Raw genomic sequence first — 71,201 nt, 5'->3', positions numbered from 1 at the left:
CCGCCCCGGGCCATCCAAGAGGGGGGCACCCCAAGGGTGGCCAAAACTCTGCCGCTGTCTGTGGTCTGGCATTGGGTCCTCGCGAGCCCTTCGGCCACTTCCCCCTTTCTCTGGCTGAAGCTGCCGGTGTAGCCCCCAGCGGTGTCTGTCTGGCACGTGGGTGTGTTAGTAAACAGTTTGAAGAAGTGGCGTGGGAGCCAGCGTCCTTTTGATGATGATTGGAGCCCTAGGGGACAAGGGAGACTGGGTGAAGCTTAGCGTTTAGAGAGGACAATACTAGGATTGGACTGTAGGGGATATCTGTCCTCCGGAGGCTGGAAGAGGTCCCTTAAAGGTCACTTGAGGCTTGAAGTTTTTTGTTGCTGCCACTTTCCCTGGGGAAACTCACACTCCCCTAGAGAGAGAGGAAGCTGAGGAGCCTTTTGTGCAAAGCCAAAGTCTTCACTCTAAAAAATCTAGTTTCCTGTCTGCTTTACTTTAAAATGCCCATAATGCCCTCCCCTTGCACCATTCCCACCCTCTACCATTTGTGTCCCCACACAATCACCCACCAGACAGGCAAGAGAGCAATGAACGCTCCCTATTAACAGATGGAAAAACTGAGGCTTGGAAATAGGAAATCACTAGAACTAAGCCCCATCTTCTTTTGCCAAACCCTCCATTGCAACCAGGCACTTCCTTGATGTTTCCAGGGTCTTCACGGTAGCTTATCCCGGAAGGGCTACACCTTGCTTTGTTGATTTGGTCTGAGTTGGAAGGATGTTCCTCTAGCTCCCTCCTAATTTCGCCTGTGGCTCTGTGTACCTGCTTCCTTGCATTCAACAAATGTTCGCTGGCCCCTGCTTGGTACCGAGCTCTGAGCTAGGTGCCAGGATCACAGATACTGGGCTCCAGCCTCCTCCCCCACCCTTGGATGCAAATTTAAACCTCATGAAGGGCAGACTTTCAGCATCCTGTGCCACCAAATTATGCTGTTCTTCTCTTAGCCCTTACACCTCTACCCATGAGAGAGACTGGAGAGGGTGCTTCTCTAGGGTGCCAGCTTCAGGTAAATCAGGACCGAGAAAACTCTCGGTGGCTTTTAAAGAATAACTTCTACAGAACCGTTTTAGAGGGAACTGGGGAGTGGGTATGGAAGTTGTCGTACACTTGAAGGGAAAAATAAGGATAACAAGAAATTAAAAGTCAATTTTTTTCGGTCCACTGTGTTAAGGTCATTTTTAACCTGCTTGCTTTCAACACCAAGAGCTCGTGTTTGTTTAATGGCTGGAATGGGAGTTTTGAGTTCAAGAAACAAATAAAGATCTATCTCTACAAAAGCTGATGAGTGATAGAGTGGAAAAAGCATTGTCTGGGGAATTTCGAGATCTTAGTTTGAGATCCAGAATATTACAAAGGTGATATGCGGACTTGGCTGATCTGGATCTCAGTTTCTCCTTCTGCACACGAGAGGGTTGGACTTGATTGTCCAGCTGAGACCATTTCCTTGTCTGGGTAGAGTTAGACCATCTCTGAAAAGAATGGTGTCTTACATTATTTCTTCCTTTGGCAAGAACCTTACCAGCTATGAGGTTAACACAAATATTAAAGGTTTGGGATGTGGGGAAGCCTCCTGAATCATTTTTTGACTTGCCCTTTAACCTGAACCTGTTTGCAAGCTCTTGGTTCACTCACAGGCCACATGGCCCAGAACAAAATGCAACAGATTGCAAACAATAAGGGGGGGGTGGGGAGAGTGACTGACGGCAAGGCTCAGCCAATAGGGTCTAGGGGCTGTGTAAAACAGCATTCCAAACACAGCTTAGCCAGCCAATCACAGGCCTTGTGGCCAGGAGGGCTGAATGGTCAGGTTTTATTAATGGAGAAATAATGCGATTGTCCACACAATGGAAGCCTTCCTGACAAAGGGGCTCAAGCATCCTGATATTCAAAAAGAGGCCGAGAACCGAGCTCTTATGTTGTCAGACTGAAATGCATTAAGGTGGCCTTCTATGCTGGGGCGGCAAAATGCGTGAAGCAGGAAGGCTTTCCCCTATTTGCACCTCTCCGTGGTTGGGTAGCCAGGGAGACCTTTGAGGCAGGGAATGACGAGGGCATTTCCAGGCGTCTCCAGGTCCCTGGTGTTTTGGCCCCTTGTATTGGGACATTCTGCTGCTGCTCAGTTCCCTGTCCCCCGCAGAGGTCGCTTGGAAATGGTCGCTTGTACCTTTGTGAAGTTCCAGCAGCTTTTGCGGACATGCGATTACAAATCCAACCCTCTTTCTGGTCCAGGGAAGGGGGTGGGGCGGACGACCTATAAATGATGGATGACTAGAAACCCATTGAAACCAGGAGCAAAATGCTCCTGAGGGAAACCCGTTCCCTCCCCTCTGTGGGTGAGGAGGGATGGGTTGTAGCCCCCCCCCCCGCCCTTCTCTGAATCTTCAGCTGAAAAGGATGGCAGAATAGAGAGGTGGGGGAATAATAGGATTTATAACTTGTGAAAAGTAACAATTCCCCAAGTGCAGACTGTGCTGGGCAGGAACAAAGGGCAGCTCTGCCCACAGACCCCTCATTTACAATTCTGATGGGGCATGAAAGAGCCCGACTGGGGGAGATCTTTAGAGCTAAACTTTGTCCCAGGCCGATGGCTCTTTCTCTCCATCCCCTCGGTGGGGGAGGGGAGCGCCTGGGCAGACTGGGGGCTGTTGGCTTGGGTCTGCCTTTTGTTCTTATCTAAGCCTTGCTGTGCAAAAGGAAATTGGAGAATATTTTCCTCCTTGCTTATTTCCCCTTCTTTCCTTCACGCTGCCCTTACCCCCTTACAAACGAACCAGTTATCTTTCTCCTCACTTCAATCCTTTTATATCTAAATGGGGGAAAATGTCAGTTCCTTTCCCAAGCCCCAGCCTAGGGTGTGTGTGTGTGTGTGTGTGTGTGTTTCTCATGGGGTGTGTTTCTTCTCTGGATCTCTCTTCTTGGACAGAGGGTGAAGAAATTGACGTTGTGACAGTGGAGAAGAGACAGTCCCTGGGTGTACGGAAGCCAGTCACCATCACGGTGCGGGCAGACCCTTTGGACCCCTGCATGAAACACTTCCACATCTCCATCCATCAGCAACAGCACAACTACGCCGCCCGTTTTCCTCCGGAAAGCTGTTCCCAAGGAGGGGCTCCAGAGAGAGGTCCCCAAGAAGAGGCTCTGGAGAGAGATGTCCCAGAGGAAAAGGAAGAAGAGGCAGATGAAGAGATCGTGAGTCCCCCACCTGTAGAAAGCGAGGCTCCCCAGTCCTGCCACCCCAAACCCGTCAGTTCCGACACTGAGGATGTGACCAAGAGGAAGAACCACAACTTCCTGGAGCGCAAACGGCGGAATGACCTCCGTTCTCGGTTCTTGGCCCTGAGGGACCAGGTACCCACCTTGGCCAGCTGCTCCAAGGCCCCCAAAGTGGTGATCCTGAGCAAGGCCTTGGAATACTTGCAAGCCCTGGTGGGGGCCGAGAAGAGGATGGCCACGGAGAAGAGGCAGCTCCGATGCCGGCAGCAGCAGCTGCAGAAGAGAATTGCATACCTCAGCGGCTACTAAGTGACCAAAAAGGCCGACTGCTCTGTCTCACAGAGACCTGAGTTTATTTTTTCACCTTCCTTCTCCCCCTTAGTAATTTGCACATTTTGGTGATGGTGGGACAGTCCGAACAGTACCTTCCAGAATGCAGTGCAGCTGGCGCACACACTCCTAAGGGCTCGCATTCTCGGAAACCTTGAAGCCCAGCGCTCCCTCTTCCCCGACTCACAGGAGCACTGGGTCTTCTCTGGCACCTCGGGCTTCTCAGGCAGGCAGCTGACCGAGGAGACTTGGGGGCTGCCTAGCTCACTAGCTCGGAAGAAAAGCCTGACAGATGCTATGCAACAGGTGGTGGACGTTGTTGGGGGTGGGGGGGCTCCAGCCGGCATGAAATCTCACACTCCGGATGAGCTTTAGGCTGGGAAAGGATGCTCCCGCTGGTGTCTCTGGGGTGATGCTAGGACAGCTGGGCCCGGAGGCTCTCCCTGAGGCTCTTCTTTCCAGGAGACACACGAGCTGTCTTGGGTGAAGACAGGTTCACAGACTTGATCAGCATGGACCATTACCTCACTGTCAGACACTTTACAGTAGCTGAGGAGTTGGAAAATTTATATATACTATATACATATATATATGTGCATATATTCATATATATATATGTAATGATATTAGCCAACACCCCTCCTCCCAGTCTAAATGCTGCGACCTTGAGAACATTTAAAAAGAGTTTGGCCTCTAGATTCTTTGTCTCAAAGCCCTCTGGGCCCTTTCCTCTGAGGGAGAAACCATTCTGTCCCCACAAGGGACTTTTTTGTTTCCTTCTGCCTTTGTTATGCAATGGGCTCCATAGCACCCCTTTGCCACAGGTCAGAAATATTTCCCCAAGATGCTGGGAAATGGGTCCTAGCCTGCAGCCTGGGGAAGGCTTGGAGTCCTGGCTGGGAACTGTTACCCACCCAGGTGTTTTCCATCTTGGAATCTTCTCTCAAGGCAGATGTCAGGCACCTGCGGAGGGGGAACTCTACTACTTCCTCTTTCCCACTTCCCTCTTCTCTCCATGCCCGCCCCAGTAAGTCTGAAGTTCTACTAGAACTGTGCAAACTGTCCTTCTAGTGCAACTCCAAGGAGCTTGCTTGCTGGCTCCAGAGCTACCCTCAGGCCCTATGCCAGCCTGCCATGAGTCAGATCTCTTTCCCGGCGTCTGGGCCTTGCTGAAGTTCTTGCTAGGAGAGCTGCTGGGACTCATCCAGTCCTCCAGAAGGTGGACTAGTCTCCTGGTGTGTTTTAAAGGAGCTTCCAGGAGCGCTGCTTAGCCGACCATGGATTTGGCCCCAGGTGAACTTAGTACGTCCAAGTGGATTCCAGGTGCAGCATCCAGTCTGGAAAGGCATCCAACCCAACAGGTGTCCTGTGGGCAAACTCAGGAGCCCCTAAGCCTGGCCTGGAAGAAAGATCAGCTCCTCCAGAACCCTGCCCAGGGCAGCAGGTGCCTACTGGCTGTGGTTTTGAAAGCGGGGGAGGGGAGGACAGTAGAGCACTCTCTGCTGCTCTGCAAAGCCAGCTGCTACTTCCAAACTTATTATGCACAGTGGTCTGTTTCTGAGGTTGCTTCCTGGCCTCAGAGAACCCCAGTGGAAGTTTGGGGAACCTCTCTACTTCTGGAGTATGGTTTTTGGGAGCCAGCTGACTTCTGGAATTGTGTTTGGAGAACAGGTGGGATAAAGGTTACTGATGTATCACCTGAATAGCTTGTGTTTTATAAGCTGCTGTTGGGTATTAGGCTGGGAGCAGTGGTTTGTTTTATTTGTTTTTTTTTTTTAATACTGTATTTTTGTATGCCTTTTGCAAAGTGGTGTTAATTGTTTTTGTACAAGAAAAAAAAAGACAAAACTCTTGGGCTATTCTCCTGTTGCAAGAGTCTGATTTATTTCGAAAGACAAGTTTACCTGAAATTTTGTATTTAGTTGTGATTATCAATTGCCTGATTTTAAAATGTTGCCTTGTGGGACTTCCGCTAATAAAAGATTTCTCAAACATATCAGAGTGGGGGCACCTTATGCCAGCCAAGTCCCCCTGAGCCAAGGGAAAGGATTTCAGGGTAACCACCAGTGATCCAGAAGGTTACATTTCTCTAAACCATGTTGCTAACCAGGTCATTCCACTTTGGGTTCCTGAAATGCCATTTCAGACAAGTCTAAACAATGTCGGTTCAGTACTTGGTGTACTTGGTGAACGGGAAATCCTCTTGTGAATTGCAAGGAGTACTGAATTTGTACTTTGGAAGGTTTGAAATCCCAGTTCCACTACCTGATTTATTCTGTGCCTTTTAGCATTACCTCTGTGACCCTTTGTTTCCTTATTTGTAAAATGGGGATAAATACTATGGTGCGGGGTGGGGGGCGGCAGGTATTAATGAAGTAGTAGATTTTAAGTCTTTTTCTCTTTCTTTCTTTATTTTAAAATTTTTAATTAACATATAATGTATTATTAGCCCCAGGGGTACAGATGTGAATCGCCAGGTTACTCTTTCTATCTTTCTTTTAGATTTATTTATTTATGGGGGTGCAAGGCAGAGGGAGAGGGAGAGAGAGACCAAGCAGACTCTGCACTGAGTGCTGAACCTGACTCGGAACTCGATCTCACGACACAGAGATCATGGCCCTGAGATCATGCGTGACCGGAACTGAAACCAAGATTTGGATGTTTAACCCATGCACCACTCAGGCACCCCTAAACTCCTTTCTAGAGTATAAAGACTTATATTCTTCAGGGTGGTACCATTCTTACCTTGATGACCTGATGACTTTGCAGGATGTCTTAAAGATCCTCAAATATTTTGTGTTGTAAATTATTTTTACCTTCTCCCTCAATTAATGAAAGAAAATGAAGACTCCCCTTCCCCCTCATCATTCTCATAAACTTACTGTTGATGCAAGAAGGGAGAATTGAATCAACGCCATTCCCGACAGAACATCACATATGCCAAAGGACTCTGCTCCCTCTTACATATGACATCACAACCAGCTACTTGTGGGGGCCAGGGAGGAGGGAGTCTGAGGTTCTAAGACTGAAAACAAAACTGCCCAAAGTGACAGGGCTAGTAAGTAATCGAGCTGGGACTGAAATCCATTTTTTTGTTTGTTTGTTTTTTAAACTTTATTTATTTATTTATTTGATAGAAAGTGGAAGTGAGAGAAGCAGGCTTCCTTCTGAGGAGGGAGCCTGATGCGGGGGCTTGATCCTGGTACCCTGGGATCATGACCTGAGCCAAAGGCAGATGCTCAATGACTGAGCCACCCAGAAGCCCCTGAAACCTGCTTTGCCTATCTCTACAGCCTGAGGTCTTAATCATGGCATTAATAACAACAGCTTGTTTTGTTAGCATGGGGTGTGTGGGGGAGGTAAATATGGAATTCCATCACTTAACTGCTTGTTGGAATTGTCTTTCCTTGGGGCCATTGTGCCTGCCACTTATTGAGAGGAAGTGGAACAAATGTTCCATGACCAGTCACTGTGCCGCAGTTGTGGCCTGGGTGGCTTAGTCTTGCCCCAGAGAGGCCCCTCCTGGGACTGGGAAAGGCCAACAGTTGCTGTTTGGAAAGGCCATGAGCATCATGGTGGGGGGAGGCCACCTTGCCTCAGCTAATCCTTCCTTACAGCTCAGACCTGTTCGGTATTGCCTGCCTGCTCGCCCTCTCTTGTAGGGAGCCTGAGTAGAGCCAAAAAGCTCCTATAAATTCCTCACATTTGCAAAGTGACAAGGTCACATAACAAAATCAGAATCCCAAACCCAGGGGCGCCTGGGTGGCTTAGTGGGTTAAGAAGCTGCCTTCGGCTCGGGTCATGATCTCAGGGTCCTGGGATCGAGCCCCACATCGGGCTCTCTGCTCAGCAAGGAGCCTGCTTCCTCCTCTCTCTCTGCCTGCCTCTCTGCGTGCTTGTCATCTCTCTCTGTCAAATAAATAAATAAAATAAAATAAAATAAAAAAAGGAATCCCAAACCCAGTCTCCCATCAGATAAACTTTCCACTCCATCCCTGGTGCGTCCAGGTCACCAAACCTAGTTTGTAAGTAGCTATTTGACAAAAAAAAAAAAAAAAAAAAAAAGGCTTGCATTGCTGGGATTCTCTTCTTAAAACTCCAGTTCCCTTTTTCAGTTCTAGTTACTCTGCTCCCAGTACACTTATCCTACAACTTTGATGCCATTTATCAAGAGACTACTTTGTTGGACTTCTCTCCTTTTCCTAGCCTTGAAAGAATTCAGGAGCCCTCTGTAAAATCATAGGGACCCCTAGATATGGGTACTGGTGTTAGTTGTTTTACATATCTTACTTCTCACAATAACCTAGGGAACAGGGTGGCATCAACCCCATTTCACAGATGAGCAAACTGAAGCTCAGACGCATTGAAATCATTTGTCCAAGCCCACACAGCTAGTGCCAGCCGCCTTGTCTCCAGCTCTGCTCCTCTGAGTCCAGCTCTGCTGAAAAAGGAGTGGGAATAAAGCCATCTCCTGGGGGGAAGGGAGGGTGTTTCTGGAATGTGAAGTATTTTAAGCTCCTTCCTAGCTCATTTCTACAGACTCCTACCTCTATCTTTGTCTGAAAATAGCCAGGAGTTTATTCCTGGATTTCAGAGAACAATTTCTACAAATTTGGTTTGACTCTGACTTGTACACCTAAGGGACTGGGCACCCAACCCAAGGACATGCACGTGGACAATAAAGGGGCAGCTGAGAAGCCACACTTAGTGTAGAAAAGAAAGGTCACCCTCCCTGTTAGACAATAAAAGGCTAACACGTGTGCTAATTCCCGCCCCTGTGGAAAGCTATTTTGGGGGGACTGAGACAGGTTGAACTATCTTAGATGTGCTGAATTTGTGTAAAGGGCTCCGGGGGTTGGGATATTCAAGAATATTCACTTGAGAAGGGGGAGGGGACGATGGGGATGGCTTTGTTGCTCTGGAGGGTGATAGGAGGGAACAGAAAGAGGTTCTTTCTGAGGATAAGATAGCCAGTTGGAAGATGATTGATGAGTGGGTGTCTGACTAGGGAGGCCTGGAGGGGAGGTGTCTAACTGTGTCAGCCGAAGTTCCGCTGGGGGGTGAGCATTTCTACTTTAAGCCCGGTGGGCTGCTCTTGTTAATGTCTTTATTTGGAACTGCTGCCAAAGGGATCAACTGTATTAACGTTACCATTCTTTGGGCCAGGAAATGTAAATATGTTCTTAAAGTCTCTAATCAGGTGAGTTATTAAATAATTAGACTCAGTGCCAGGGGCCCAGTAGGTGCCCAGGAAGTGTTGGATTGCCTTTAAACCTGTAGGAAGCGGTACAGTTCAGTGGTCTCCCACACCCAACAGGTCTTAGTTCCAAATCTGGCTCTGCAATTTCCAGCTGCACCTTTGCCACCACCTTGGGCAAATTATGACCTTCTCTGTGAAACAGGTCTTAATAATAGCATCCACTTCATGGGGCTGCTTTGAGTGGTAGTAAGTGTTCAGGAAATGATTAGTGTTTTTCCAAGCATTTAGCAAGCCACACCTAGAATACAGATTAGTCATATCTGAAAAGCGATGGAAGAGACTGGTAGAATAAGGAATCTTCCCAGAAGGAGTACTTAAAGTAATGTGGAGTGCACAGAGTGATGCCTCAAGAGTAGCCAGAGTCTGGGGAGCCTGAGCTAGGCACAGGGGGAAAGTGAGGCACAAGACCTGAGCTTCCAGCTGGTCCACAGCATCCCACGACCCACGACAGGCAGAAGCTGTGAGTCTGGGATGCTGTGGCACCTGTGGGCCCTCCCTTTGTCCTTACTGGGCACTGCGGTACCTTCGAACTGAGCTGGGGTTAACTGACCCCATTTCTCCAGGTAAACCCTCAAACGTCTGTTTTGTTCGGGCAGTGACTCTCAAACTTGAGTGTGCATTAAGGAACCCCCCTCCCGCCCCCCGCTCCCACCTGATACAGTAGGTCAGAGCCAGGAATATCCATGCCACTGACAAGCAAGCAGGAAGGTGGAATCCTGAAGAACACTGGAATGAAGAGTTGGAGACAGGTCCTGTGGAGATTAAAAAAAATACATCTATCTATATATATATATATATCTCCATAGAAGGTGGTGTAGATGGTATAGTATGATGGTTGAGAATAGGGATTTGGAGTTACTACCTGTGTGATGTTGGGCAAATTCCTTAGCCTCTCTGAGCCCTAGAAGATTCCTTCTTCCCTGAAGTGGATATGATATTAATACCTGCCTCACAGGACTGTTGTAAAGATTCAACAGGTAATTCTACATAAAACACTTAGAATAGTGCCCGCCGCACAGTGAGAACAGTGGTCTATGAAGCTAGGCTCCTTGTGGAAGTTCATGAGCGTGTGAACACGATCATGAGATAAGGCAGTACACGTCTCAGACGAGGGCTACAGGCCTCAGAAGGGGAAGAAAGCACTTTATTTGGAGTCATCAAGAAAGTTCTTGGTGGAGATACTGTGACTATAACTGGAACTGGAAATCTCTGCAGCATGTAGCCGAATGAAGAGGAGGAAGGTGTTCTGGGCCGAGGGACTAGTTTGGAGGGAGGAGGGGAAGGGGGAGGTTGTATGGAGTCTTGGGGAATGGGGAAGAATCTGGTCTGATGTGCTGGCTGGGGTGGTCATATTTTTACAAAACAAAAGCTGCACGGGATTTCTGAGAGGACCCTTTTGATTGTCAACTTCCTCAGTGGTTCTTTGAAATAGGGAAGTCAGGGAAAGAAACTGACTGTAGCTTGGGACACCGTGAGGTTTGCGGTGATGGGGTCATACAAAATAGAGCACCCAACAGGAAGCTGAGGATGTGGTACGAAAGCTTTAGGAAGGGGTTTGCAAGGAAGGTACAGATTTGAGACTCCTCGGGATCTAAAGATGATGAAGGCCCAACCTGCTGAGCCAGGAGAAAGAAAAGGGGCCAAAGGAGACACAGAAGAGAGAGCTTGAAAGAGTTATGAGATCAGGACTGGACGGGAGCTCTTTATGGCTTTTTCCCTTTTGTACTTCCCCTCACTCTGATCTTACAGCCTTTGGGGCTTCACTGTGGGTGTGCAGGCCCTCTTAGACAGCTGAGAAGACCGGAAGTGAGCCCCCTCTGAGGACATTCTGATGGGCTCTGGAGAAAACCCTGTAACTCAACTTTAGGTATAATAGAAACCCTACAACATGGTGAGCTCCACTCTGGTGAGGGGAACCTCGCTTGTTTTGAGCTCCCAATTTTGAATCTACAATTCGCCAGTGGAAACAGCAACCAACGCAAAGTATTGTGATGATTCCCAGGCACTCAGCTGGGTTGTATCTTGTCCCCCACCCAACTTGTGTCTATCCAGAACCCATGAATGTGACCTTGTTTGGAAATAGGCTGTCTGCAGATGTAATCAAGTTCAGATGATGTCATAGTGGATTAAGGTGGGCTCTAATTCAATGACTGGCATCCTAGGGAGGGAGAAATGTGGAAGAGATACACACAGAGAAGATGGCCATATGAAGACAGAGGCAGGATTGGAGTCATGCTGCCACAAACTAAGGAATGTCAGCAACCACTGGAAGCTAGAAGAGGCAAAGAAGGATTCTTCCCTAGAGGGAGGCTTGGGACCGTGGCCCTGGCCACCCCTTGATTTTGGGCTTCTGGGGTCGAGAACAGTGAGAAAATAAATTTCTGTTGTTTTAAGCCACACAGTTTGTGGCAGTGTGTTATAACAGCCCTAAGAGACCAATACAGGCACCAAGTTCATCATAAAATAATCCTGCAAGATATATATTTTATTTGGGGGACCTAATTAGTATGGGGATCAGGCTGAAAAGGCACCTAGGGTTGTATAAAAAGCTACTGTTTGTCTTCAACTCAACAAAAACAGATGCTTCAGACCTCCCATGGCACATTCCTCCTTCTGTCCTATCACAGCATCCTCTCGATTTCCATGTTGAACACTTAAGCTTTCTGGATGCTTCACTTTGAATCGCCCTTTGACTCCAATGGCTTCACTTTTAGCCTCCTCTAACAAATTTTAAGTAAATTATTTAAAATATACAGAGGACAAGAAGTAATATAATGAACACTAGCGAGTCAGATATCCCCTCTACCTCTACGCATTTCCCCCTTTCTCTTTTCTGGCCATGTTTCCATGCTATCCCACCCCATGTACTGCTCTCAATTTTCTTTTTATTTTTTAAAAGATGTTATTTATTTATTTGACAGAGAGAGAGACACAGCAAGAGAAGGAGCACAAGCAGGGAGAGTAGGAGAGAGGGAGAAGGAGGTTTCCCGCTGAGCAGGGAGCCCAAGGTGGGGATCAGGATCCCAGGATCCTGGGATCAGGACCTGAGCAGAAGGCAGGTGCTTAATGACTGAGCCACCCAGGCACCACTGCTCTCAATTTTCTTTCTTTCTTTCTTTTTTTCTTTTTTAGATTTTATTTATTTATTTGAGGGTCAGAGATTACAAGTAGTCAGAGAGGCAGTCAGAGAGAGAGAGAGGAGGAAGTAGGCTCCCTGCTGAGCAGAGAGCCCCATGCAGGATTAGATCCCAGGACCCTGAGATCATGACCTGAGCTGAAGGCAGAGGCTTTAACCCACTGAGCCACCCAGGCGCCCTTGCTCTCAGTTTTCTAAAGATGCTAAGACTGGTGCAGAGGTTGTCCAGCCTGATTATATGTCTGTCCTACAGACAGACACTGTACAACATGCACGCATTAGAGATAATAATTAGGTGGCTGGCTGTGGACTATCAGAAGGGGAGGTAAAGAATTATTACCCTCCAAGTGATATGAATGTCCCTAGTTCCTTATTCTTAAATTTTAGATATGCTCTGGACTGAAGCCATCCTAGCATTTTTACCTTTTCAACTATCTCTTTACCCCAAATAATCTTTAAGCAGTAGAGTATGGGAGGTGGGCTTCTCATCCTCCACCTCTAGATATACAATATACCTTAAGTGAGAGACTCTCTTTCCTCTTTAGTTATCTTTCAAAATATATTGAGCTACTTCCCATCAGGCCTCAGAGAATGGGGAGAGGGATCAGGGCTAATACTTGGGCATAACTACAAATAGCTTTCTTTTCTCTCTCTCAATCTCTCTCTCTTTTTTTGTAATGACTTATTTTATTTTTTTATTTTTTTTTAAAGATTGTATTTATTTATTTGACAGACAGAGATCACAAGTAGTCAGAGAGGCAGGCAGAGAGAGAATGAAACAGGCTCCCTGCTGAGCAGAGAGCCCGATGCAGGGCTCGATCCCAGGAGCCTGGGATCATGACCTGAGCTGAAGGCAGAGGCTTTAACCCACTGAGCCACCCAGGCACCCCATGTAATGACTTATTTTAGAGAGGGAGTGAGGGAGGGGCACAGGGAGTGGGAGAGAATCTCCAACAGACTCCCTGCTGAGCAAGGAGCCTGACCTGGGGCTTGATCCCACAAACCTGAGATCATGACCTGAGCAGAAATCAAGAGCCAGTCACTCAACCGACTGAGCCACCCAGGTGCCCCCAAATAGCTTTCTTGGCTCCCTTTGTCACCTTTTGTTTCCTCATTACCATGCAAATCTTCCTATAAGAGGATTTTATGTTTTTAAAATAAATTCTTATTAATTCTTGGTCATAGACTTCAATTTCCCAATTTTTCCTTGAACTTAAACATACCAATGAGGGTTTCAAGTTACAGATTATCTCGAAGGAACTATTCTTAGTATAATTTAGAGTTCAGAACATCATTAGGGAGACAAACAGAGGTACAAAGGAAATAGCCTAAAGGTATTTAAAAAATATGTTCCTATTCTCTTGGGGTAGGACTGGTAGAATTAAAGCAAATGGAAATGGTATGTTGTTTTTCTCACCTCTCCTGATTTGTTTTGGACCAGGGGCTCCATTCTGATTTAGGAGTCTTTCCTGCTCAGCATTTCAGTGATAATTCTCCCCATGGTCTATAGGATCCCTGTTCTCTTTGTTTCTATAGCAACAGTCCCGTGTTGCTTGGCTAGAAGCAATTTGCTGCTGCTGTGGTGAAGCCCCATTTTTTCATTCCTTTCTCCCCAGTTGCCTTGGTAACCAGCTTCTCCCTCTTTGGGTCTCTCAGTGGTAAATTCCACCCCCCTCTTTTTTTCTCTCTCTAGTAACAGTCACCTGGTCATGACTTGGACAGTGCTTTACCATCTGTGAGTGAGCACACTCTGTCATGGTCAGATTGTCATCATGAAATTAGCCTCCCTTTTGCTTTATTTGCATCATTTCTCCTGCCTGCCATCTTTCTAGTGGTTGTCATGGTAACCGTACCCTCTGAAAGTCTCCAGGCAAAGGCTCTACAGTTAACAACCATCATGTGAGAGTGTCTGCCAATATACGGCCACACATCTCGATTTTAAAACCAGCCCCAGGCGGATACCACAAATTGGAGAGAACAGGCTTTTGATCAAAGCAGACTGGATTGAGAAAAGGAGGGACAGGGTACCCTAGGTTCTGATGTTCTCCAAACAATACATGTGGCTACAGGTTTTAGGCTGGGTCTGCAAGAGTGGCCATTATGCCAGCAGTGATCCAAGCAATGGAGAAATGTATCGACACTTATTCCAGGCAGACCTATCATATGCTCTAAACTTGCAGGGGGTAATTTCTCTTGCCCAAGGGATCCGGGTGATATGACCTGAGAGCTAGGCAGAGACCAGTGATCTCAGGCAGAAAAAAAATTAACCCTTAAATTGGTTAACAAGGGGTTAGTAGAATGTATATTTAGGTAATTTACATGGTCTGAAAATTTCTCTGGCCTTAGGTTGTTGCTCTTACCTCCTTAGTGAGGCAGATGGGGTGTTACCGTTATAATAATACAAAGTGTTCAACAAATGGTGGTCATTCTGTGCTAGGGTGTTGTAGCAGGTACTTTTCAGATATAACTTCAATTTATCCTTATGACAGTCCTGAGAGGTATTTCATGATAAAACTGAGGCTAAAAGGTAAAGTTAATTGTGTGAGGTCACACAGCAGTTAAGTAGCAAAACTGGGATTTGAACCGTGGGCTATGATTTCAAAGCTTGCTCTTTCTTTCTTAGATTTTATTTATTTGAGATAGAAAGAGAGAGAACATGAGTGGGGGAAGAGGGACAGAGGGAGAGGGAGAGGGAGAGGAAGAAGCAGACTCCCCCCACTGAGCAGGGAGCCTACTGTGGGGCTCAATCCCAGGACCCTGGAATCATGACCTGAGCCGAAGGCAGATGTTTAATTGAGCCACCCAGGCGTCCCAGGTTGTAGGGTTTCCTGAATTTTGGTCCTCTGGTCTCCACTTTAATTTGAGGGTTACTACTCTTTTACCCTTTCTTCCTTATTTTTCCTCTTCATATTTTGTGGGTTGTTTACTTGCTGTTCTTAACCCATTTCTTGCATTCTTTTCACTAAAAAGGAGAAAACTTTTGTCCCGCTTTCTGATTGTGTCTCGCTTTGCGTTTTGGGATAAAAATGTTAGAGCAGCCGCCCTTGCCTGAGAACTGGGCAGATATCTGATCCTGGAGAACACCACACATCTATCAGCTCACTGGCACTAGCAGTAGATAGGCAAACCATTCTCCTTTCCGTTTAACAATTATTGGGTATCTTTCTGTATCAGACACTGTGCTAGGCACTGGAGATACAGCAATGACCTAGGCAGAATCTGTTCCTTGCCTTTATGGAGCTAACAGCCTGGAATGGAAATCAGACAATACACAAGAAATCAGTATATAGGGGCGCCTGGGTGGCTCAGTGGGTTAAAGCCTCTGCTTTCGGCTCAGGTCATGATCCCAGGATGCTGGGATCGAGCCTCGCATCGGGCTCTCTGCTCAGCAAGGAGCCTGCTTTCCTTCCTCTCTCTCTGCCTGCCTCTCTACCTACCTGTGATCTCTGTCAAATAAATTAAAAAAAAAAAAGAAATCAGTATATATTTTTATATTGTAATTAGTGGTATGAAGAAAAGAACTAGGTGCCGTGAAAGAAAAAATAACAGGGATAGACTTGAGATAGGACTGCCATCCCTCATTCAAGAGAGGAGATAGTTTCTAAAAAAATAAATCTTTTTAATAAATCGATAATCAGTTATTAAAAAAAAAAAAAAAACCCAAAAAGGAGAGAGGAAGATTGTCGAGCCTCTGATACCAGCAAGCTGATGACAGGCATGTCGAAGCTTCTTAAGCTTGGAAACCGTGGTCTCGCCCCTCCCACCCCTCCTCTTGTCCTCCTCGCGGAACCCTACGTATGCGCAGGCGCACTGACGGTTGCCATGGGGACAGCTGCTCCCGCGCAATCGCAGATATCTTCAAGATGGCGGCGGCGGCGGCTGCACGAGCAGTTTCTGTGGGCGCCGGGCTACGGGGTCTGCCACGGACACTGCCTCTTGTAGTGATTCTCGGGGCCACGGGCACCGGCAAATCCACCCTGGCGTTGCAGCTAGGCCAGCGGCTCGGTGGAGAAATCGTTAGCGCTGACTCCATGCAGGTAAGAGTGTGGTTGGCCCCGGGCCTGCGAAACCCAGAGGCCGCCTGCGGGCCTGTGGTCGAGTGGATTCCCTGTCGCATGGTGGTAGTGGGTGAACCCCGAGGCTTGTGGGGTGGAGTGAAGGGAACCCATAATTACTAGAGGCCCACCGTGTACCAGACATAGTGTCAGGCTATTGAGTCAGTTTTCTCTCATTTGCTCCTCAAGACGTTGCTGTTGATAGATGCTATCTCCATTGACGCTTGAGGGAATTCACCTAGGGAGATGAAACGGCTTTCTCCGTGTCACATAGCGAATAAGGGGAGGAGATGGCATTTGAACCTACATGGTTGACAGGCGTCCAATAAATACCTGTTGAATGAAAATTGTTACAGCGCTTTTGCTATTTAGAGTACTCAGCGACAGCGGTATAAATCGGTTACCGTCTATGAATAACTCCTGAGGGAATGGAACAGGGTGGATATTCAGGAGACCTGCATTCTAGTTCCGAATGTGCCATCGACCGCGTGAGCTTAACGTATCTGTAAAGTGGAAAAAATGGCACCTACTTCCCAGGGCTGTGGTGCAAAATAAGTGAGAGCGTGAGTTTTAGAATGGAGAGCACGGTCCTGAAAAGGCCGGGGCCAGGCACCTGGTAAATGTTTAAGTTGAGATTTTTAACTCCCTACTGGCTGATGGGAGCCAGGAGGCTTTGTCCTCTTCCTTGAGTTAGAGGGAAGCCGAGGAGGGTAATACACCTGGCACCCGGTTGCATTTGGGCTTGGGTTGAGAGTGGTTGACATTTAGGGTAAATCTGTGATGGAGGAATTGTAAACCCTATTTATTGAAGATAATTTGCAGTTAATGAGTTTTTACAGAGTAAATGAGATGCTTGATGGGAAATGCCTGCCACTGAGTCTGGTATCTACCTGATGGGTACTCAGCAAGGAAAGGCATTCCTTCTCCCTACTATACCCGATAAACCTCTGGGCATGGGCATGGTTTCTACCTTTATTAATTCATTTGGAGTGACATGGCCATCAACACACAAATGATTAGGATGATTCAACAAATGTTAGTTTGCAGCCTTTATTTTGTGTCAACTTCGAGAGACAGACTTTACCCCAAATCCCAGCCCTGTCTTTTCTAAGATATGTGACTTCAGCCTGACCTCTTTGTGCCTTTGTTTCTTCTGTACAATAGGAAGAAGAATACCAGTAACACAACATAATTGTGATGATTGATGTGATAAAGTGCGTAAAGCATTTAATACAAGATAGGGTGCATGGTGCTAAAAATATAAGTGCTATTTTCTCCAAGGCTCTTTGGAAAGAGAAAATCATAATCCCCTTCCTCAGGGAGTTTTAGTCCAGCTAAACATGAAACAGAGCAATTAGAAAGTGTTTGAACTATGATATTAATGATGCTTTGCAAGGTGGATGGTTAGGGAGGAGAGAAACCACAAATGTTAGATTTTATACTAAACCATATAGTTTCTGAGAAGGGAGAAATCCTTGAAGGCTGATATAGTTAGTCATGTAAAGCTCTCTGAAAAGGGACTTGAAAGGTGAAGTTTAGATAGATAAGAAGAAAAGGCATGTCAAAGGAAGAAACATGAATGAAGATTTAGGTGAATATGTAGGACAGTGAATGTAGAACAGTGTGTATGTAGGTCAGTGAAAGAAGGATGTTCATTAGGTATTGTAGATATTGTGGATGGAATGGAGAATGAGTAACATGATGAAGGCAGTGTGTAAGAAGCATTCATTTGTGAACAGTATGCACAGTGAATTGGATGTGGGGGTGGGTGTTAGGAATGCGGGGGAAGGGAGAGGTGTAACTTTAAAAAAAAATTTTTTTTTATTTATTTGACAGAGATCACAAGTAGGCAGAGAGAAAGAGGGAAGCAGGCTCCCCACCGAGCAGAGAGCCCAACGTGGGGCTTGATTCCAGGACCCCGAGATTATGACTTGAGCCGAAGGCAGAGGCTTTAACCTACTGAGCCACTCAGGTGCCCTGTAACTTTTTTTTTTTTTTTTTTAAGATATATTTATTTGAGGGCTGCCTGGGTGGCTCAGTGGGTTAAGCCTCTGTCTTTAGCTTAGGTCATGATCTCAGGGTCCTGGGATTGAGTCCTGCATCAGGCTCTCTGCTGGGCGGGGAGCCTGCTTCCTCCTCCCTCTCTCTTTCTGCTTGCCTCTCTGCCTGCTTGTGATCTCTCTCTGTCAAATAAATAAAAATCTTAAAAAAAAAAAGAGAGAGAGATTTATTTGAGAGAGAGAGAGTGTGTACTTGAGCAAGCTGGGGGAGAGGGAGAGAATCTTAAAGCAGAGTCCTCTCTGAGTGTGGAGCCTACCATGGGGCTCGATCCCAGGAACCTGAGATTATGACCTGAGATGAAATCAAGAGTTGGACAGTTAACTTACTGAGCCACTCAGGTGCCCCAAGATGTAACGTTTTTTGAAGGTATAATCATGTTACAGTGAGCTGGTCACTGATTGCTGAAAGAATGAAGGACATAATAGACTGAAGATTCAGGTTTGTATGCCTGGTGAGCCTTGGAATCAGGAAGATTTGGCAAGGCACAGTGGGAGTAGCAACAGGACATCCAAGGGGAAAGTCTGCTGGGTAGGTGGAGAGTGTGCAGCAGGTGTGACTCCACTTCAAGACTCTTGTACTTACTGTCTCTGCCTGGTGGCACTTATTCCTCTAACCATGTGGCTTGCTTTCTCTCTTCATTATGTCTTTACTATGATGTCCTCCTACTGAGGCCTTCTCTGATCATCCCATTTAAAGTAAGACATCACCGGGGTGCCTGGGTGGCCCAGTCATTGGGCATTTGCCTTCGGCTCAGGTCATGATCCCAGCATGGAGCCCCATGTTGGGCTCCCTGCTCCACGGGAAGCCTGATTCTCACTCTCCCTCTTGCCCTGCTTGTATTCCATCTCTCACTGTCTCTCTCTCTCTCTGTCAAATAAATAAATAAAATCTTTAAAAATAAAAAATAAAATAACGCACCACCAATCCCTGTTCCCTATCTTTCTCATATAGCAAACAGTCCTTGTCAGGGGAATGTTCCCAGTAAATCATCTTAATTTTACATCATCTTTTTTTTTCCCCCCCTAGATTTTACTTATTTGAGAGAGAGCACACAAGCATGAATGGTGGGGAGGGGCAGAAGGAGAGGGCAAAGCAGACTCCCCATGAAGCAGGAGGCCTGACAAGGGGCTCCGTCCCAGGACCCTGGGATCATGACCTGAGCCAAAGGCAGATGCTTAACTGACTGAGACACCCAGGTGCCCCAATTTTACATCTGTTTTTAAGTAAGTTAGTGTGTTCTGGCCATGAGTGCCGTGTATATATAGCTCTGTAATAGCTGTTATCCATATCTCAGGAGTGTTTCTTTTCTCATAACTGTACCTTAAGGTTGAGGTTGCCAGAGGTGGTGTTCGGTATAAAATAGGTCATGTTGGGGCGCCTGGGTGGCTCAGTGGGTTAAGCCGCTGCCTTCGGCTCAGGTCATGATCTCAGGGTCCTGGGATCAAGCCCCGCATCGGGCTCTCTGCTCAGGAGGAGCCTGCTTCCCTTCCTCTCTCTCTGCCTGCCTCTCTGCCAACTTGTGATCTCTCTCTCTCTGTCAAATAAATAAATAAATCTTTAAAAAAAAAAAAATAAAATAAAATAAAATAGGTCATGTCAATGTGCCTTGTATAGTGCTGATGATATGGTAGACCCTTAATATTTGATGAAATATATATATATATTTTTAAAGATTTTATTTATTTGACAGACAGAGATCACAAGTAGGCAGAGAGGCAGGCAGAGAGAGAGAGAGGGAAGCAGGCTTCCTGCGGAGCAGAGAGCCCGATGCGGGGCTCGATCCCAGGACCCTGAGATCATGACCCGAGCCGAAGGCAGCAGCCCAAACCACTGAGCCACCCAGGCGCCCCTTGATGAAATATTTTAAAGAATATTTTATTTATTTGACAGAGAGAGAAAGACAGCGAGAGGGGGAACACAGGTAGGGGGAGTGGGAGAGGGAGAAATAGGCTTTCCGTTGAGCAGGGAGCCTGATGGAGGCTGGAGCCCAAGACCCTGGGAACATGACCCAAGCCGACCCATACCTAACGACTGAGCCATCCAGGTGCCCGGGATGAAATATTTGTTGGCTTGCCTTATTAAAACAGCACATCTTGATCCATTCAGATTTTTTCCTGTGGTTATATAGGTAACTGAAATATAAGACTTAAATTTCTTTCATCCTAGGGATGCCATGAGGATTAATTGATATGAAAACACTTTGAAGATTATCCAGCTTTCTGAACTGGCTATCGGTTGTGTTTAGTTTTGATTATATCATGGATATTTGTAACATTTCCTTTTGGTCCCTATTGGAAAACTTTGATCTTTGATTTTACTTTTCAGTCTAAATAATTATATAAAGTATCACAGCCCCATTTACGTGGCCATACACAGTTCTTCATTTCTATCTTTGCTTACATGCCCCTGTTATCTGTTTCACTTGCCTTTTTTTTTTTTTTTTTAAGATTTATTTATTTATTTATTTGACAGGCAGAGATCACAAGTAGGCAGAGAGGCAGCCAGAGGGGAGGAGGGAAGCAGGTTCCCTACTGAGCAGAGAGCCCAATGTGTGCTGCGATCCGAGGACCCTTCCTGGGATCATGACCTGAGCGGAAGGCAGAGGCTTTAACCCACTGAGCCACCCAGGTGCCCCTGTTACACTTATTTTTTATCCAGAGAAAGGAGATTGCACTTTTTAGTCACTTGAGGTTGACTCAGAATTTTTGGTAAGCATATGAACAAAATTATGTTTAAAGAAAGAATTGAAATATAGTGGACACACATTACATTTTCAGTTTCAGGTGTACAAAGTGATATTCTTTAAAAAAAAAAATGACATTCTTAGTATTGGATTACCAGCTCCTTGAAAGAGCATTTTCAATTGCGAATAAATACACAGGCAGAATGATAATAATAACTTAAATTTGTATAGCAGATTTTTTTTATAATATACTTACAGATGCTTGATATCTCACAATAACCTTGTAAGGTAGATACTGTCATTTCACAGGTAAGGAAACAGGCTTTGCAATAAGGTCTTACAGTAAGTAGCAAACCTGGAGTTGAACATCGTTGTTTACTTTCCATGCCTACTGCTTTGTCCACAGGAAACCATCCCCTATAGATGAGGCAGGAGGGAGTTACTTCTTTTTTTTCTCCCCCCTAAATATTTTATTTATTTGACACAGAGAGAGAGAGATAGTGAGAGAGGGAACACAAGTAGGGGGAGTAGGAGAGGGAGAAGCAGGCCCCCAGCCAGGGAAGGAGCCTGATGTGAGGCTTGATCCCAGGATGCTGGCATCATGACCTGAGCTGAAGGCAAGATGCTTAACGACTGAGCCACTGAGGCGCCCTGAGAGTATTTCTTTTTTCTTTTTTTTAAAGATTTTATTTATTTATTTCACAGAGATCACAAGTAGGCAGAGCAGCAGGCAGAGAGAGGGGGAAGCAGGCTCCCTGCAGAGCAGAGAGCCCCATATGGGGCTCGATCCCAGGACCCTAGGATCATGACCCGAGCAGAAGGTAGAGGCTTAACCCACTGAACCACCCAGACGCCCCCCTGAGAGAATTTCTTAACTTGTGTGCCACTCTTCTTTCCCAGGAGTGTGCTACATTTTCATCAGGATTGAAAATGTATTTTAGGGTTCATATTGTGAGTTGTAGTGTGAATTCATGGTGATGTCTGTCTGATGGAGTGTTTGAAGCTTAGTGGTGGCCACATAATGGGCGGCTTAAGGGGATAAAACTTGCTGCAACTAAGAGATATAATTTAATGTCAGTAATTTAATGATACCTGGAGAGAATGTTTACTGAAACTAAAGAGAAACTTGGCCTTGTGGAACTTGGCCTAGATGGAACAGTAAACTTTGTTATACAGCCACACAGACAAAAAAGTAACCAAATGGAAAGTGTGATAATTAGAATGTTCCTCCAAAGTTCCAAGTTGATTTTTTTTTTTAAATTTTATTTATTTGACAGAGAGAGAGATCACAAGCAGGCAGAGAGAGAGAGGAGGAAGCAGGCTCCCTGCCGAGCAGAGAGCCTGATGTGGGACTCGATCCCAGGACCCCTGGATCATGACCTGAGCTGAAGACAGAGGCTTAACCCACTGATTTTTTAAAAAACAAATATTTGCATTTTAATCCTTTTGGAATGATGTCTAGAATTTTGTATTTTGTAAGTGTAATAGTAATTCAAAAAGGATTGCAAGACACTTTTTTTTTTTTTAAGATTTTATTGATTTATTTATTTGACAGAGAGGAGAGAGAGAGAGAGACACTGAAAGAGGGAACACAAACAGGGGGAGTGGGAAAGGGAGAAGCAGGCCTTCCAGTGAGCAAGGAGCCCAACACAGGGCTCTATCCCAGGACCCTGGGATCAGGACCTGAGCCGAAGGCAGATGTTTAACGACTGGGCCACCCAGATGCCCCAAAACACTGTCTTAAAATTATTTTATTTTTTATTTTTGAAAATGAACTTTTTTTTTTTTAAGAATTTATTTATTTGACAGACACAGGTGACAAGTAGGCAAAGAGGCAGGCAGAGAGAGAGGAGGAAGCAGGCCTCCTGCTGAGCAGAGAGCCCAATGCAGGGCTCAATCCCAGGACCCTGGGATCATGACCTGAGCTGAAGGCAGAGGCTTTAACCCACTGAGCCACCCAGGTGCCCCTGTCTTAAAATTTAAATTGTCTTGCACCCCATACTTACTTTGTTATCCCTTTGTTCTACCTTAGCTGTAGGGAGATCCCTTTGTGCTACCTTTACTGTAGGGCCATCCCTATTGGGGCAGTTCCCTTCTAGGGAAAGTGATCATTTTTGTAAACATTGAATAAGTAAGTGCTTTAAGTATTGAGGTAGCTTCTTTGAGGGAAAATGACAGTGGAGTGTTAAGGGTAGTATATCTTAGGATGATAATGTTGTCATGGAGCCTAATGGTGACTTGCTTCTGTAGCCATGTAGCATACGAAGGTCCTGCCTGGCTTTTTGCTTCCCATTCTCATGCACTTAATTTGTTGAGTGGGACATCAGAAACACTCTGAGGAATTACTTGCTTAGGGACTACTGCTGGACTCTGCTTTGGATTTTTGCATGGCAGGTGTGACAAAAGTGAAAAACAGCATTTGTGCTTAATTTCCTGAGTTTTCCAAACCCCAGTTTCATAAATTATAGAAACTAAATATTGTTAATCAGTGCTAAGAGTCTGCTTTTAAGGAAGGACAGGTAATGCAATCCCTGTTTTCCAGGATGGAAAAACTGAGGCCCACAAGATTAAAAGAGCACGCTAGAGATCTCGCTGCAAGATACTGGTACACCTGGGAATTGGATCTAGGTCTTCTGATTCCAGTGTAGTGTCTGATATATTGCAGGAAGATGATACTGAAGGTCTTCTTTTCAGTCTGAGTCTTTTTCTTGGCATGTAAATTCAAGGTACAATACATCGCCTTCAGTCACTGGATGAAACATTGTACTGAGAAACATGAAGGCACTTGCCAAAAGATGTACAATGACTGCCTGGAAATACAGACTGCCAACTATATGCCAAGAGAAAAATAAACAAAGTGTTCTATTTGGGTTTATAGAGAGGAAGTATCTCTAATGCCTTAGTTCTTCAAGTCCTGTGGAGAAGCAGTAGTCATACATAGGAGCACAGTTCCCTTTGTGTTTGTCTAAACCTACAAGAGGAGAAGCAAATGATTTTTGGCAATCTGACTTGTGAGCAGGCTGTGTGTCATCTAATAGAGGCGGAGTTCTGCGTTCTTTTTGTCTGCTTTGGGACATAATTTAGGAGCAGTTTTTTGTTTTTTGTTTTTGTTTTTTAAAACCAAAGGACTATTTGTCTGATAGTGCTCAAGGAAGATCTGGGATGCATGGGGAAGGGCTATGAAAGGAGAGATGGGAGGGTGGATCACAGTGGCTTAGTAGGACATGAAATAAAAGTCACAAAAATCTGTTACCCAGGAGAGATGGGAGCTATCTGGAGGCTATTTGCAGAGAAAGAGGGGGAAGCAGGCTTCCCGCTGAGCAGAGAGCCCGATGTTGGGGTTTGATCCCAGGACCCTGAGATCATGACCTGAGCAGAAGGCAGAGGCTTAACCCACTGAACCACCCAGGCGCCCCCAGAAGCGATCTTTAAAAAAATAAATACCTTAGCCTGACAGGAGGCTAAGAGGGAAATCTCAAAATTTTTGACGCATCTAAAAAATCTGTTATGAGTTTCTAGATCCCTTAGATCACCTCCATTGTGACGGAATTTAGTTTTCCTTTGCCTACAGTATTAAACCTGGGTGGGTTGTTCATATACTGTATATTCACTTTTTTGCAGCTATGGGAAGAACTCTGGAATCAAACATCCTATGTTATATAAGGAAAGAGAAGTTGCCACTGGCCAAATGAGAAACCATAGGCGAGCATAGATAGGACTTGTAGGTTCCGATTAGTGAGGATGAAATGCTGCCCTGATGTTTCCGTGCTTGGGGCAAGGTGTTGAAACTGCTCTTCTTCAAAAGGAGTATATATTCGAGACATGCAAGTTATTTGGGGTAAATAGGAATTCACCTTTGTGATTTGTATGTGGCTTACCTAAGTTGTTTTTGGTTTCTTGTGTAGTTTGAATTCTTCAGATAAATTTGAATCAGACTGTGGTCCTGTTTGCCTCCTTGCTTACCTTTGGGGTTCTGGTTCTGAGCTAGAGCTTCACCACTGCTATTTCCTCATTGTGGGATCTAGAGTTCCAGGTCTTACCATGAAAATCATCATCATCATCACAACATAGTAGACAATTATAGTGTATATGCCAGGTACTGTTCTAAAAGTTTTGACGTGGGGCGCCTGGGTGGCTCAGTGGGTTAAGCCGCTGCCTTCGGCTCAGGTCATGATCTCAGGGTCCTGGGATCGAGTCCCGCATCAGGCTCTCTGCTCAGCAGGGAGCCTGCTTCCTTCTCTCTCTCTGCCTGCCTCTCAGTGTACTTGTGATTTCTCTCTGTCAAATAAATAAATAAAATCTTAATAAATAAAAAAATAAATAAAAGTTTTGACGTATATTACCTAATTTAATCTCCTCACCACAGCCTTGTGAGGTAGGCACTATTATTATCTCAGCCCTACAGAAAATTACTTTCTTGAGCCCTCATCTCTGCTTTTCTATGTTTTTTCCTCCACCTCTTTATATTTGTCCATCCTGTATCCCGTTCTTCTTCTTTCTTTTTTTTTTTTTTTAAGCTTTTATCCATTTACTTGAGAGAGAGCTTGTGAGTGAGAGAGCACAAGCAGAGGGAGAGGAAGAAGCAGACTTCCCACTGAGCAGGGAGCCCGACGTGGGTCTTGATCTCAGGACCCTGAGATCATGACCTGAGCCAAAGGCAGCCGCCTAACCTACTGAGCCACCCAGGTGCCCCCGCATCCCGTTCTTTTCCTCTGTGTCCTCTGTATCACTGTATACATTTTATCAGGTAGAGGAGAAAGACTTCCCTGACAAAAGAACAGCATGAGTAAAGCATGTGTGTTTTCGAGTGACGAGCAATTATCTGGCATAAAGGATGCTTGAGGGACAGTAGTTGATGATGAAACTAAAAATATAAGACCCGTTGAACAAATTGTAGAGGCCCTTGAAAGGAATGCCAGCAGGTATGGGGTTTTAGACATGGAAGTGACAGTAAGTCTGTTTCATTGGGTAATTCTGATGGCGAAGTGAAGAGTGGGTTAGAGAGGGATAACAAGCTAAGAATTTGGTTACATGAGCCTGGATGAGAGGGGCTGGCGTTGGACTGTGGCTAGGGAGAAGAGGTAACCATTTTGGCATTTTGGAGGCAGAATCTAGGATTTTGGTTATTAAACTGGAAGTATGAGAAAAAATGATAGAGAACAAAGCCTTTTAGATTTTGAAGAAAGAGACATGCTTCTTGAAAAAATCCGGATTAACACAGAAAAGTACAAAGGATATATCACCATAGTCTTAGCATCCAGAGGTAACCTTAACCATGATTTTGACTGCTCTTAAGTACCTCACATAAGTGGAATCAAAAATATTTCTTTTGTGACTGGCTTATTTCACTTAGCATAGGGTCCTCAAGGTTCATCCAATTTTATATAAATTGACTCATACATTTCATATTCTTTTTTTTTTTTTAAGATTTTATTTATTTATTTGACAGAGGTCACAAGTAGGCAGAGAGGCAGGCAGAGAGAGAGGGGGAAGCAGGCTCCCCGTGGAGCAGAGAGCCCGATGCGGGATTCGATCCCAGGACCCCGGGATCATGACCTGAGCTGAAGGCAGAGGCTTTAACCCACTGAGCCACCCAGGCGCCCCATACATTTCATATTCTGTATCTTGCTTGCCTCTCCCCCGCTTAACAATATGTTATGGATATTTTTATGTTTTTATGTTGGTTTTATGTATGTTATCTTTTTAATTTTTTTTTAAAAGATTTTATTTATTTATTTGACAGACAGAGATCACCAGTAGGCAGAGGCAGGCAGAGAGAGAGAGAGGGGGAAGCAAGCTCCCCGCTGAGCAGAGAGCCTGATGTGGGTCTTGATCCCAGGATCCTGGGATCATGACCTGAGCAGAAGGCAGAGGCTTTAACTCACTGAACCACCCAGGTGCCCCTATGTATGTTACCTTTTTATTTTTTATTTTTTTAAAGATTTTATTTATATTTGACAGAGAGATCACAAGTAGGCAGAGAGGCAGGCAGAGAGGGGGAAGCAGGCTCCCTGCTGAGCAGAGGGCCTGATATGGGACTTGATCCCAGGACCCTGAGATCATGACCTGAGCTGAAGGCAGAGGCTTAACCCACTGAGCCACCCAGGCAGCCCTCTTTATGTGTTAATGTAACTGTATATCAGTGGTCTCAACCTGGGGTCATTTTGCCCCCTAAGGGCACATTTGCAATTTCTGGAGACATTTTTGGTTGTAACAACTGGGGAGGTAGGTTCCTGACATCTAATGGGTAGAGATCAGGAGTGCTGCTTAAGATCCTACTATGCATAAAACAGCTCCTCACAACAAAGAATTATTTGGCCCAAAATAGCAATATATTATACTGAAGTTAAACTCTGTTCTACATTGTCATTGTTGTTTGTTAAATTTTGAAGTAATTATAGATTTACATAAGAGTTTCAAAGATAGCAGAGAGTTCTTGTATACCCTTTATCCAACTTCTCCTAAAATTAGCATCATATATCATCTTGGTACATCTGCCAAAATTAAGAAATTGACATAGATATAATACTTTCAACTGTAGACTTTATTTGGATTTCACCAGTTTTTCTACTAATATCTTCTGTTTTCGGGATCCTATCTAGGGTCCCATGTTGCCTTTGGTCATCGTGTCTCTTTTGACTCCTCCAGTCTGTAGCAGTTTCTCAGGTGTTTCCAGTCTCTGACTTCTGAAGGGTACTACTGGTCAGCTTTTCTGTAGACGGTTTCTCAATTTGGGTTTGTCTGATAGTTTCTTATGATTACACTAGCATTACAGATTTTGGGAAAGCAAACCACAGAGGTGAAGTACCCTTCTCATTACATCATATCAGGGCATGATGGCAATATGACTTATTTCTGGTGATGTTAACCTTGATCATTTAGTTTGGGATGTGTCTGCCAGATTTCGCCACTGTGAAGTCCCTTTCTGTTCTCTGTTAGAAATGAGTTGCTGGGGCACCAGGGTACCTCACTTGTTAAGTGTCTGCCTTCGGCTCAAGTCATGATCCCAGGACAGCCCTGCATTGGGCTCCCTGCTCAGTGGGAAGCCTGCTTCTCCCACTCCCACTCCCCCTGCTTCTGCCTTTTTTGCTGTGTCTCTCTGTCAAAAAAATAAAATCTTAAAAAAAAAGAAAGAAAGAAAGAAAGGAAGGAAGAAAGGAAGGAAGGAAGAAAGAAAGAAAGAAAGGAAGAAAGAAGGTGCTAAGTTTAGCCCACACTGAAGGGGAGAGGATTTAAGCTAGGAAACATGTATGTACACTATTCCATGTGTACACAAATCTCTATGTTTATGTCAGTATCTGCATATAGATGAAAATAAACATGGGTTTATACCAGTATCTCTGACTCTACTGTGCACCACAAGGTTCATTCTAGTGATTCTAGTGTTTCTTTCCTTGCCCATTTGTGACTTCTTTCTCAGAGAGTAAGAAATTTGGTTCTCATTGTCTATAATGTGTTTACCAATTTGTGCAACCTGTATAGTAGTTTGCAGTAGTTACTTAGGTGAGAAACAAACTTCCCAATTAGGTATAATGTTTGTGTGTAGTTCTTTTTGCTCATTTTAGCCTTATAGTATCCAGTCATAAGAACGTTTTACACAGTTACTTAGGTAAGCTCCTTTTCTCCCTTCCACTGCCCTTCAGTGAAGTCATGCTATACATTTGTAATACAAGTAGATTTATTTGTTGCAGTCTGTATTCTGTCCTGGGATCCCCAGACATTCTGGTTGTTTTTTTTTTTTAAAGAATTGCCTACAGTAAAGTGCATTCTTTGTTGAGTACAGTTTTATGTTTTTTTTTTTTTTTTAAGTTTTTATTTATTTGACAGAGACATAGTGAGAGAGGGAACACAAGCCGGGGGAGTGGGAGAGAGAGAAGCAGGCTTCCTGCCAAGGAGTGAGCCAGATGCTGGGCTTGATCCCAGGACCCTGGGATCCTGACCTGAGCCGAAGGCAGATGCTTAACGACTGAGCTACCCAGGTGCCCCAGTTTTATGGGTTTTGATAAATACAGTCAGGTACCCACCTTTACAGTACCATATTGAACAGTTCCATCACTCTAAAAATTGCCTTGCGTGGCCTCTGTAGTCAGCTCTTCCACCTCTCCGACTTTCAACCACCACTGATTTGTTTTCTATCACCATGCTTTTGCCTTTTCCAGTGTACGTGGAGTCATACAATATGCAGCCCTTTGGGGTCCGACTTTTTCACTTAGCAGAGTATATTTTATTATTTATTTTTATTTATTATTTTTAAATCTTTCATTTATTTATTTGTCATAGAGAGCTCAAGCAAGGGGAGCCACGGGCAGAAGGAAAGGGAGAAGCAGGCTCCCTGCTGCGCAAGGAGCCTGATGCAGGACTCTATCCCAGGACCCTGGGATCATGACCTGAGCCAAAGGCAGATGCCCAGCCAACAACAGACACCTAGGCGCCCCGCAAAGTACATTTTAAATTCTCCCATGTTGTTGCATGAGTCCATTATGCTTTATTGCTGAGTGTCATTCCATTGTACGGATGTGCCTACCTTAGTATGTCCATTCACTTATGAGAGGACATCAAGTTGTTAGCACTTCCTTTGTGCTGTTACAGACATCTGCTGATGGTTTAACTTTAAAAACTAAAGTTTTGGGGCACCTGGGTGGCTCAGTGGTTAAAGCCTCTGCCTTTGGCTCAGGTCATGATCTCAGGGTCCTGGGATTGAGCCTCACATCAGGCTCCTTGCTCGGCAGGGAGCTTACTTACCCCTCTCTCTCTGCCTGCCTCTCTGCCTACTTGTGATCTTTGTCTGTCAAATAAATAAATAAAATCTTTTAAAAAATAAAATAAAAACTGAAGTTTTTTCTAGAATGGCTGTGCCATTTTGCTTTTTGACCGGCAGTGAATGAGAATTTCTGTTCTTCTGTATTCTCTCCAGGATTTTTTTTTTTTTTTTTTTTTTTTTTAATTTTAGCAATTCTAATAGGTGTGTACTGGTATCTCTTGGTGGTCAATTTACATTTCCCTAAAGGCTAATGATGTTGAGCATCTTTTCATATGCTTATTTGCCATCTGTGTATCTTTGAAGTGTTTGTCAGATCTTTGGGGGGTGTGTTTGTCTTACTGACTTTTAAGAGTTCTTTGTATATCCTGGGTACATATCCTTTATCAGATATGTTATTTGCAAATATTTTCTCCTGCTTTGTGGCTTATTTTTTCATTTTCTTCAGTGTCTTTCACAGAACAAAAGTTTTAAAATTTTCACGAAGTCCAATTTCTCTTGTTTCTTTTTAAATGGATCGTGTCTTTGATTTCCTATCCTAAAATTGCCAAACCCAAGGTCACACAGATTTTCTCACCATTTTTTAAAAAGTTTTATTTAAAAAAGAAAAGTTCTGTGGTTTTGTATTTTACATTTAAGTCTATGAGCTATTTTGAATAAATTTTTGTATAAGGGTTGAGATATTATGAATGTTCAGTTGTACCAGCACTGTTTTTGAAAGACTATCCTTTCTCCATTAAATTGCCTTTGTACTTTTGTCAAAAATCAGTTTATATTTGTGCAGGTCTATTGCTGGGCTGCATTCTTTTCCATTGATCTGTGTGTCTTTTTTTTTTTTTTGCCAATATTGCTTTGTCTTGGTTACTGTGGCTTTGTATTAAATCTTGAAATTGGATAGTGTAAGCTCTCCAACTTTCTACTTCTCTGTTTTTAATCTCTGTGTATTCTATTTTATAGGTGTATTGCTATGAGCTAGGTTTCTACTGAAGGACATTTGGAGGGTTGTTTTTTGCTATAATAAATGATGCGGAGATGAACATCTTCATACGTATATCTTTTTGGACTGTGTGATTCTCTCTTCAGGATAAATTCCTAGAATAGGAATACTGGATGAGAAGATGTACACATTACCTTCTCCCCCCTTCCAATTTTCTAAGATTATTAGAGGTTACTTACATTATTTTTCTTATTGAGGTGAAATTCACATAACATCAGCCATTTTATTTTTTTTTTAACTTTTTTTTTTTTTTTAAAGATTTTATTTATTTGACAGACAGAAATCACAAGTATGCAGAAAGGCAGGCAGAGAGAGAGGAGGAAGCAGGCTCCCCACTGAGCAGAGAGCCCGGTGTGCGTCTTGATCCCAGGACCCTGGGATCATGACCTATGCCGAAGGCAGAGGATTTAACCCACTGAGCCACCCAGGTTCCCCAATATCAGCCATTTTATTGTATTTTTTTTTAAAGATTTTATTTATTTATTTGACAGAAATCACAAGTAGATGGAGAGGCAGGCAGAGAGAGAGAGAGAGGGAAGCAGGCTCCCCACTGAGCAGAAAGCCCCATGCGGGACTCGATCCCAGGACCCTGAGATCAGCGGCCCAACCCACTGAGCCACCCAGGCGCCCTTATTGTATTTTTTTAAAGGTTTTATTTATTTATTTGTCAGACAGCAACCACAGGTAGGTAGAGAGGCAGGCAGAGAGAGAGAGAGGAGGAAGCAGGCTCCCCGCTGAGCAGAGAACCTGATGCAGGGCTCCATCCCAGGACCCTGAGATCATGACCTGAGCTGAAGACAGAGGCTTAACCCACTGAGCCACCCAGGCGCCCTGTGTTTTTCTTTTTGAATGTCATGCTCATACCTGTGTGTGTCCATGTCTATATAGTGGTTTTCATTTTTGTGTTTATTGATTTGTAAGAGGATTTGTGTATTGTTAAGTGTTTTATTTTTTTAAGATTTTATTTATTCATTTGACAGAAATCACAAGTAGTCAGAGAGGCAGGCAGAGAGAGAGAGAGGAGGAAGCAGGCTCCCCGCTGAGCAGAGATCCGGATGCGGGGCTCGATCCCAGGATCCTGGGATCATAACCTGAGCTGAAGGCAGAGGCTTCAACCCGCTGAGCCACCCAGGTGCCCCTGTATTGTTAAGTTTTAATCTTTTGTGCAGACTCCTGTGTTGGAAGTATTTTTTCAACTGGTCATATTTGTCTTTTGTATGATTTTTTTGGTCATAAATGTTTTGTTTTGTTATTTTTTTAAGGATTTTATTTATTTATTTATCAGAGGGAGGTGGGGGAAGCAAAAGCAGGGGGAGAGGCAGCCATTAGGGAGGAGCAGACTCCCAGCTGGGCAAGGACCCCCATGCAGAACTCTATCCCAGCACCCTGGGGTCATGACCTGAGCTGAAGGCAGATGCTTTACCAATGGAGCCACCCAGATGTCTCGTCATAAATGTTTTAAATTTGTATGTTCTTGTACATTTTTTTAAAAGTACAAGTTGGTTTTAACATTCTTTTAGAAATAGAATGTTATAGGGGTGCCTGGCTGGCTCAGTAGAGAGTGTGACTTTTTTTTTTTTTTTTTTTAAATATTATTTATTTATTTATTTGAGAGAGAGACAGTGAGAGAGATCATGAGCGAGGAGAAGGTCAGAGAGAGAAGCAGACTCCCGGTGGAGCTGGGAGCCCGATGCGGGACTCGATCCCGGGACTCCAGGATCATGACCTGAGCCGAAGGCAGTCGTCCAACCAACTGAGCCACCCAGGCGCCCCCAAGAGTGTGACTTTTGATCTTGAGGTTGTGAATTCAAGCCCCATGTTGGGCATAGAGCTTGTTTTTAAAAAGTGAGAATGTTGTAATAGATTTATAATTTGTTGAACCGTTGGAACTTACAGATGTGGCTAAAAAATATTATTGATGTTCTAGTGTGAATGAAGGTATATCCAAGAAGTCCTTGCCTTCACTGTGCCTGTTGCTCTTCCCTTGCGGTCCTCTACACATGATGTAGCAGAGGAAATAAGGGATTCTACATTGTCGGGACTGGTACTCTTGGTTAGCTACCGAGCTATCCAGTCAGTTTCCTACTCTCCTTTTTTGGTTTATATCTTGCTAGTGCCTTGCGTAATTCTTATGGCAGTGGTTCTCGCTCTCAGGTGCACATTGCAGTCACCTGGAGAGCACTAAAAAACATTGGTTCCCAGGCTTATAGTATTCAGTAAAAGCCCGTTGATTAGAATTAGATGATTTGCTTAACTCTTCAGGTGCAGATATTCTTTCCTAATTTACAGCTTCACTCTGTGGTCTTCATTTAGCCTCTTTAGCCTGAGAGGCAGTTTTACTTACTGGGGAGACTGGGTTTTAGGCCTGCACAGCTTTGCCCCAACTCACTCCATAACCTGGGACAAGATACTGCCCTCCCTGGGTTTTAGTTTCCTCTTTGGCTATATTAGGGAGGGGAACTGATTAGATTAAATCAGGGATGGGCAGCCTTTTTCTGTTAAGGTCCAGATAGTAAACATTTTAGGCTTTGTGGGTCATAACAGTATCTGTCACAGGGTCTAAGGCTCCTTTTAGCTCTGGTGTTTTGTGGTTCCCTTCTTTCAAACCCTAGCCAGAGGTCTCACTTAGAACCACCAAGGAAAATCTTGTTTAACCACCAGTTAAATACAGACAATATCAAGTACTTATATAGTGCTTACCACACTTGCCTGCAACCATTTTACATATTTTACCTGTATTAACTCTCATCTTCAGAATAACCCAGTGAGGAGTATAGGTGCTATTATTATTCTCATTTTATAGATTAGGAAACCTGAGGCAAAGAAAAATTAGAAACTTAAATAATCTGCAACATGAAGTTGAGTAGTAGAGCCAGAATTTGAACCTAGGCATTCTGGCTCGATTTTACTCTACTCTCTCTCTCTAACTTAGACCTAGACCTCCAGATAATATATACTCTATCATAGGGATCTTGAAAGAAAATATCACTGAAACCCTCAAAAAATGGGCCAATCTTGAGGCTGTAAAAAAAAGTGACCACAGAGAGGAACTTTATTAATTTTATTTTCTCAAAAGACCCCTTTTGTTTCTGTCCCAGCATTATAGTCACATGGCATTGTCTTTGTGTATATTTTTAGCTTTCTATCACATTTACTCTTTAACAGTGAAGGGGTTCAGTGTATGAAAGCAGGCTTCTCCTCAGTTTCTGGAATTTAATTTCACCTTAGTAAGAATTCATTACTTCAAGCAAACAAACAGACCAGAGTCAAATGGGGATAAAAATTCTACTGGTAAGAGGCAGCAGAAACAGCTTGTGTTATATATAGGCAGAGCCTCAAGGCTTTAGTTGTCTCTGCTCCCAGTCAGTTATATGTCCAGGGAAGCTTTCTGAGCCTCCATATTCTCAAGTATAAAATTTTAAGTGATTGGACTGGGCCCATGATCTCTGAATTTCCTTATATCCATTCTTCACCAGGGTTTGCAGGTAGACCTCCAAGCGGCCACAGCAGACGCTCTTCGTTGCAGAGTTTCTCATGCTTTAATTTAAAAGTACGTGCCAGTTTTGCATTCTCCGCCCTGATCTATGTTTATTTAGATGTAAAAATGTTTCAGGTTCTTTTTACCATTTAGTTAGATTGGTGCCCTTGAAGAATGCATAGTAAGTATACTATGCATGCACCTCTCAGTTTGAGAAGCATGACCTTCTATTAAGATTCTAGTCCCCTTTCCTTTTTTTTCTTTTTTCCATTTAGGTTTTATTTTTAAGTAATTTCTATGCCATTCGTGGGGCTTGAACTTATAACCCTGAATTCAAGAGTTGCATGCTTCACCAACTGAGCCAGCCAGGCACCCCCCCCCCCCCCCCCGCAACCCCTTTTCTTTTAAATGGGGATAACAATTGGAAGAGTAAAAGTCATGATCTGGACTATAATTTCCAAACCACTCCTCTCACCAGGCTGACTGAACATATTAGTACAGGTTCTCCTGCTTTCTGAGCATCTTAATCTGCCTGATTTAGTCAGCATGTCTGCAGTTGAACTTCGGCCAAATAAAGGTAAAAGGAGTAGTTGCCTGCCATGATGTTCCTGCAGCTAGTTCATTCTTTCTTAATAAAGTGTTACATTTTTAAAAAGTCATCCTTTTATTAAGAAAGAAAAGTTAAGCAAGAGATTGACTTTTTTCCTACTTTTCCACATCTATTCAGTTGAATAACAAATTCAAATTCAAATTCCTTCAATTGAGAAGCAAAATCATCTTTCTGGTGAGTGCCAACATCCTTTAAAAAAATAAATTTTCGGGTGCCTGGGTGGCTCAGTGGGTTAAAGCCTCTGCCTTCAGCTCAGGTCATGATCCCAGCGTTCTGGGATCGAGCCCCACATTGGGCTCTCTGCTCTGCAGGGAGCCTGCTTCCTCCCCTCTCTCTCTGCCTGCCTCTCTGCCTACTTGTGATCTCTTGTCTGTCAAATAAATAAATAAAATCTTTAAAAAAAAGTAAAAAATAAATTTTCCTTTTACCATTCTATGCCAAGATTCTTTTTTCTTAAATTTGGGCTCTTAGAATTAAAGGGGGTGTTAGAAATGAGGAGCTTGAGGTTCCAGGAAAGAAAGCTGATATCCCAAAGTCACAGAGCTGATTTGTATAGAACGGAGATTAGGAACATGCTGGGAAAAGAACAATAAGAAGTCAGAAGACATGGGGTGCCTGGGTGGCTCAGTGGGTTAAGCCGCTGCCTTCAGCTCAGGTCATGATCTCAGGGTGCTGGGATTGAGCCCCACATCGGGCTCTCTGCTCAGCAGGGAGCCTGCTTCCTCCTCTCTCTCTGCCTGCCTCTCTGCTCTGCCTACTTGTGATCTCTCTCTGTCAAATAAATAAATAAAATCTTAAAAAAAAAAAAAAAGTCAGAAGACATGGATTAAAAGTTTGCCTCTGCCACTAACTTGCTCTGTGGCTTTGGGAAGGTTACATAACGTGTCTAAATTTTTCATTTCCTCATTGGTAAAATAGAGACCAACGTAACATAGGATGTGAAATTTTTAACATAGGATTTAGCACTCTGCCTCAGGCATGGCATATTTATTGAGTATACTCCATGTATCATTAGGTACCATGTTAGGTGTTGGGCCTAGGGATAAAATACCCAGTTTCTTCCCTTGGAACTTGTAGTCTAATGGAGATAGAACTTACTGTCCCTGACTTTAAAATACTTCTGTGATACAGGTAAAGGCAACGTACTGGGGGGGCAGAGAGGACAAGCACACAAGCAGTAGGAATGAGAAGTGATCTCAAAGCAGGCTTTCATCAGGAGGTGGATGCTAGAGTTTGGGGATAGATAAGATCAGATTTTCATTTTAGAAAGCTCCCCAGCTGCAGTGTGGGCATAAATTGGGGGGTTATAGCAAAGGTGGGAAGATCAACAAGGAAGCTGATGGAATGGACAGTCTAGTAGGGGAAATCACGAAGCCTTCAGATGGTGTAATGGCAGTGAAGTAACGAGGAAGTGGTGATGGTGAGCTTTGAGATCATTTTAGGAACAAGTATGGACAAAAGTTGAAGGATTGAAAATGTGGGGAGAGATTGGGATACAGAGATATAGGATCACTTCAAGGTTTTTGGTTTGATTATCTCGTGGTTACTCAAATACACCTGGGAAGATCAGGAGTTCAGTTTTGGACATAGGGAGTTACAGGTGTCTGGAGTGCTGCTGCTGCTGCTGCGGATGATAGCTAACATTCATTGACTGCTTCCTATAGGGTAGGCCCCAGTCCATATTCTTCACATGGATTAATTATTTAATTTTCATCATAACCCTTTGAGGTTAGGTTTAAAATGAGCCTCACTTTATAAATAAAGTCTGAGGCACAGAGAAATTCATTAACTTGCCCACGGTTACATAGCTAATAAGTAGTGGAGCCAGGACTTAAATTGAGGCAACATGGCTCATGTTTTTACTGTTAACAGCTTCACTATATTAAATGCCTCTCAACGATGATGAAAATGTCCACTAGACAGTTGAAAATAAAGGTCTGGCATCAAGAGAGAACGAGATTGTAGATAAGGATTTTGGGCGTTAGCACAAAAATGTTATAGAAACCATGATTGTCTGACAGTTCAGAGTTTAGAAATAGCAGGCAGACACCATAGGGTTGGACATTTCTCATTATTGTTACCATGACAGATATTGCTAATACATCAGTGGTTGGCTTTAGTAGGGAAACTGAGGAAGGGCCAGTGAGATAGGGAGAAAAACTGGAGAGATTGCTGCCATTGAAATTCCAAAGGAGAATGATTTAAAAGAGAGTGGAGTGGTATCAGATTGTTGTTTTTTCCATTAAACGTGTTTTCAAAGCTTAGTAGAGGAGTGTTAATATTTGACAGTCGGGGTTCATTAGTGATCTCAGGGAGTGAGATATCCATGGAACAGAGGGGAGCAGCTAGCAGAGAAGATAGGTAATTGTTTTGATTCATAATCTGTGATTCTGGTTTTCAAAGCAGATGTAATCTATAGAGGCAAGGAAGTGATTGAAGAACTTCAGGATCTAATTTGGATTGGGAAGGAAATGAAGTCAAAAGGGGGAAGGAAAGAAAAACAAATGGGGGTGGGGTGGGCAGCTTTTCCTCATGCTTGTGGACAGCAGTGTTGGGCACTGTAGCCAACCTGCATTCAGACACAGCTCCATGATCTGCCCAGTGCTCAGGATTTTGCTGATTAACAAACCCAGTAGGACCACCCTACAGCATGACAACCATAAAGGGATGGAGCCTTACGTGAGTGATCTTTAGTTGTACGCTTAAAGATTTGGGGGAGTTTCTCCAAGGTAGAATTTCTTTGGATCAGTGTTTCTAAACCTCAGGACTGTTGACATTCTTTGGCTGGATAATTTTTTGTTGTGTGTGTGTCTGGTGGGGGGTGTTCTTGCATTGTAGGATGTTTAGCATCATCCCTGACCTCTGCCCACTAGATACCAGCCACACCTCCACCCCTGCAGTTGTGACAGCCAAAAATGTTTCTTGACTTTGCCAAATGTCCCTTGGTGGACAATTTACTTCTGGTTGATAACACAGCTCTAGATTCTGCAAGTTTTCCTCTAGGTCTCTGTTGTAAATTTTACTCACTTTGATTAGTGCCTCTGGGCACTTTAGCACCTTGATTTGGCGAGTCCGGGTTATTTCAGTTTTGTGGCCTTTTTCCAGAACATTTCACTCTGGAAATAAACTCTCAATAGAGGTGAGACAGAAGCATATTTCCTTCTAGTACCCAGTTAAATACCTAGAACGTTAAATGCTTAGTGGTTATGAGATTTAAAGAAGATGATTACACTCAAACTTTATTATCTCTCAAACTTTGATATCATTTGTCTCTTTATAGTAGTTATTTGTATCTGTGTCTCTTGCTAGCCTGGACTCCTAGAGGACAGGGACCCTTTTTTTTTTTTTTTTTTTTTTTTTTTTTTTTTTTTTTTTTTAAAGATTTTATTTATTTATTTGACAGAGAGAGATCACAAGGAGGCAGAGAGGCAGGCAGAGAGAGAGGAGGAAGCAGGCTCCCTGCTGAGCAGAGAGCCCGATGCGGGACTCGATCCCAGGACCCTGAGATCACGACCCGAGCTGAAGGCAGCGGCTCAACCCACTGAGCCACCCAGGCGCCCAAGACCCTTTTTTAATCTTCTTTGAATGCCTAACATCTTGCAGAATATCTGGCACATAATAGGCTACACTCTCAGTAAATGTTTGCTGAAATAAGTCAGTTATGTTGATAACTGGCTAAGTAGGTGAAACCTGTAATTTTTCAGAGTATTTCAGTTATCAGACCTTACAAAGAGGTCAGAGTTCCCTTAGTATTGACAAAAATCAGATTTGTGCAGAGAGAAGCATTTTATCCAGTCATTTCTGTGTACACAGATCACAGGTGTCCTCTGGGAGAATAGGAAATGGAACAGAGTGACATGCTGGCTTTAGAAGATAAAACAGATCCTTTAAGCTCTTCCTAGCACCCAGGGCTGGCTGACAGATAGGTGGAGTCACACTGAAACTATAATTGAAGCTGGAAAATATAAGGCAATCAGCTACAAACCTGGTAGGGTATTGTTTTCTGAGCAGGTAATAAGATAAGCCCAGTTGTGGGATTTATGATGTGAATACCTGTATGGGCCAAATGTGACATTTACAAAATTGATTGGTTTCTGCATTTGTTTAGATATTTATCCTTAGTGCAAATGTGTAGAATCTGTTGTGTTTTTGCTTTTTGTCTGGGTGGTATGATTTTAATTGATAAATAATGTATGTCATAAAATGCATAATTCATGGAGCTTCTGGCAAGCTCAGTTGGTGGAGTGTGCAGCTCTTGTTCTTGGGGATATAGGTTCAAACCCCATGTTGGGTGTAGAGATTCCTTAAAAATAAAAGCTAAAATAATGAATAGTTTGTAACTGTATAGTTCAGTAAGTTATCCAAAAAGTGAGGGTGCCTGAGTGGCTCAGTTGGTTAAGTGACTGCCTTCAGCTCAGGTCATGATCCTGGAGTCCCGGGATTGAGTCCCACATTGGGCTTCCTGCTTGGCAGGGAGTCTGCTTCTCCCTCTGATCCTCCCTCTTCTCATGCTCTCTCTCTCATTCTCTCTCTCAAATAAATAAATAAAATCTTAAAAAAAAAAAAAGAAAGTGAAAATACCTGTGTAATCAAAACTCAGTTCAAGAAATTGAACATTACCAGTCCTCTCAATGATTTTTTTAAAAAAATATTTTATTTATTTATTTGACAGACAGATATCACAAGTAGGCAGAGAGGCAGGCAGAGAGAGAAGTAGGCTCCCTGCTGGGCAGAGAGTCTGATGTGGGGCTCGATCTCAGGACCCTGGGATCATGACCTGAGCCGAAGGCAGAGGCTTTAACCCACTGAGCCACCCAGGTGCCCCTCTCAATGATTTTAAAAGTTATGATGTGATCCAGCAATTCCATTTCTGAGTATATACTAAAAAGAATTGAAAAATTCAGGGGGGTGCCTTGGTGGTTCAATCCATTGAGTGTCTGCCTTTGGCTCAGGTCATGATCCCAGCAACCTGGAATCAAGTTCCGAATTGGGCTCCCTGCTCAGGCGGGTAGTCTGCTTCTCCCTCTCCCTTTCCTGCTCCCCCTGCTCATGTACTCTTTGTCTCTCAAATAAACAAATAAAACCTCTTAAAAATTTTAAAAAGAAAAAGAATTGAAAAATTCAACAAATTTTTGAAAATTTCATTTCATTGCTAATATTCACTGGTTTCTTATTATACCAAAAAATCTGTCTTCCAAGTCTTTTGTTATGGTAAACTATATGTGGTTAAATATACATGACATAAAATTTACTATTTTACCATACATTATGCACATTTACTGTTCTCCAACGATCATCACCCTCCATCTCCAGAACTTTTTTGGTCTTCCCAAAGTGAAATTCTGTACCTGTTTTATACTTCCCCATTCTTCTCTGCCCCAGCCCCTGGCAAGCACCATTCTACTTTCTGCCTTAGAATTTAACCACTTTAGTTCTGTCATAGAAGTAGAATCCTACAATATTTGTCTTTTTGTTTCTGGGTTATTTCACTTAGTATGATGTCTTCAAGGTTCTTCCATGTTATAGTATGTGTCAGAATTTCCTTCCTTTTTAAGGTTGAATAATTTTCCATTATATATATACAGCACATTTTGTTTATCCATTCATTCATGATGAACATGGATTGCTTCTACCTTTGGCTTCTGTGAATAATGCTGCTATGAACATGGGTACATAAATATCTCTTCAGCTCCCTGCTTTCAGTTCTTTTGGGTTTGTACCCAGAAGTGGAGTACTGGATCATACAGTAATTCTATTTTATTTGTATATATATAAATTATTTATTTATGAGAGACAGAGAGAGAGAGGAAGAGGGAGAAGCAGGCTCCCTGTGAAGCATTCGATCCCAGGACCCCAGGACCATGACCCGAGCTGAAGGCAGATGCTTCAACTGACTGAGCCACCCAGGTGCCCCTATTTTTTATATTTTTATGGGGCTTGAACTCACAACCTTGAGATCAAGAGTCACATGCTCTACAGACTGAGTCAGCCAGGCACCCCACTATTTTTTATGTTTTGATGAATCATTGTACTGTTTTCCATCCATAGCTGCATCATTTTATATTCCCACCAGCAAAGCACAGGGGTTCTAATGTCTCTACATCTGCACCAACATTTATTATTTTCTGTTTTTTGACGGTAGCCATCTTAGTGGGTATGAAGCGCACCCAAATATTTTTAAAGTAACTTTTTGCTAGGGGAAATTTCCAGCATATAAAAAGTTAGAGTGGATGCTAGTCGAACTGCTGTGCATCTCACCTCACTTCAGTAGTTAGGAACACTTGTCTGATCTTATTTCAGTTAGTTTGTTCTCCCTACCCCATTATTGGAACATGGGTCCCAGCCTTCATATACTTTTTTTCCCTATTGTAAAAAGCAGAAAATAAACATAAAATTTTTTTAAAGATTTATTTATTTATTTGAGAGAGAGAGAATGTGAGAGCAAGGGGAGGGGCAGGCAGAAGGAGAGGGAGAGAGAATCCTCAAGCAGACTCCTCACTGAGCCCAGATCCCAACATGAGACTTGATCCCAGGATCCTGAGATCATGACCTGAGCCAAAATCAAGACTTGGTTGCTCGACCAACTGAGCCCCCCAGGTGCCCCTATAACCATAAAATTTTAATGTTATGAATGTTACTGCAAATTTTACTTGCACAGTTGTTCTGCCTTTCATTCAGTGATCATAATCCTTTTTTTTTTTTTTTTCCTAAAGTAATCTCTACACCCAGTATGGGGCTTGAACTCATCATCCCAAAAGAGTCAGGTGCTCATCAATCAGAGAAAGACAATCATCATATGGTTTCACTTATATATGGAATATAAGAAATAGCACAGAGGACCACAGGAGAAGGGACGGAAAACTGAATGGGAAGAAATTAGACAGGGAGACAAACCATGAGAGACTGTTGACTCTGGGAAATTGAGAGTTGTAGAAGGGGAATAGGGTAACTGGGTGATTAGCATTAAGGAGGACACATGATGTGATGAGCACTGAGTGTTATATGCAACTAATGCATCAGTGAACACTACATCAAAACTAATGATGTACTATGTGTTGGCTAAATGAATGGGAAAAAAAAAAAGTGTTGGATGCTCTACCGATTGAGCCAGCCAGTGATCATAATTCCTGTGTCAGGGGCACCTGGGTGGCTCAGTGGGTTGGAGCCTCTGCCTTCGGCTCAGGTCATGATCCCAGGGTTCTGGGATCGAGCCCCGCATTGGGCTGTCTGCTCCGCAGAGAGCCTGCTTCCTCCTCTCTCTCTCTCTCTGCCTGCCTCTCTGCCTACTTGTGATCTCTGTCTGTCAAATAAATAAATAAATAAAATCTTTAAAAAAAAAAAATTCCTGTGTCATTATTAACAAATTTCTTTGCAGCATCATTCTTGCTCTAATGCAATGCAGATATAGATGTACTTTACATATGCCCTTCATCTACCCTTCCCTTCTTGCTTGTTAAAAATTTATTCATGGAGGACGCCTGGGTGGCTCAGTCGTTAAGCATCTGTCTTTGGCTCAGATCATGATCACAGGGTCCTGGGATCGAATCTGCTTCAGGCTCCTTGCTCAGTGTGGAGCCTGCTTCTCCTTCTGCCTGTGCTGCCTGCTGCTCCCCGTTTGTACGCGCGCGCTCTCTCTCTCTGACAAATAAATAAATAAAATCTTTTGAAAAATTTATTCATGGGTAAAATGAAAAAATACACAGTAGCTGTGATCACAAGTTGCAGTCATTTGTAAGCTCAACTATAACAGCACATCAGTAGCTATTGAAAGAAGTCATATTAGAATGGAAGACTGAAACAACATTATTATAGACATAACCTTGGATCGGTTCTAATTTCTTTTAAAAAATATTTTTATTCGTGTGTACCTCAGTATAGTGTATACCTCAAAGTTAAGGACTCCTTTTTTTTTTTTTTAACATAACTATAAAACCATATGATACCTAAAAATAATCCTTTTATCATCAGTTATCCACTTAGTATCACCCATATCTTTATGCCCAGTTTCTTTTAATTCAGTGGTATGGGAAATGAAAAGTTGACAAATCACTCAAAGAGGACAATTTATACTGGTAACCAAGATGTAGTACTTTTGTGTGTATTAGTTTTTGTTAACTCTGTGAGCAAGACGTCTAGTTTTAATACTCTTTTCTTCTTGAAACCATTAATTACTTTTCCTTCTTTCTGATATTTGTTGGCATTTGTATATACCATAAACAGTACAGTAGGCCACTTCCTTTAATAAATAAGGTGAGCCTTGTTCTGGGCTTACCTTCTGTTTGATTTATGTTGATGTGATTATTTAAACTTACCATTTTTAGGAGTTTTAGAAGATACACATAAAGGCAGGACTCAGGATGAAATTTTATCTACAAACTTATGTATCTGATAGGATTTACTGGGAGAGATATTTACATTTTGGCTTTTTGGAGGTGGGGAATGGTAACTGGGCATTTTCAACTATGCCTTTTCCTTTTTTTTTAATTTTAAGATTTTACGTATTTATTTGAGAGATCGAAAGAACGAGTGGGATCAGGGTCAGAGACAGAAGCAGACTCCCTCAGGGAGCCCGACATGGTATTCGATCCCGGGACCCTGGGATTGTGACCTGAGTTGAAGGCAGACACTTAACCAACTCAGCCACCTAGGCACCCAAAACATGCAATTATTAACTCCTTTCCTTCCTTTACTTTTCTTAATTTGTGCGGAAGACTGCAATGTACAGTATGTGCTACAGCACTTTATAATGTCAGAAGGACATCTTATTCAAGATGTACAAAAAAGAACACCCTGTGATTTAAGATTCCATCAGTTTTTGGGTGTGAGAATGCAAGTCTGTTGTCAAATGCAGATTAAATGAGTTAAAGGCAGAGCTGGTTCTTTCCCTATGGCTCTTTATATTTCTTCTGTCCACTATTTTACTAATTAACAATTTTCTTTTACTTGAAGATAGCTTATATTCTTGTTGGGTAAATAACCTTGGTCATTAAGAGCATGAAAGCTTCAGAGTGATAATGACATTAAACTTATTTACTATTCTCCTTGCACTGTGATGGTAGTAGAGGTTGTAATACAGGTAGTTACGTAATGATCCTGTATAGTGATGCAGTGTGGTAGGCTAAAACTAAGTGCTTTGCATGTATTAACTCACTTAATCCACACAACAACCCCATGAGATAGATACTGTTATCCTCATTTACTGATGAGGGATTGAGGTAGAGAGAGGTTAGTAACTGACTACTCCATAAGTACAAAGAACTGGGAACTGGCAGAGCTAGGAATTGATCTGAGGCAGCCTGGCGCCAGCGTCCTTCCTCCTAACCATTATACTGTACTGTACTTAATCGACACTCATATAAGTAAAGGGAAATGTGAGATAAAAAATGCTTTTAACATCTTTGTGGGCTCTATGGAACTTATTATTTGTTCATTCAATGCTCCCTGTAGAATCAGTGATTACAGAGAGAACATTTAATCTCAAAGCATTCATCCCTATTTCCAAACTAGTATTTTCAGATCTGTTCTCCATCTGAGACCTTGCATTTAGAAGTACATTTGAACTTTTTAGTTGAATTGGCAGATCAAGAGCTTACAGACAGGATATTGCCTTTGAGTATTTAGACTGCATGTGCTGACCCCCTGAAGCAGTAATTTGGTTAGATCACAATGTTTCCATTACAGTACAGCAGTATTAGGGGTTCTGACTTCAAAGTGTGTATGTGTGTGTTTTATATGTATCTTTGTAAATAGGCCACTTCTCTAAAAATGGAGCCAAGATTCTAAAAATCTCTCAGAGCCATTTAAATCCAAGAAATATCTAAGCATTTGAAGTAGAACTATGAGCAGTGCAAAATGTTACCTTTCTGGAGACTTGTGATAAATAAAATAAATAAAACAATCTGCCCATTTTTAAATCTAAAGAACCTCCAATTAATCTTGCAGAAGTAGTTCTCAGTTGAGCATTGATTTACATACGCTTTTTATCTTGAAGTCTAAGCTAATAGCTACTATTTGATAAGAAAGTCAATGTTCTGTTTTCTTCTGCTTCCTTTGTCTTAGGTTTTTGTGGGTCTGCTGTGCTCTGAACACATAGGGTTAGAACACATCTATCCTGTGGCTTTGGATCAGTCATGTGTTTGGCTGGAGGGCACGTGTGCCTTTTAAGGAGGCAGGTGACTTTCTCATGCTTATTTTCTTTTCCCTAGGTTTATGAAGGCCTAGACATCATCACCAACAAAGTTTCTGCCCAAGAGCAGAGAATGTGCCAGCACCACATGATCAGCTTTGTGGATCCTCTCGTGACAAATTACACAGTTGTGGATTTCAGGAACAAGGCAACTGCTCTGATATCCTTAGGAAAGACAGCAACTGGGTTTGGTGGGTGCAAGGCAGTCCAAGCCAAGAAAGAAGTTTTCGTTTCAGTGACAGTTTCTTCTAAGCCAAGACTTAAGAAGAACCAGTAGGCAGCACCCCCATCAGAACTATATGGATCAAAAGATACAGTACCCTTGTTTCTCAGAGTGTTGTCAGACTGCAGCACCAGCCATCCCTTGGGCGCTTATTAGAAATGCTGAATTTGGGCCTCACTCCAGAACTACTGAATCAGAATCTGCATTTCACAAGAGTCCCAGGTGATTTATATGCATATTAAAATTTGAGAAGCTGTTTTAGTGGAAAGAACACTGAAAGGAACTAGAAGATCTGTGTTCTAATCCCATAACTGCCTCTTTGGACCAGTGAATTTTACTGGGTAGAACATTTACCCAACTCATCTTCAGTTTCCTACTCTTTAAATGGGGATACAAAATCAATTTACAAATATAGTGGAGTTATCGTTAGAATTTAATAGGGATTATTGGGTGGGGGAGGACTGCAAAAAGAAGATTTTTTTTTCTGTGATCAGTGATCTTTGATTGATTGATTGATTGATTGATTAAGTAGATTATACGCCCAGCATGGAGCCCAACACAGGGCTTAAACTCACAACCCTGAAATTAAGACCTGAGCTGAGGTCGAGTTAGACGCTTAAACAGCTGAGCCACCCAGGTGGCCCTTGTTATTTATTTTTTTAAAATTTAATTCCAGTATAGCTAACATATAGTGTTCTATTAGTTTCAACACCAGTATATTTTGGAAGAAAGAATAATATAAGGGGGGACTGTCCCTATGTTTTAATTGTCCAGGCTTCCAGATGGCGTAGCAGGCTGGCTCAGTTGGTAGAGTATGCAGCTCTCAATCACCAGTTTGTGAGCTCAAGCCCCACGTTGAGTATAGGGATTGCTTTAAAAAATTTGGACTGCCACATATTAAGACATGAGGAAAATTCATAATAACTATAATAGTATTGAATTTATGCTGGACAAATTTATGACACGGAATAGAAAACTCAGATGCAAATTAAAATGTTTATATATATTTATCTTATGATCAAGGTGGCATTTAAAACAATAGAGAATACAGTAGTTAATATTCCTGGGATAGCTAATCTTTTTGGAAAAAATAAAATTATGACCTCATTATGTATGACATAAATTGCAGATGGATTTCAGAGTTAAATATATGTATTTTTTAAAACTTTAAAACAAATGGGATAATAATTGAGTAGTTACGTGATTTTCAAGTAGGGAAGGACTCTGTAAATACACAGTTACTAAAAAAGTTCTTTTTAAAATTTTTATTTATTTATTTGATAGACACAGCGAGAGAGGGAACACAAAGTAGGGGGAGTGGGAGAGGGAGAAGCAGGCTTCCCACTGAGCAGGAAGCCCGATGTGGGGCTCGATCCTAGGACCTGGGACCACGACCCTAGCCAAAGGTAGGCGCCTAACGACTGAGCCCACCCAAGCGGCCCTCTAAAGAAGTTACTTTTTTTTTTTTTATTTTTTTTTTTAAGATCTTTTTTTATTTATTTGACAGACAGAGATCACAAGTAGGCAGAGAGAGAGAGAGAGAGAGAGGAGGAAGCAGGCTCCCCGCGGAGCAGAGAGCCTGATGTGGGGATCGATCCCAGGACCCTGGGATCATGACCTGAGCCGAAGGCAGAGGCTTTAACCCACTGAGCCACCCAGGCACCCCTAAAGAAGTTACTTTAATGGATTTTTTTAACTCAATTTTTTCCTTTATTTTACTGTGTTAAATACAAAATTTACCACTTAACCATTTTTAAGTGTATAGTTCAGTTGTATTGAATCCCTTCACATTGTCGTGCAACCATCACCACCATCCATCTCCATAACCTTCTGGGTTTTTTTTTTTTTTTTTTTTTAAGATTTTATTTATTTGACAGAGACCCAGTGAGAGAGGGAACACAAGCAGGGGGAGTGGAGAGGGAGGAGCAGGCTTCCTGCTGAGCAGAGAGCCCGACATAGGACTCAATCCCAGGACCCTGGCACCATGACCCAAGCCGAAGGTAGATGCTTAATGACTGAACCACCCAGGCACCCCTGGTTTTTTTTTTTTTTTTTTTTTTTTTGTTGTTGTTTTGTAAGATTTATTTATTTAAGAGAGAGAGAGCATGAGTGGGAAGGTCAGAGGAAGAGGTAGAGAGAATCCCAAGCAGACTCCTTGTCCTATATGGGGCTTGATCCCAGGACCTTGAGATCATGACCTAAGCCAAAACCAAGAGTCATGGATGTTAAACTGACTGTACACCTAGGCACCCCCTGCCTTTTTTAAACAGAAGTAGCTAGCTTCCAGTATATTCAAATTAAGAATTTGTGTCAGCAAGAATATATATCAACCAGAACTAGATATCTACTGTAGAGTAACCTTGCCATGCGAGTGAGATAGGTGATAGATCTCATTCATAGTAGCATTGCTTTTGATGGCAAAAACAAACACCTAAATTCTTACTTACAGAAGAATGTATAAAATTTGCTTTGTTCATATAAGTACTTTTTCAGCAGTGAAAATGAATAAATTGTACCTACATGCAGCAGTCAATGTGGAAGAATCTCAGAAACAATAAAATGTGAGAAATTATAGACAGTCATACCGTACACATTCATACCATTTATCATAAAAGTTAAAATGCAGGCAAAACGGGTGCCTGGGTGGCTTAGTCAGTTGAACCTTCAGCTCAGGTCATGATCCCAGGGTCTTGGGATCAAGTCCCACATCTGGCAGTCTAACTGCTCAGTGGGGAGCCTGCTTCTCCCTCTCCCTCCACTGCTCCCCCTGTCTGTGCGTACACAACACTTGCTCGCTCGCTCTCTCTCTCTGTCCAATAAATAAACAAACAAAATCTTCAAAAAAAAAAAAAAAGGCAAACAAAACTAACCAATATGTTTTTGAGGGAGTTATATACACATAAGGAATAATGTAAAGAAAAGCAAGGGAATGGTAAAACCAGACAATTCAGGATAGCAAATCTCAGGTTTCCCCACAGAGAGGGGAAGTAGGGAGTTGGGATGGGAGTGAATACATAGAAGCTTCAAAAGAATTGGTAATACTCCTTTTTTACATTGGGCTCATGAGTACATGTTTATTATTAAGCTTCATAATTTACATATGTTCTTTTATTTGTATTGAATATTTTTTTTTTTAGAAAAAAAATTTTTTTAAAGGTTTTATTTATTTATTTGACAGACAGAGATCACAAGTAGGCAGAGAGGCAGGCAGAGAGAGAGAGAGGAGAAAGCAGGTTCCCTGCTGAGCAGAGAGCCTGATGTGGAGCTCGATCCCAGGACCCGGGATCATGACCTGAGCCGAAGGCAGAGGCTTTAACCCACTGAGCCACCCAGGCGCCCCTGTATTGAATATTTTATAATTAAAAATTAGCCTATTATAAACAAAATTAAAAAACACTACAGGCCAGAGGAAAAAAAGTTTGTAACATAGGAAAGGCAAATGGTTAATATCCTTGGGGCGCCTGGGTGGCTCAGTGGGTTAAGCCGCTGCCTTCGGCTCAGGTCATGATCTCGGGGTCCTGGGATCGAGTCCCGCATCGGGCTCTCTGCTCAGCAGGGAGCCTGCTTCCTCCTCTCTCTGCCTGCCTCTCTGCTTACTTGTAATTTCTCTCTGTCAAATAAATAAATAAAATCTTTATAAAAAAAAAAAAATGGTTAATATCCTTACTATATAAAGAACTCATATGAATCAATATGAAAAATACTTAAAGGGCCTGAGTAGTAATTCACAAAGGAAGAAATACAAGTGATGGTAAACATGAAAAAGTGTTTTTAGCCTTGTTGTTAAGGCCATGCAAATCAAAATAATGAGATCATATTTTTTGCCTATCAAATAGGCAGAGATTAAAAATGCAGATAATTCTTGTCTTACCTACTTTATGACACAGTTGTATCAGGTGAGATAATATATATGAAAGCCCTTGGCAAATTAAAACATATCACTAAATGTATGTTGTTGCTTTAAGACAATTTGGTTGTTCAAAAAGAGCTGATAGAAAATGGTTTCGGAGGGCAGTAAGGGATGACCCATCCCTTACAGAATTGGAGATTTCTGAGTTTAGGTAAGAACCTAAAATCAGAATTTCAGAACTGAAACTACCTTAAGAAGTATCCAGTTAACCTTCTTGATTTGACAGGCTAAGTAAGGTATTAGATACAGAGGCAGAGAGAAAGGTTTAGCCCAGTATCACAGTTGTTTCATGGATTAGGCAAGCAAGTTAAACCTTTTTCCACCAAGCATCTCCTATCCCATCTCCTTCCCTCTTTTCCACTCTCACCATTTTCCCCTTCCCTTTTTACTTCCCTTGCTCCCTTTCCCTTTGTTAATCATAGTATATATTTGAATTAATGTTACATTTACTGTAATTCTATGCTCCCTGTACTTAAGAGGAGGAATAGAGTTATTTCTCTTTTTAAAAAACAAATTGAGAGGGGTGCTTGATGGCTCAGTAGCTTAAGGGTCTGCTTTTGGCTTAGGTCATGGTCCCAGAATCCAGGGATGGAGCCCTGCATTGGGCTCTCTGCTCAGTGAGGAGTCTGCTTCTCCCTTTGCCCCTCACCAGGCTCTCTCTTGCTCTCTCCCTCTGTCTCTCTCAAATAAATAAAAAAAATCTTAAAACCCAACAACAACAAATAGAGAAAGACTGTTTCTTCTTTAATATCCTTGATTGGTAACAGCTTTCTTCTCAGCCCACCCCAACCTCTTGGGGTTCGTGGGCTTCTGGTAGAAAAGAGGTCATCTATCTCTGTGCCCACAGACAGGCTGGCAAGGGAAGAAATGCACAAATGAGTCTTTGTCTAGGTTGAAAGTCTCTTTTTATCAATTATCCTCAGAAGCAAAGCCCTTCATAAAGCAGATAATTATCTGTTCAACAGGGATTCTAAAGAGAAGAATTCAAAATAGCCGGGATATAAAAACAATAGTGGCTCAAGTTAATTCAGTGCTTACTCAATTGAAAGCAAATATTTCAGGCATCGTGGTAGGGGATTTATGTGCCTTGTCACATTTAATGCTCCTTAGAATTCAGGAAAATTTTACAGGTGAGAAAATTGAAGCATAGGCTGGATAAGTTGTCAGAGAGTTGGATCTGGTAATTGAGATCTATTTGTCCTTGGAATCTGTGCTTCTCAGTTTATCTGGTGGAGTCTCAAGTGGGGCTGAAATGTGCAGTACTACCACATAATGATGGGGACTGACTGAGTCCGTCAGTTCTGACTAAGAACCATGGCACAGAGAAACCTACTTGTATTTTATCTAAGAAGGCAGTCCCACAATGGACGTCACCGTGGTGGCTTCCTGAGCAGCTGACACTTGGTTCTCTGAGAGCCCTTGGGCTTGTGCTCATTAAACTGATTTGGAATACCAAGCAAGCTTTGAATTTTAGCAGCAAGGCCTAGAAATTTCTAGAACTGGAAGGAATTACCATCATGCATCTGTATATGGTTTGTGCAAGTCCCTCTAGAACAAATAGGAAATGCTTCTGAGAACTCATGGGAAACCATGAAGACGGATATCAGTTCGTCTGGGTTTCCACCCTTTTCCCTCTGTTCTCCAGACGAGTAAATGAATGTGGTTTCTTGCTAATACCTCCTTCCCAAGTGAGTCAGGATGCTCTTCTTGATATTAAATATTGTGATGTCTTTCTTAACATTCACATTGAAGATATATTTGCCCGAGACAAAATTCCTATTGTCGTGGGAGGAACCAATTATTACATTGAATCTCTGCTCTGGAAAGTTCTTGTCAATACTAAGGTATGTTTAGTTCACTTGTAAGTCACTGAGGAATGGGTTCCTCTTTCTTGCCAGCTAATTTTAGTGGGAGGAAGGTTGACTCTTGTCTATTTCTTAAACTCAGCAACTGTAATTTTCTTACTTAATATTCTGAAGCAAATGCCACCTCCATATATGAAGTGTGCTCCTCCAGGGTGGCCTGAGGGCAGGGGCCGTGTGTGGGAAAAATTCTCCTCTGTGAATTAATTAGCATCTTCATGTAAGTTAACAGTACATCAGTCTGACTCAGCATTTCTTGGCTTTAACAATCTGTACATCAGTGAGATGTCTAACACTAACCCTTCTGACGGAGATGCTATTGCATAGGGTGAGACTTTGCAGACTGTAATGTGTGGGCAGTCCTGGTCCACCCTGGCCACTTGCTGAGAAGACTAGACTCCTGAATATGTTAATACAGATGTGTTAGCCCTGGTTTGTGTTTGTACTTCTGACAAGGAAGCGGGTACCCGAATACTTCCCTGAGCAGGATGTCCTCCTTTGTGTGCTGTGGCCTCACCACACTACCACAGTATATTGGAATTGGAATTTTCTACGGTCTGTCTTTCACTCTATGGCAGGACCTTCTGGTTTCTCTCTGTTCTGTACTCTGAACTCCTAGCAAAGTGCCTGACATATACACTGTTGCAGTACTTGTTGAACTGTTGAATTAAATTTGCTTCTGAACCTTCTTTTAATAGCCCCAGGAGATGGGCAGCAAGAAAGTGACCGACCGAAAAGAGCTTGAAAAGGAGGATGGCCACGTCCTCCACAAACGCCTAAGCCAAGTGGACCCAGAAATGGCTGCCAAGCTGCACCCCCATGACAAGCGCAAAGTGGCCAGGTAAGAGAGCCTGGGCCTGAGTCCGTCTGGAGTTGGGCAGTCAGTTCTCCAGTGCGCCTGGGTAATGAGAGGAGTTTGGTAATAGCAGTTAGTGGAGGCTGGTATGTTCCCAGCTCAAAGGTTGCGAGGCCCTGAGGTACTGCCTCGATCCAACTCCCTCAATAAATAATTGCACCCAACTTTGTTGTTAATTTAAAATGTATAATACAATGGAGTTTTCCCTAGGGCCTAGGTAATTGTGCTTCATTTTCTATTTGATCTTTGCTTGTATAACAGTTTTCATATAAATTTTTTCTGGCATGCAGTTGGTTTACATTGTGATTTGAGTTTCATAATTGATGGTGCAATGCTGAGTTCTGCCCCAGCAGCTTTCCTAGTGGGAGGTAGATTTTATAAACTGTCTCATAGACCAGCTCACCTTCACATGTGGAGGCTTTCTTGAAGGGAAGAGCGAGGTGGTGAATGAACTCATAAGGTCATGTTTTCTTAGGTTTGTTTTGAAATTGCAGCCTCGTGTGGTAAGTTTATTCTTCTGCAGTGTTGGGAGTGAAACCGTATCTAATGAAGTGGGGTAGAGGATCTGATGAAGGGCGGTTGATTAACACAGATAAAATACTAGAGCACCATCTGGTATTGAGAGGGATTATGAAGTAGTCCACTCAAATGAATAATCTAGATGAGTGTTTCTTAATCCTTTTTCACTATCTCCCACCACCCCATATATACCCAGAGCCTTTTTATTTTGTGCTAATTCTGCCTCCCTGCCTCCCTGTCCTCCATGGAATGTAGTACTAAAGAATAATATTTCTTTGGGTATGGTTGCCCCTCGGAGTGTCACACACCATTGTACTGTCTAGGTATTTTTGCTTCCTTCAGAGCTGTGTCACCTCAGGTGATAATGCACATTCTAGATAAATGAAATTTATACTTCCAGTGTCCAAACATTTTATTTTAAAAAATATTTTAATAGAGATATTTCAAAAATTTTTGGAGAACAAGAACATTAAAGATGAACAGTTTTATGTTTTATGATGTAATTCTAGTTTGGTCTTTATTACCCTCTCTTTTTATTTATTTATTTTTAAAAAAGATTTTATTTATTTATTTGTCAGAGCAAGAGAGAGCACAAGCAGGAGAGGCAGCAGCAGAGCAGACAGAGGGAGAGGAAAAGGAGGCTCCCCACTGCCCTACCCACTGAGCAGGGAGCCCGATGTGGGGCTCAATCCCAGGACCCTGGGATCATGCCCTGATCATGGTGCTTAACTGACTGAGCCACCCAGGCTCCCCATCCTCTCTTTTTACTAATGAGTTTTATCTTATCACCTCTCTGCATTTTGCTGCTTATAAACTAGTTATGTGCCAAGAATTGTGTCTTAGAGTCAGTAGCCTCTGAACAAGCATTCTAGAGTCCCTTCTTTGGAGAGGACTGGAAGACTTTGTTCATCTTTCTTTTCTTTTCCTTTTTTTTTTTTTTTTTTTTTTTGAGGTTTTTAATTTATTCGTTTGAGAGAGATAGAGCATGAGCAAGGGGTGGGGGTGGAGGGGCTGAGGGAGAAGCAGACTGCCACAGAACAGGGAGCCCAATGCAGGGCTCCATCCTAGGACCCCAGGATCACAACCTGAGCTAAAGGCCAGCACTCAACTGACTGAGCCAACCAGGTGTCCCTCATTTTTCTTTTATTTTGAGACTGTTTCCTAATCTCCAGATAATTGAGATTATCTGTTACCACGATTTTTCCTCATAGGTCTTCTTTGAGTGACCAGTGGTATAGAAAGACAAGGGTCTCTACTTTTGTGTTAGGGTTTCAGGAAGTAGAATTGGGTCAGGAGGGAAAGATCACTTTCAAGCTGAATGAATAAGTTGCAGTCACCCAGAGTGGTGGCATGTAGATTCGAGAGTTGTATTACCTAGGGCTGCATAACTGAGGCAGACAGAGTGGAGGTGGCTGAAGAGTAAGAATGTGAGTTCTTTCTTCAGTGGTCTTTGTGCTAGTAGAGGACCAAATCAGAAGTGTTCTTCGTTAATTCTAGACCTGTGTAAAAAAAAGTTGATGAGCTGGATATACGACATACTTCTGTACTGTGGGAAAGGCGTTCCAGCGAGACTGGACTTGCTGGCTTTTAACAGTCTCCCAAATAAGCTCTTTTACTGCTTACCTGACAGTGAGTGAGCCCCATTCTGTTTGTGTGGAAGAAGCCTGCTGTTTTTGAACCTGAGTTTAGAAAAGTTAATGTATGTTTAGAAGAATAGTAGTATTCTTACTTGACCTAAAATTTTCTTTAGGACTGTTTCCCGAGTAGCTGTAGGATTGGAATAACCGCAGACCTTCATGGCTTCAGGAACTTAAACAGTGAAAATGAGAAAGAGGTGGTTCTGTAATAAATAGCCTCTCTCCTTGTTTCATTTGAGAATCAGTATTTTCTAATGGTTTTTATGGGTGTGTTCCCCCTCCCTCACCCCTTTAAATGACTTAGGAGCTTGCAAGTGTTTGAAGAAACGGGGATTTCTCATAGTGAATTTCTTCATCGTCAACATGCAGAGGAAGGTGGTGGTCCCCTTGGAGGCCCTCTGAAGTTCCCTAACCTTTGCATCCTCTGGCTTCATGCTGACCAGACAGGTAAAAGCCCTTTGGTGCCTTAGAGTCCATCTGAAATAGAGCTTATTATATATTTATATATATAATGCCCAGAACCATGAGTGGGTCTTAATAAGCACTAAACAAGTGTTAGCTCTTAATTTTATAATTACCGTGATTCATTAACTTATTAAGGCACAGTGCCTTTCCCTTAGCTATCTGTCTGGAAAGGGAAGTAGGTGCCCCTGGCATTAGGATAAGATACCAAGGATGGGATAAGAGGAGATGGGTGGGTTGGGTAAGAGACTGCCATCCAGGGATGGTCTGAAGAGAAAGAGAAGGAAGGCTTTGAGGAAGGAGGTCTGACTCCCTGGTTGGCTGGGTGGAGGCCGCAGACCTGAGAAATGGGTATGATGATTATTAGCCTGATTATGGTTTGGTGGGTGGTTTTTTTTTTGTTTTTTTTTTGTTTTTGTGAAGTATGATAATGCCTTGGGATAGTACTAACTTCTCCATCCAGCTAACATTCAGTAAACATTCAATGAAGTGCTGGTATGCTGCATAGTTACTTGGATTTCAGAGATGAACGTGAGACCGTGCCTGGTTTTTAGGAGCTCCCGGTCTAGTGGTGCAGCAAACAAAGATAGCTACTACATTGTGCTAAATGCTAGGCTAGAAAGTACCTTGAGGCCACAGAGAAGGGATACCCATTTTTAAGGATAACCTGTGGGCTGGTCTCTATGTGAACAGGCAGCATAGTGTAGCGATTAAGAATATGGTCTTTGAGCCAAACTGCCTGGATTCAGATTCCTGCTCCACCATCTTTTAGCTGTGTGAGTTTCAAGGCAAGTTAGTTAACATTTCCTATGCCCCAATTTTCTCTTCTGTAAAGTGGAATTAATGTATTAATAATAATACATATATGTATTGAGGATTAGATGAATTACAACATACAAAGTGGTCAGATATGCATGTGATGAGTCCTTAATAAACAGACTTTTTAGGAATATCGAATAAGAGGTTACTATTACTGCAGGCTGAGAAGTAGCAATGGCAGATAATGTAGAGCATGGTTGAAATGGTGAAAATTTGTTAAATTGATCTCATGTGCAAGTTCATCAAAAAAGGTAATTTTTTAAATGAAATTTTTGTGAATAAAAACATGTATTGCAGTTCAGCATAAAATAATGGAATCTGATTCATAATAAAGCTGAACACCACTTTTGGGCATAAAAAAGTTTTATCATCCCATCTGAATGATTATGACCCCTGACTCTTTGCTCTTTTGTCTGGCTCAGTAGTTCAAGATGTACCTAGGATGGCTTTGGATTAAAGTTCCTTGTTCCTATCCGTGATGTCATCTGAAAGTTCTTTTTTTTTTTTTTTTTTTAAAGATTTTATTTATTTATTTGACAGAGAGAGATCACAAGTAGGCAGAGAGGCAGGCAGAGAGAGAGAGGAGGAAGCAGGCTCCCTGCTGAGCAGAGAGCCCGATGTGGGATTCGATCCCAGGGCCCTGAGATCATGACCTGAGCCGAAGGCAGCGGCTTAACCCACTGAGCCACCCAGGCGCCCCCATGAAAGTTCTTAAATATAAAAAGAACACAAAGCTAGAGTAACAAAGATAATGGAAAAAAGTAAGAAGGATAACCAAGGGGTGTCTCAGTTACCTCTAAAGTAAACAATGAATATACATTCCATAATAAAATATTTGTCTTTCCTAATAGCTGTAACTGTATGTTTTCTCTCTCTCTCTCTCTCTTTTTTAAAAGACTTTATTTATTTATTTGACAGACAGAGATCACAAGTAGGCAGAGAGGCAGGCAGAGAGAGAGGAAGGGAAGCAGGCTCCCTGCAGAGCAGAGAGCCCAATGTGGGGCTCGATCCCAGGACCCTGGGATCATGACCTGAGCCAAAGGCAGAGGCTTTAACCCTCTGAGCCACCCAGGTGCCCCTGTATGTTTTCTCTTTATATAATAAGACCTGTGGTTCGTTTTGGCTGTTTTTATTGAAGTGCGATCTTAAGTATGACATCTATAATATGAGTTATTCTATAATCTTTGAACCCTTTCTTACATTTGAACAAATGTATTTCTTGTAGCAGCCTGTCCATTCATCATGTAAGTGTCTAGTGGGCCACCTACAACAGGCTTGCTGGTTGATGGGCTAATGTGATTGAAGTTCTAGATGAGCGCTTGGATAAGAGGGTGGATGACATGCTTGCTGCCGGACTCTTGGATGAACTAAGAGATTTTCACAGACGCTATAATCAGAAGAAAGTTGCAGAAAATAGGTGAGGATTTGGCCATTTCTTTGACCCACTCTCCCTCCCTTGCTTTCGGTCAAAAGACCATAAATGTAATACTGGCTTTGGATCTACTTGTAAATTAGCCTTTGTCCTTGGCATTGGCAAGGCTTGTTGGAAGGCAGTCTAGTGTACTTGTTACAGTTGCACTTTTCTAATCTGTCAGACATTCCTAGGAACGAGTTTTCAAGAGAACTAACCAGGGAGCTGGTGGTGGGTGGTGGAAGAAGGAGTTTAGAGAATATGTAACTGTTGAGGATCTCAGTTTCTCATCTATGAGATGAAATGGCTCAGCTAGATAGATCTTCTCTAAGCCCTCTCAGATGCAGTGGCTCATCTGCTGATGCTCTCCTGTTCCCAGCCAGGACTATCAACACGGTATCTTCCAATCCATTGGCTTCAAGGAATTTCACGAGTACCTGGTCACTGAGGGAAAATGCACACCAGAGACTAGTAACCAGCTCCTAAAGAAAGGTGTGAATTCTTCCATCTAACCTAGTCTTGGACATCCTTGGATGGCAGAGTGCACCGCTGATATGGTCTGAGAAAGAACTGAGGTCAGAAGAGTCCCAAATGGCCTTCTCCCAAATGGTCTTCAACTCAGAACTGAGATTTTTGTCTACCAAGTATACTCCAGTGTGCTGCTATGGTTGATTTCTCTTCTGCTGGTCTGGGAGGGCTTGCCTTTTGGCTGGGTCAGAACTTAGAGGTTCTTAGATCTACCTTGTCTTTCAGGTATTGAGTCTCTGAAACAAGTGACTAAGAGATATGCCCGGAAGCAAAACCGATGGGTTAAAAACCGATTTTTGAGCAGTAAGTCTCATGTTTTTCCTTACCCCCTGGGTCCGTTTCCAGTAGAATATAGATCCTTAGCTCACCCAGAAAAGGAACTTTAGTTTCTGGACCTGTCCCAAGCTTTGGGGACCCGATCTGGGAGAGGGTCTACTGCATCAATGACTGTGCAGGATACTTCTTCGTAATGTCTCAGAAAACAAATGAAATCTTTCCAATGAGGAGTTGAACATTCAGGTGGTAGCTGCAAACAGGTTAAGAGCATACTAGCAACATCGCTATAGAGTTGGTGCTCAAGGGTGACTTCAGCTTCAGATTTTGTACATGAAGTGCAGTCAGATTTCTTTAGGGAGGCTTTCCTAATTCACATGGTTCTCGGGCATCTGGCTGGCTCATTTGGAAAAGCATGTTACTCTTGATCTCAGGGGTCCTGAGTTTGGGCCCCATGCTGGGTGTAGAGATTACTTTAAAAAAAAAAAAGAAAAAGAAAAGAAAGAAAGAAAATGGTTCGTAGACCACATGAGCAGTTGCAAAAGTCAAACCTACATCCTTGCTCCCAGCGTTGCCTTCACTTTCCGGTACGTGGTGCTTCCGAGTGCTGCAGCTTTGCCTTCAATTGAACAGCACTTTTAAGGAACAGGGAAGGAAATTCTCCTTTATTTGACCTTGTTCTGTGTCTTTTAGTATATGTGCTGCCGAAGTGAGGACTGTGTCTTTGACACTAAATTTGGTGCTATACATATATTACTGAGCCTGTGAGGTAGGTGTTATTCTTTGATTTTTGCAGATAAGGCAAAGGAGGCTTCAGGAAGTTAAATATATTGCCAAAAATCTGCCAGCTGAATAAGCAATACTGATTACAGGCCTGACACCCACCCACCACACACACATTGTACTTTTTAGTGCTCTTCTTGATTCCTATAGCCATAACTTTAGCTAGACAGCATTGCTGTTGGGCCTCAGGTAAGAAATTGTGCAGTTATGAGCTAAAAGGAGATTACCTTAAAAGAGATTACGTGAAACACCAACTTTATCTTATGGACATTTCTTAAAAATGCTTCTGAATCATCTCCTGTTTGCCTTTTGCTGTTAGATTTCTGCTTTCAGTTATAGATAAGGACAGCTGAGGCCTCCTCTCTGCTCTTCAGGGCCTCTGAACAGAAACATCTCGATCCGTGTTGTTGACCACCAATAGCTGAAGTTCTTTCTCCCACACTCGCTCTCAGCCCAGCATCTCTGGGGTAGTTCTGGCACCAAGGGACTCTTTATACTTACTTCTACTAACCCTGCTTTCTCTGCATGTCCTGTCAGATAGGAGAATTCTTGGCTTCAGCTAATACCGAAATCGAATTGCATCAACTGAAATTCACTACTACAGATTTCTAGTGCAGCTTCTCCTCTCCCCAGGGCTAACAATTAGTCTGTAACAAAAGATGTTTTTTGTAATGATTTGAGACTTCCCCCTGTGGTAAAGCCACAATAACTCCCCCATCCTGAGTCAGGAGGGATTGATGGCACAGTGCATCATCTGCCCATTCCTCATTCATGTGTATGCCGGCTCAGTCCTGGTGCTAGAGTGAAAGGCACAGCTGCCTTATAAACCAGGAGCTGTGTGTGATTGGCCAGGGCTAGTCTGCTGGGACATGGCTCTGGCAAGAAGCCAGAGGGACTTCCCCGCCCCAACTTGGCCTTGGACCCAAGCCAGAAATAGCAGCTGGGAGCCGAGAACTTGTTGAAAGGTGCTTAGACAGGGCACAGAAACCCAACAAAGGACTGAGAGGGGAAAGGAAAATATAGAGTGGCCTGGAAACAGGTGCAGAGCTTAGCCAAGGCCAGGTGTGCTGTGGATGCTGCCTGCACCCTCCCAGTCTCACCTTTCCATGTGGTGGCAGGTGCAACGCAGTCCATTTTATGAAGAATCTTACTTGTGGTTGGCACAATCAAAAGGCCAGCACCTGCCAGCCGTTGGCATCCGAAGGACTTTGATGTTTTTGTCCATGCGGAGATGCTCTTTGCCTTTAAACAACTGACTTGACCTAGCTATGGAAGGCAGTTTAGTGTGTCCATTGACAGGGGAAGCTACCAACAGAGACTAAACAGTGTTGGCTCCAATGGGCAGAATGCCTGTAGCTTTACTCTAGTCCTAATAAAGGTGTCCCTAGTCACCTCTCCATACAGAAGTATTTACGAAAGGGTATTTCTTGAATACTCTAGATCTGTTTCCTGAAAGAAGGGGCTCACCTAGTTCAGTAAAGGCTTCTTTCTAGTTCTCAGATATAGTGGCTCATTGATAGATATTCTTCTGTCTCAGTCCCTGAATATCCTTATGGTATCAACAAGTTTCATAAATGCCATACTGCTGAAGGGATATATACAAACCTGAGACTAGTGTCTGTTCCTAAAGAAAGGTGTGAACTCTCTTGCCACAAGAGGAACATCACTGTAAGATGATAGGCAACTTAGAACAGGCATTTACTTCAAACTGTTATTTACTCCTTTGATATGCTATCTTCATATTATAGCCCACATGGTTGTCACTAGAGCTGTTACTCTGTTCTGTTTTTCTGACTGATCTGGAAGATCCTATCTCTAGAAGTCTCTAGATTATTCGGGTAGACTAGTTGGCTACAGATCAGTAAACCTTCTTGATCATTCTTGTATTGTATGTAGTTGTTTGGTTCATGTTTCTGGCTAGAATGAATGTTATGATCAAAATGTTTATTCCTTTGGCCCCTTTTATTTCCTTTGAGGATTTTGGAGTCCTGGGAGCAGAATTGAGTGGGTCTTTGAGGCTGACTTCTCACAATTTCTCTTTGTCATCATTAGGACCTGGTCCCAGTGTCCCCCCAGTATATGGCTTAGAAGTATCTGATGTCTCGAAGTGGGAAGAATCTGTTCTTGAACCTGCTCTTGAAATCGTGCAAAGTTTCATCCAGGTGATCATTAATCACAGTACTGCGTATTGTCTGGCTTTCAGAGACCTTTCCTTAGTTGGCACCTTTGTTGGCAGGAAACCAAACTTTCTTTTTCATGGAATAGAGCAGAAGAGTTGGCTGCTTTTAGATCTCTGGAGGCTGTGTTTCTACTTTTACATTTACAAAGGTTGCTAAAATCTGTCTATAGTCCACCTGTTCTGTGGGATGAGAAAAAGGAATCTTGGGAAAATCCCACTTCCCTTAATATCAGAGAATGAGATCCAAATCTCTCTGAGTCGATTGCTTCTCTCCCACCCTGCCACCCCCCACCCCCCTTGTTCTTTCAGGGCCGCAAGCCTGCAGCTGCTCCAGTAAAGATGGCATGCAATGAAATGGAGAACAAGAGAAGTTACCACATGTGTGACCTCTGTGATCGAATCATCATTGGGGACCGTGAATGGGCAGGTGAGTCTGGGAAGGACACGGAGAACTGTAAGGGTGATTCACAGTGACCTTGTGAAATTTAAGGTCTTTGATGGGTTGAATGCTTGAGTCTACTTATTTGTAAAGGGACGGCCAGATTCCTCTAAGAGCCCCTAAGTACTCAAATTTTATAGAGACTTTCCCATTTTGGAGAGTTATCTTTGTATTCTGATTTTCAAAGGAAGATCATATGCGCTCCATCTTCAGCTAGAGTAGATATTTTATTTATTTTTTAAGATTTTATTTATTTATTTGACAGAAGAGAGAGCACAAGCACAAGGAGGGGAGCAGCAGGCAGAGGGAGAAGCAGGCTCCGCACTGAGCAAGGACCACCCCCCCAACGTGGGGCTCAGTCCCAGAACCCTGGGATGATCTGAGCTGAGGGCAGACGCTTAACTAAACTGAGCCACCCAGGGGCCCCTAGAGTAGATATTTTATTCTGAGAGATCTGCAGTTAACTTTCCAGAGCTCCTTTGACTTTCCTGAACCTACCTTCTAGGAATTTCTTGGCCTTTCATGTTTAAAACTCAGTGTGGATGAGGTGAGATTGTAAGGGAAACCAGCCAACTCACCCAAGAGACCAAGGAAGCAGAAACAGCTGGGAGGGTAGGGGGAGTTCAGTTACTCCTCCTGAGTACAGTCTTTGAAAATGGGATCTCTTTGGTAATTTTTAAGGTAATATATTGAAGTGGTGGTGATTGCTAAAGCTGTGATGAAGAGTGTTAAGCTGTGAAAGCAGGGGCACCTGGGTGGCTCAGTAGGTTAAGTGTCCAACTCTTGGTTTTAGCTCAGGTCATGAACTGTGCTCAGCGGGTAGTCTGCTTTGGGGATTCTCTCCCTCTGCTGCTACTCTGTCCCCACCCCCTTCCCCATGCATGCGTACACACTCTCTCTTTCAAATAAATAAATCTTTAAAAAAAAAAATCTTAAAAAAAAAAAGATGCTATGAAAGTCAGACTTGTATAAAGGAGGTGGCCAAAGGGTGATGTCTTCTTTAAAGGTACTCTTGACTAAGCAGCATGGGCCCTGACCTTAGGCTCTTTTTCACTATTGTAGAGCCTGGATTCACTTCTGCCACAGAGTCACACTGAACTCCCCTGTCGGGTTCTTGCAGTCCTCTAGTCAAAGCCCAGAAAAGGCCAGGGCCTCCCAAATCTTGAGTTTACATTCTGTTTGGAACTTTTTTTTAAGGCTCACTCCTTTTGAGTACAGTAGGGCTTATAGGGACCCAGTGGCTAGAATCCTGTTCAGAGCACTGCCGTGAATGGGATTCTCCTAGAAATAGAGTTTTCTCCCCATACCAACCAATAGAATGATTAGTTCTGTTAACTGGTAATGCTGGCAAAATGAACTCCATTGTCAGAGATTGGGGATGGCGTGATTTGCCCAAGCAGCAGAAGAAGCCTCGATTGTCGTTGGTTTATAATGATGAAAGGGGAAGAGAAAGAGAGTGTCTGATTGTTTTTTTTCTAAAGGAAACTTAGTGGTTCAGTTTGTCTAATGTCCTTCAGGGATAGCCTTAAAGAAACAACATTTGTGAGCCTTTGTGAGCTTAGCTTGTGTGAGCCCTTCTATAGTGCCATCTGTCAAGTCCTTGCTCCCATCTCCTGCTGCCGTGGCGAGCCAGGCCAGAAGCCCTTTCTTGCCTTAGGCTCTAGCTGGAGAATAAAGCTGACTTTTTTCCCCCAAGTAAACTTTTCTTTGACTTCTAAACCTCTTCCTTACTTGTTTTTTGCTTTGAAACCTTAAAATGATATTTTTAATAGATATCAAAGATAATTTAATCTGGTTGTCTATGTCTTTAGAGGCTTCCAAAGAAAATTTCCTTGAAAAAGAAAAAGTAGAAAGAAGCTAGTATGAGGATGGGAACAGTTTTCATGTATCAGGCAACAGTGACCTTTCAGTTTTACTGCTTCTGTGGGCTCTCAAAAAGGATTGGCAGAGAAGAATGCTTCCTGTTATCTCTCTGGAGCATTGTGTGCTTGGAGAATGGGAACCTTGTGGATTAGTCATTCAGATGGCTTGTCTAACCCAGGCAGAGGGATGTCAGATCAGCAGGGGTAACCTGTGTGAGCAGGAAAGAAGTGCAAGGACAGCTCTAGGTCTGATGTGGGACAGAGCATCTGTTCTGCAATATAGACAAGGATTTGGATTTGTAACTTTTTAGCTGAGTGAGTTGAAAGGTAATCTATCTGTAACAAGAAGCCACGTTATGGAAAATTGAGTCTAGAGCCCTGATTCTGGAAAGTTTCATCTCTTTTTGTACTATAGGTGAGCCAAAGAACTTATCTGCTGTGTGTCCTTGGACAAAATCTAAGTCCTTGGTGAAATTCAGTTTCCTCCTGTATAAAATGAGCTGAATAATACTGTCCTGCAAGATGGCTGTGAGGATTAGTGATGTAAAGCACCCAGCAGGATACACTGACTGCATAGTAGCTTGTTGGCCCTGTAACTTCGCCTTCCCTTAAAAATGCTACGCAGCTCTTACAGTATGTGTTGATCCTGTTATTGTTAAAGAAAAGGATTATATAATTAGTTTTGTATGCTTCTAGGATTGATTCTAGAAAGTTCTAATGAGTTGTTTTTGTTTTGTTCTGTCTTAGCACATATAAAATCCAAATCCCACTTGCACCAACTGAGGAAGAGAAGAAGATTGGACTTGGATGCTCTTGCTACCATTGAGAGTCAGAGTATTTCTCCAGACTGTGACAAAGAGCCTGAAGAGAAAGGGTCCCCAGGGCAGAATGAGAAAGAGCTAAAATCTGGTGTTTAAAGAGAAATGTCCAGTAGCCTTTGCACAGGTAGGGACACAGTTCAGGAGGGAGGGCTATGTCTGTGTCCCTGTCTGGACTGAGGAGTGCTACGCAGAAAGCCCCCACCATTTTCTTTCTGCAGTGGTGTAGTTTCAGTGTTCTTTGTCATGTAAACAGCAGGACTTGTTAGCTCCCTGTTTGGCTGATGTGCCTGGTAATGATGATTTGGGGAAGGAATTTTTTTTCTTTCAACCCAAAAGGTTCTATTTTTGAAAGAGGCACAGATTGCACTTTTTAATACTTGAGGATCTTTTTGGTAATGAATACCTGAATTTCCTATATCCCTTAAAAAAGAAGTTTTATGTCCCTGACTGTGGCTAAAAATACCTCATTTCCACTTCTATAAAAGATGACTGAAGTATTGTGAGCCACAAATCAGGAGTTTTGGATTTGGGTGAATGGCAGGAAAGGCCCAGCCCCAGTGAGATGATTAAGTGAACTCAGCCAATTGTTGGATTCCACTGAGAAGGAGAGAAGGAGGTGGTCATGATGTGGCTTGAAAACTAAAGACTTTGACATTTGTTGAGCTCCTGTGTGATAATTACTATCACTGCTATCTTTTTATTGAGTTAAGAGTCTATATTTTTATTAAAAGTTAAATAAAGAAAAAGTTTCTAGGAGTCTCTTTAGTCCTTAAAAAACATATATATACCATGTCTAGTTTATACATAGTAGGCTCTGTAATCAATATACATGATAGCATTGGGGCACCAGGGGGCTCAGTTGGTTAAGCATCCTAAGGGCACCTAGGTGGCTCAGTTGTTGGGCATCTGCCTTTGACTTGGGTCATGATCCCAGGATCCTGGGATCGAGCCCCACATTGTGACTCCCTGTTCAGCAGGAAGCCTTCTTCTCCCTCTCTCACTCCCCCTGCTTGTGTTCCCTCTCTCGCTGTGTCTCTGTCAAATAAATAAAATCTTAAAAAAAAAAAAAAAAAAAAGCATCCTATTCTTGATCTCAGCTCAGATCTTGATCTTCACGTCCTACATTGGGCTCCACACTGGGCTTAGATCCTATGTAAAAAACAAAACAAAACAAAAACATGATAGCCTTTTCTCAAACTTAACATTCGTCTTAATGATCTTTCTGTCTAGTCACTATTCTTTTTTAAAGATTTTTATCTATTTATTAGAGAGAGAGACAGCAAGAGAGGGAACACAAGCCGGGGCAGTGGGAGAGGGAGAAGCAGGCTTCCCACTGAGCTGAAAGCCTGATGCGGGGCTCAATCCCAGGACACTGGATTGAGTCGAAGGCAAACGCTTAATGACTGAGCCACCCAGGTGCCCCTGTCTAGTCATTATTTAGCAAATGTTTATTGAGCACTTACTATATTCCAGGAAGACATAGAGGGTTATTGGAGATGTGTGATTTCTAGCAGTGTTGAGTACATGTATGTATTTAGCATAAAATTAAGCATTTTTGTGTTTATAGTTCAGCAGCATTAATTATGTTCATAATGCTATGCAACTATCACCTCTATTTCCAGAATTTTTCATCACCCTAAACAAGGTGTATCCATTAAGCCATAACCTCATTCAAGTAATACGTTATTTGTTCAGAATCTACTAGATGAGAGGCTAGAGGGAAAATGGAGATAAAATGAGATGTCGTTCTTGTTTTCAGGGAGCTTTGTTCATACTGTACCAACAGCCAGTCTAGGGAAGAGAATATCTAAAGGCCATAAGAGGTGTGTATATATTTTGTGTATTATGCTTTGGAGGGGAGGAAAGAGAGGGGAAGAGGATCATGGAAGAAGGAGCATTTCTGCTGGACCTTTAAAAGCAGTTCTTGGTAGGGTGCCTGGGTGGCTCAGTGGGTTAAGCCTCTGCCTTCAGCTCAGGTCATGATCCCAGGGTCCTGGGATCAAGCCCCGCTTCGGGCTCTCTGCTCAGCAGGAAGACTGCTTTCCCCTCTCTCTCTCTGCCTGCCTCTCTGCCTATTTGTGATCTCTGTCTGTCAAATAAATAAATAAAATCTTAAAAAAAAAAAATAGTAGTTCTTGGTTAGCTATGTGTAGGAAGAGAGGATAAAGAACTATCAACCCTGGCTGACCTTTTTTAAAACACTGCTGAATTCCATAGCCTTACCTTTTTTTTCTTTTTCCTTCTAACATTTTTTAAAAGTCATTTTTTCCACTAAATTTGTTTACATACTTCAAAATCAAAATGATATCAAAAGACATTCATTGAGGGGCCCCTAGGTGGCTCTCCGCCCTATCTCTGAAATAAATAAAATCTTTATTTAAAAAAAAATGTTTTGTATTTGAAAGAGCACAAGCAGGGAATGGTAGAGGGAACTGGGCAGAGAGAGATGCAGATTCCCTACCCAGCGGGGAGCCTGACGTGGGGCTCCATGCCAGGTTCCTGACAGGATCTTGACCTGAGTGGACGCCCAACCAACTGACCCACCTGGGTGCCCCTAAATAAAATCTTAAAAAAAAAAAAAGACATTCTTTGAGAAATGTCACTCCCATTTCTATCCCCTTCTCCCCAAGTAGATACTTACTAGTTTTCTAATCTCTCTCAAGAGTATTTATTTATTTATTTAAAAGGTTTTATTTATTTATTTGACAGAGAAGCAAGCTCCCTGCTGAGCAGGGACCCTGATACAGGGCTCAGTCTCAGGACCCTGGAATCATGACCTGAGCCAAAGGTAGACGCTTTACGACTGAGCCACCCAGGGGGCCCTCAAGAGTTTTTTAATGCAAAAATGAACAAATAGAAATATGTATCCACACCCTCCACAACCCCCCCGCCACCTTACCCAGAAGATAGCCGTTAGCACATACTCTCTTCATCTGTCACCTCCCCTGTAAGCAGCATCTGGGTGTACATGGATTTCTTTTTTTTTTTTTTTTTTTTTTAAGATTTTATTTATTTATTTGACAGACAGAGATCACAAGTAGGCAGAGAGGCAGGCAGAGAGTGAGAGAGAGGAGGAAGCAGGCTCCCTGCAGAGCAGAGAGCCCGACGCGGGGCTCGATCCCAGGACCCTGGGATCATGACCTGAGCCGAAGGCAGAGGCTTTAACCCACTGAGCCACCCAGACGCCCCTGTACATGGATTTCTCCTGCTACCTCTGTCAGGTCTTTTGTGTTGGGCCTTAACCATTTATGCTAGATTCCCCAGTTAACTCCAGCAGGGTTCACTTAACCTCATACACTGAACTTAATTCAGATGCTAGGGCTTAGGCCCAAACCAGTCTCTGACAAATTCTTAAGCTATGGCCAGCCCATTCGTTCAGCCAGCAGATACCTCAGAACTTCCATATGCTTGGTGCTTTGCCAGACTCATAGGCTACAGTGGTGATCCAGAAAGTCCACACTGATTAAATAATTATCGAATTATAGCTGTAATAAGGCTGCAAAGAAATCACACTTGCTGTAAGAGCGAGTAATCTAAAGCCTTGCGCCCCACCCCTTGGTGTGTGGGAGTGTGTGCATGCGTTGGGGGAAGGCACGTGACACAACAGGGCACAGTGTGATGCTAGCTCGGGGTTTGGAGCCAGGTCTGCAGATATTGTACAGCGTGACCTGGAAAGCTGAGGTTCTCAACGTGACTCCAGTGGCTTCTCCTCCCTCCTTCCACACTCTGTGGGTGGAATATCCTGGACCCCTTGAGTTTTATTGAGCTTTACCCATTCTTAATGACTTTGAATTTCAAGAATACATTTTTCTAAGCCAAAGGAGAAATTATCTTTGTATCCACCCCATGTTGTTCTTTTTTTTTTTTTTTTTAAAGATTTTATTTATTTATTTGACAGAGAGAAATCACAAGTAGTCAGAGAGGCAGGCAGAGAGAGAGAGAGGAGGAAGCAGGCTCCCTGCTGAGCAGAGAGCCCGACGCGGGACTCGATCCCAGGACCCTGAGATCATGACCTGAGCCGAAGGCAGCGGCCTAATCCACTGAGCCACCCAGATGCCCCCACCCCATGTTGTTCTTTACATGGAACATAATAATATAGTTTTTCCCAGTCAGTTTTACATTAACTACTTCTGGAGCTAACAGAGCAGAGGTCACATCTTCCCACTGGAAGTGGGGACGGATACTTAACTGTGAGTCAAACAGGACCGAGCGTGTTATATGCAGTCTCCAACACAGTCCTGGGAGGGAGAGGCTGTTTCTCTCCCCAGTAACCAGCGGGCAGAGGGACTGGGCCCAGGAGCACAGCACAGAGCAGCCGGCCTGAGCTGAGGCACCGTTAAGCCGCCTGTAATTTTAGGAGGAGCCTTCGTCTCTGAAATGCTCTTCACTTAAGTCACTAAATGTATTTTAAAGCTTTAAAAAAAGTTTCAGTGGAGAGGCAGGAAAAACTAGTTTTAATAATCCCACCTCCAGAAAGAAGCCTTTAATCCTTTCACCTGAAATACTTGGAGCAGCAGCTTCTCATTGAATCACTGCTATCTCTGTGGCAATTGGAAATCAGGAATTTCCTGAAAGAAAGAAATCCAAATGCCTAATATTATGAAGTACCTATGAAATTTAAGGCACTGTCATTGGACCCACTGCCTCAGAAACTGTACTGCCTTCTTAGAAACTGTAAATTCAACAAGATTAATTCCTTCACCATCAGCAGAGAGTGTAGGGAAGAGGAACACTCACTAGAAATCAGCTTGGTGCCCTGATCTGAGGCCCTGCATTGAGGTAGATTTCCCTTCTCTGCCTGCTGCCTTCTGAATGACCTTGCTGTTGAGTGTAAGGAAGGAAAGTAGTTCTTCCTAGTGATTGTCATAAATATAAGGATGAAAGGATCCTCAGCACCCTCTTGTGCAGATGGGAAATCAAGCCCCGAACATGGATATTCCATAGCCCTAGAGCAGGTTGTGGCAAAGCCAGGACAAAGCTCCGCTTCCCTCTGTTACTGTTACTAAATATCTCATTCCAGATCTCATTTGAGAGCTGGAAAGGACCAGGGAGACCAGCTCTGGGCTATCTGTTCAGCCTGGATCAAGGGTGAGGAGTGCCATTTTGTACCATCTGGCCTCAGCTAATCCCCAGACTAGCCAATCCCTTTGGTCCAGGTGCTCAGAGTCTCCAGTCCACAGCAATGCTCTCTAAATGGCTTTGGTAATTGATTCCAGCACTCAGCAAGCTATCTGGTCCACCTACCTTTATCAGTAAAAAATTTTTTGCCCCAGTTTTATTGAGATAAGGTCGAAAAAGAAAGTAAAAATCTTAACTAGGCTCTGCACTTCTTATAGTTAAGGCAATGCTGTTTTTAAGTGGGTAGGAAGTACTTTGACTCTGAATATCAGAGAGCTGGATTCTTAGTCTAAAATATTTTGCTTGATTTTTAGGGCCAAGCAGGAAAACAGTTTATCTGTAGGCTAGGTATGTGGTTTGATCCTTTGTAACCCTTAGTAACTGTATTCTTAGCCTCAGTTCCTACAGAGAGGTTTTTCTGCTTAAAACATGACATTAAAAACACCAACAAAAAAACACTAGAAGGCAAGCTTTTATGAATGCAGTAACCTGTTTGTATATCCCCAACATGTGGAAAATCCAGTATTTGTTGAAGTAATTACATGAAAGCATAAAAGCTAAGTAGGTCTCTACATAAATGATCTGTTTTAATCATTAAATAACCTTAACCAGGATGAAGAAAATCTTGAGATAGCAGCCAGAGGAAGGAATTTCAGTATTTATCACGTGCTTGGGCAGTTAGGGCTATTTTCTAAAAAGATGGCTAACGGGTCACTTGTAAAGCTATTCTGAATATGTACAAAGGAAGCTGCATCGTTGTATTAGGATAAAAGGCTAAGCTGCTATAACAAAGAAGCTCAACCATACAGTGGCTTAAGGAACAAAGAAGTTTGTTTCTTTCTCCCATAACAGCTCTGAGGGAGTAGTTAACTTTTCTGAAGTGAGCGAGCAGCCCAGGTCAGTGGGGCAGCTGTGCTCCAAGCAGTCATTCAGGGACATGGACGGGTTCCTTATATCATGTTGTTTTTCCAGCCTCTGGGTGGGCATTGTCATTTTATCATCTGCATGAGTGAAGCTAGGTCATCACTGGTGGGAAGGGGAAATGGAAAAGGGAAACAGCACAGAGGAGACACCGGAAGCCTTAAGGCCTGGACCCTGCAGTAGCACACATACCTCGCACTTTCCTTTGGCAAGAACTTAGTCATGGCTGTCTGCACCTACCTGCAGAGGAAGCTGAGAAATGCAGTCAAGCCATGTGCCAAGAAAAAAAGGGAGAACAGATTTTGGTGGGAAACTTGCAGTCTCCACTAAATACTTGTATCCTGGAAAGAGCCCCGGACTCCAGGCTGGTGTAACTAATTAGCTTTGCTATCTTGCTAGGGGCAGATCTATTTCCCCATCTGTGAAATCAGTGAGCTGTATGAGCTGACTGCTGAAATACTTTAGAAAGTAATGCTGGACAAAATCTTGGCCGGTCAGATTTTTAAAGATGGGTTTGAAAGGCGTCCTAAGGAATGAGAGACTGCAGGAGCCACAGGGCCAAATGGCAAACGCTCTCCAGATGGTGGGAAGGAGTGAGAGGTATTTTGGTGGCTTTGCAGAGTAACTGAACTAAGGGCTGCAACTCCCTGCAGACTTCTGTTTATGTGAGGGGAAAAGAAAGGAAACAACCAAAACTGCTATTTGATAGGAATACTTCCCTATCCAGTACACTGTCTCTGTGACCTTGGGAAAATTGCTCACGCGGCCTGAGTTTACTTATATATAAAATGGAGTTACTGCCTCCATTCCAGAGGACATCCTAAGGATTAAATGAGGTCCTTTTGAAAACATCATAGTTGTTGCCATTTACTGCAACGCAGTGTCTAGTAAATGGTGGGTATAAATTGGATTTATTTGCTTTGTGTGGAAAAATTGTTAATACTCCTGAAGTGTTGGTTTATGGTGTCATGTCAGTTCCCAAAAGTTACCAGGTCAAGCTCTAAGTTAAAACTGATTAGGTTGGTGATCCACAATGCTCATGGCCTAAAATGGTGCCTCGTGTATTGTCTACCATTTGCTAGATGTTGCTACTGTTTTTTTTTTTTTTAATATTTTATTTATTTATTTGACAGAGAGATTACAAGTAGGCAGAGAGGCAGGCAGAGAGAGAGGAGGAAGCAGGCTCCCTGCTGAGCAGAGAGCCCGATGCAGGACTCGATCCCAGGACCCTGAGATCATGACCTGAGCTGAAGGCAGCGGCTTAACCCACTGAGCCACCCAGGCACCCTGTTACTGTTTTTTTAATTAAAAAATTTTTTAAATTAATTTTAATTAATTAAAAATTTAAATTAAAAAAATTAATTTTTAATTGAAATTTTTTATTTTATTAAAATACCCAATTGGAGCTTGAACTCACGACCCTGACATTAAGAGTCATATCTCCAGTGGATGAACCAGCCAGGGCCCTTGTTGTTTTTTAACGCATATGATTTCTTCATGGCTTAGCTCATTTGCTTAAACTGTTTTCTTCATCAGGAATGCTTTCTGCTACTTTTTACCTAGTGAACTCCTATATATCCTTGAAGGCCCAAATCTGATGTCCTCTCCTTAGACAAAGCTTCGTTGGGACCTCTAAGGAAGCTTAGTGTCTCCTTCCTATGTGTTCCCATAGTAGTTTGTTGTTGTGTTTTTTTTTTTTTTAAGATTTTTTATTTATTTATTGGACAGAGAGATCACAAGTAGGCAGAGAGGCAGGCAAAGAGATAGGA

General features: G+C 42.9%; 2 protein-coding genes across 3 annotated transcripts in view; both read left to right on the top strand.

Moving 5' to 3' along the window:
* The window catches only part of MYCL (MYCL proto-oncogene, bHLH transcription factor), a 6,657-nt gene extending 1,078 nt beyond the window's left edge, over positions 1 to 5,579 (top strand). The window contains exon 3 of the mRNA XM_059136764.1: positions 2,966 to 5,579. Within this exon, the coding sequence (XP_058992747.1) occupies positions 2,966 to 3,564 (599 nt within the window). The 3' untranslated portion in view covers positions 3,565 to 5,579. The remainder of the gene's footprint in view (positions 1 to 2,965) is intronic.
* Positions 5,580 to 15,820: 10,241 nt separating this feature from the next.
* Positions 15,821 to 64,149, top strand: TRIT1 (tRNA isopentenyltransferase 1). Of its 2 annotated transcripts, XM_059135566.1 has the most exons (11): positions 15,822 to 16,018; positions 44,829 to 44,971; positions 50,690 to 50,786; positions 51,503 to 51,645; positions 54,121 to 54,263; positions 56,403 to 56,514; positions 56,888 to 57,000; positions 57,262 to 57,339; positions 60,145 to 60,254; positions 60,581 to 60,698; positions 63,320 to 64,149. In XM_059135566.1, the coding sequence occupies exons 1-11, from the start codon at positions 15,845 to 15,847 to the stop codon at positions 63,487 to 63,489; spliced, it is 1,401 nt and encodes a 466-aa protein (XP_058991549.1). In that variant the 5' UTR covers positions 15,822 to 15,844; the 3' UTR covers positions 63,490 to 64,149. The 2 variants fall into 2 exon arrangements, 1 of the variants encoding a protein (XP_058991549.1); XR_009345046.1 differs by lacking the exon at positions 60,145 to 60,254 and having other exon boundaries at positions 15,821 to 16,018; positions 63,320 to 63,458.
* Positions 64,150 to 71,201: the final 7,052 nt, after the last annotated feature.

The sequence above is a fragment of the Mustela lutreola genome, chromosome 10 (assembly GCF_030435805.1).
Source record: "Mustela lutreola isolate mMusLut2 chromosome 10, mMusLut2.pri, whole genome shotgun sequence".
In the NCBI taxonomy this organism is placed as follows: Eukaryota; Metazoa; Chordata; class Mammalia; order Carnivora; family Mustelidae; genus Mustela; species Mustela lutreola.
This window is presented reverse-complemented; position numbering and strand designations above follow the sequence as displayed.

Bases quoted from the DNA above. Each gene is read 5' to 3' on its own strand.
- TRIT1 (XM_059135566.1), top strand. From the start codon at position 15,845: ATGGCGGCGGCGGCGGCTGCACGAGCAGTTTCTGTGGGCGCCGGGCTA. The intron at 44,972-50,689 runs ATCCTTAGGAAA...TAACATTCACAT, and splicing joins AACAAGGCAACTGCTCTGAT to TGAAGATATATTTGCCCGAG. The intron at 50,787-51,502 runs GTATGTTTAGTT...TTCTTTTAATAG, and splicing joins AAGTTCTTGTCAATACTAAG to CCCCAGGAGATGGGCAGCAA.